The sequence below is a fragment of the Aotus nancymaae genome, unplaced genomic scaffold, assembly GCF_030222135.1.
Source record: "Aotus nancymaae isolate 86718 unplaced genomic scaffold, 86718_ANA_hifiasm-v0.15.2.pri h1tg000008l, whole genome shotgun sequence".
In the NCBI taxonomy this organism is placed as follows: domain Eukaryota; kingdom Metazoa; phylum Chordata; class Mammalia; order Primates; family Aotidae; genus Aotus; species Aotus nancymaae.
In genome coordinates this window covers 49044851-49116939 of record NW_026988419.1, presented here as the reverse complement: position 1 = coordinate 49116939, position 72089 = coordinate 49044851, and positions in this window count along the sequence as shown.

The following is a 72089-nucleotide window of genomic DNA, read 5'->3' as shown; positions in this document are numbered from 1 at the left end:
AAGGCAGTAGGACAATTAAAACATCTTCTTTCAGTTTGAGTTTTTTACTCCCCCATCTCCAAATATGAGGCTCATTATGTTTTACCACTAATGTTAATGGGATTTAATTTACAGTGAAACAGAATAGGCCTCGGACTTTGTAAGCTGGACATGATTATGAAATTAATGTTTAGAAATCATAAAGTACCTATTAATACTTTTCATTGAGGAATTTGATGAAGTTTTAAAAATTCTCCAAAGATACATTATGTGCTTTATTATTTCAAATCGATCCTTAGATCTCAAAGGCATGGGAAAATAAACTCAAATATACATTTGTTTTAAATAAATGTAGAAAGTGGTGTCTTTTTCCGTTTATTAGTTCCACATCTTAAAACAAATGTTTTCTTGAGTACAAACTCACTTGGTGTTTTCCAACTCAAACTTTATTCCACATTTTACTTGTGGATTATAATTAGAACTTGGCTATTAGTTGACTGAAATAAATATATTAGCTCTGGCACAGAAAATTTAACATACTCTCTAGCAGTTTTAACTTAAGGGGGCAGAACCTTGAGATAGCTAATGAGTAAGAGAAACAGCAATTAGGGAAGATTTGCAAAGCAAGTGGGAGAATTTAAAATGTCAGGTAGTAGAGACAAGAGAGAGGGCCAAAAGGCAGAGAACGCTGTGCCAAATACTCATTGATAAGCAATGTTAGAAACACTAGGATGGTAATAAGGGAAATCAGAGTATTTTTTTTTAAAAGTAGGTTGAAGGGCGATAGAAATAGAATCTGGTGTATACAAGGGATGGGGGCAGGGTGCTGAGATACATATGAGATTCTTAACAGGCTGTGTCTCTATAATATGTAACAACCTTATCAAGAAGAAAAACCAAGGCAGAAGGTGGTGAATAAGGTCATTTTCTTGTGTTTGGAATATGCAAACATATCCTTACAATGTGGTGCAAGATTAAAAGCTGTGTTGGCAAACATAACTGTGCCTTTAAATATTTTAAGAGCTGTTAAAGGCAAAAGGATTGGATTTATTCAGTGTGGAGCTAGTGCCAAAGGGTATGGGCATGGTAGATTCCTTCAGAATAAAGAAGAAACTCCTAACTGAATGTACTAAGAGTAAGGTCTTTGAGGCAGGCAGACTGAGGGGAATTCCAACTTTAGTTCTTACCTGCCTCGCCACCATGGTTAATTTAATGTGTTTGATTTGCAGTTTCTGGATATAGAAAATGGAATAATAATTACCTTAGAGCTACAATGCATTTTGAATTGCATATGTGAAGAGTCTGGCACAGAATTTCTAGAAAATAACAGAATTTCTCTTGATTACTTCAAATGAAGTACTCTGAAAACAGATCGAATTTGAATGCGTTGCTTTTCACAATTCTTTTCCATCTTTATCCTTCAGATCTTATATTAGACATTAGACTAATTGGGTCCCCTGTCTTAGTATAGCCTGAACTTCCCTAATGCATCACTTTAAACAAAAATTGATTACTTACAATCATATGTTGATAGTTTGTAGGCTACACAAAGAGAAACGGTTCATCCTAGCAACTGTGGTCCTCCTAAGAACTAGTGCAGTGCCTGGCCCTTAGTGAGTTCTGAAGATTTAAGACGAATCAATGAATGTTGCATTCCTACTTATCTCCAATCTGGCTCCCTCACCATTTCTCCATTGCCTTTAAGACTTAACCATTCTTCTAGTCCTCTAACGTTGTAACCCTGTGTCTCTATTATAGGAAAACCTCATTTTATTGCATTTCATTCATTTTATTGCATTTTGCAAGTACTCCTTTTTTTTAAAAACAAATTGAAGGTTTGTGGTATAACTTTGTATTGAGCAAGTCTATCGGTGCTGTTTTTCCAACAGCATGTATGCACTTTGTATTTCTACGTCACATTTTGGAAGTTCTTGCAGTATGTCAAACTTTTTTATTATATCTGTTATGGTGATCTGAGATCTTTAATGTTACTATTGTAATTTTTCTATGGTGCCACAAATCACACTCACATAAACAATGTACTCCTAACCCCAATTTAGTGTATTAAGTGCTTTTAACATTTATGTATTAATACATATCTTGGGTTTATGCTTTTCTGTTATTTTGATGCTGTTATTGTACCCTAGGCTGATCTTCTTTTATATTGGGGAGACTGGACTAATCATCACCTTTTCATTTGACTCTAGCATCAGTTCACTTATTACACCTATCTATGGTATCTAATTGCTAATAAAAGTTTCCTCAAGTATAAATTTCATTATGGAATTGCCATGGATTTTATAATGCTACAATAAAAATTTCTGACTTTCTGTAGTCTTCTATGATGAATAAACCTCTTTATTGGATAGTACTATCAAAAATGGTATGTTTCATTAAAGAGGAAAATGTTATAGGTTTGTTAAGTAGAAACAGAATGAATTTATTTAATAAATCCAATGAAGTCATTTGGGAAAATAGGAAAAGGAGGTCTAAAAATTTCAGAGGGTTAGGCAAGTGAAGTGAGAACAGTGATAGTGATGAACGGTGTTTGGTGAAGGTGTTTTTTGTTGGTGTCACTCCCAGTCATTTGGTTAGGGGTCTTCTCTTCATGGTAATGATATGAGAAAAGCCACATGAGAATTAAGTGAACAGTAATTTGGGGCAGAGCAATATGTTGTCTAATTATCACTCCCAGCGAGTTTTGGGGGAGTGTTGGGGAATTTTTGTATCATAAAGACTGAGATCACGTGTGTGAACATTGATAGGACTCAGCCTGTGAACCTGAGGGCTGGGTGGGCACTGCAGACAATCTCTCCTGCTGATGTGATCTTAGCATAAATGAACTTGAAAGGAGTATATTACTTTTGCCTCACATATGCTAAAGGGTGCATTTCTGCAGTTTAGGAAACCCTTGTGGATAACAAAGTATCTCCGACTGTTGTCCTTGTACTTTAAATATTTGCCCATGCCTCTGTACATTCACCCATTCTTCCTCAGCCCCAGACACTTGACTTCCCTTTCCTAGTGTGTAAACCTTATTTCTAATGACTCATTCAGAAAGCAGACACCTCTAGGAAATATTTTTTGATTATCTTCTCCTGGCATTTTATGCTTCTCCTGGCATTTCATGCCATTTTGCCTCATGTGATCTGTGTGTGTGAGTTTGTCTTTTGGATACTTACTTTATGAACTTAATGCCTTGGAATCTTAACTTCACTTAACCTCCCCAAGGGTAGGGACTTTATCTCTTATGGTATCAAATACGGTGGTATGTTTCTTCTGTAAATGCTGGCTTGTTTGGGCTATACTTGTTCAAAAAGCTACTTTCACCTTCACAGAGCATGTGACTTGAGTTAATAGATTATATCTGACATTTGGACAATATGTCCTGGAACAATTAACTGTTTTGCTGGAAGGAATCCTGTATACTTTAAGCCAGGATCTTTCTGATCCAGGTGAAGAAAGTCAGAACAAGAGAATTGACATGGCTACTCAAGATCATTTGGAATACAAACTTGACCAGGGCGTCCAGACAATTAGTCTGGGGCTCTTTTTGCTATAAAGTGCTCTTTCACTGATGAGGTTCAGGTGCAGCTACATTGACTGGCATTAAGTTTCTTGGGTTGAATATGAACATGTTCCATAACAAATGTTGCATGATAGGAGACAGAATGCTACCGATATAGGCTGAAATTAAACTGAAAGGAATATGACATGGCTATTTAAAAATGCTTAATTTCACAAAATCCAGTGTATCAAAGTGATTATGGAGCAATAAAAGGTGAACTGAAGCCTTAGATGGACTCTAGGAAGAGATAAGACTAGACTTGTTAAAGCAGCCACTGTTCTTTCTGCAAAATATTTTCTGGTTTTGTTTCCTATTGTCTAGTTGTTATTAAATTGGCTCAGTGGCAAGCAAAGCCATGGTAATATCATGTGGATGAAATTTATTCATGAGTACATCTTTCCTTACATGAGGAAAAACATCCATTTCAAATAACACAAATGTTGCCCTAAAAATTTTAAATTTTATATTGATGTGTGTCAATTACTTTTATGGCTTCCTGAGAAACTGGGATCTTATTTATATTGATATTTATTTGTAAATTTACACTTTAATAATCTAGCATGTTTCTCTTTAAAATCCTACAAAAATATTAAGTGAAGGAAAAAATAATTTTGCTGCCAACATTGAATTTTTTTTTATACTCTTGATATAAGAATTTAAAAATCCTTCAAAGTTAGAAGTGATTCCAAATGGAGGTCAGCTTACAATACAAATACTGCATTTTATTTGTAGGCAGCAGGTTTGAGAAATGGTGCAAGATTTTTCTTTATCAAGAGTTAACTGTTGTACAAAAAATCAATGCTTTTAGAGAAAATTCTAAAACTTTAATTTTTTACTTTTAGAGATTAAAGCATCAATATGTACTACAGGAAATATAAATTTCAATTTTATAGAACAGCTATTTAATGAATTGAAGAGAAAGGGAGAAAGAAAAATAATTTCTTTCCATTTGGAAGAGTAGCAAAAAAGCAATAGAAGCCAAGAGAAACAAAGAACAGACAAACTGAAATGCAGAAACAGAGATAGAAGTTCGAACAGAGACACAGATTGAGATGGATCTTCAGTAATAAAATCCTACCTACTTAGTTATAATTTAAAAAATAACTAAATAAATTTTAATTTTTGTTGGTTGAGGGGTGTGGAAAATGTGGTCGTTAATGTTGATATGAATGGGTACAGATTCCAAGATCGGATATGACAACGGCTGGCCTGTGAACTGAGGCCTGTCTTTCCTGGCTCAGTGGCAGAACTCGGGTGAGAGTAGGAGGCTGGGCTCTAGTCTGACTTTGTGCTTTAGGTCAAGTCACTAGCCTCAGTTTTGATGAATTTGAATGTTTTACCATCTCTTTCATAGCTGTGGAAAGGCATATGTATTAACATACACATAAATGTTTATAACTTTTAAGAAGAAAGCCAAGTTAAAACAGGCTGTAAGTAGTTGATATAGTTTGGATATGTTATCTTTGCCCAAATCATGTATTGAATTGTAATCCTCAAGGTTGGAGGTGGGGCCTAGTGGGAGATGATTGGATCACGTGAATGGGTTTCTCACGAATGGTTTGGCACCATCCGCTAGGTGGTATTCTCATGATAGTGAGTTCTCATGAGATCTGGTTGTTCAAAAGTTTGGTTTTTCTCCCCTCCCTCCCTCCCTCCCTTCTTCCCCCCGCCCCCCCAATCACTCTCTCACTTGCTCGCTCTCTTTCATTCACGCTTTTGGAAATGACAGTAGCTATTGCTATTGCAATAGCCTCCAATCTCCTAGGATGGAAAAGGGACACTAGAGACCTGGACAGGAAAATCAGATATGTCCAGGACTCTGTTTCTTAGCAGAAGAGAAGTGAAGAGGAAGGCAAAAGACCTCTGTATCACTTTCACTTTCCAAATCTCATACATTCTCCCTTGCTCCTGCTCTGGCCATGTGATATGCCTTACTCTTTGCCCTCTGCCATGACTGTAAGTGTCCTGATGCTTCCCCAGAAGCTGAATAGATGCCAGCATCATGCTTACTGAACAGCCTGAAGAACCATTAAAACTCTTTTCTAGAAAAATTACCCAGTCTCAGGTATTTCCTTATAGCAGTGTAAGAACTGCTTCATACAGTAGAAATACTTTAAGATTTGGTACATTGAATACTTACTCTGGCTTTTTTTACTGTATGAATTCTTATTTCCTTTCTTCTTTCTTGAAACAATCAAAAGTTTTCCTTGCATAATCACCCCTTCTCCTAACATATATTAATGGAAGGGACATATATAAACATTTATAATGTATATATTTATAAATATGTAGACTTATATGTGTATATATAGACACATGTATTATAAATCTACAGTAATAAGTAGATATTAATGTAAAGCCTCTTTATGAAAGAGCAAGTTTGCCACCAGCTGCTCTGAAATGACTTTGCTTTTTGCTTGAGAGGACAGGCAGAGTGCATCAATGAGTCCAGTGAGAAAATGCAGCGCAACTTTAAACAGGAAAGGACTTAATATAGGGTATTATATTGTTAGCAAAAAGTAGACACTAGATTTCCAGAATGACTCCCACACAGAACAAGATAGAACTAATTCCTTAGGAGAGGTACCATCTCCAAGGCTTCCACGAGTACTCTGATTTCAAGATATAGCTGTGATCCAGGGATAGGAACCCAGAAATGACAGTAGTTATTGCTATTGCAATAGCCTCCAATCTCCTAAGATGGAAAAGGGACCCTGGAGACCGGGACAGGAAAATCATATATGTCCAGTACTCTGTTTCTTGGCAGAAGAAGTGAAGAGGAAGGCAAAAGACCTCTGTTACCACTTTCACTTTCCAAATCTCATACATTCTACTTTACACTAAGAACATAGCTCCAAGATAAGGTGCAAAGAGTAGTTTCTACATGTCCAGCCAGAAGGGAGAGGGGGATGAAGTGGAAACAGATAATACCAATTCACATTATCTGCCACATAGAACTTTTATTAAATAGCCAAGTGCAGGAGGGCTGATCAGAACTCATTTTGATCCTCCAGTCTCCCCAGAGATACTCTGATGTATGTGCAGAAGCTAGGCTGGAGTTGGTTGCTTCATTTTTGATGTCTTGAATCAAATGTTCATAACTTTTAAAAAGGAAGAATAAAATATATTACTATATATAAACCTTATTTTTCTTTTTTTTAAAGATGGAGTCTCGCTCTGTTACCAGGCTGCAATGCAGAGTAACACAATCTCAGTTCACTGCAACCTCCAACTCCGGGGTGTAAGCCATTCTTCTGCCTACCTTCCCGGGTAGCTGGGATTACAGGTGCATGCCACCACTCCCAGCTAATTTTTCCATTTTTAGTAGAGACAGGGTGTCACCATGTTGGCCAGGATGATCTTGATCTCTTGACCTTGTGATCCACCTGCCTTGGACTCCCAAAGTGCTGGGATTGCAGGCGAGAGCCACCACACCCAGTCCATAAACCTTAATTTTTAAACACTTCTGTATCTCTTACCAAAATAGTTTCTAATCAAAATACTGACTTTTTAAAAAACAAAAATGATAAGAGAATTAGATATCAATTAAATTTATTCTGGTAAGTCTGGGCCATTTAGTGAATAAAGTAAATTTAGATTTGACAAGTTTTATGATAGTGAAAATAGAAAAGAATTGACATGCTAATATAATTTCTCTCACTGCCACCCTAGAGTAAAAGTATGTGGAAAGACTCGCATATAGAATACTTTTCAAACCACGTAATGCAAAAAAAATGTAATATTTAATTTATCCAGCAACTTCATAGTTTATCTGAAAATGAACCGCTTGATCTACCAGTGATGCTACTTAATTATTCCTGCCATGGGAAACACTGCCTAGAATAATTGGTATTAACCTTGCAACAAGGGAGCCCTAATATGCTCTAGATAAAGACCAATAATAGTGAGAGAAGACAACATTGTAGGTGGCATGGAATAAAAACAGCTTTGTTCTGGAGTTCCAGGAGGACGATTAATTAGAGCCACTTGTAAGAAAATTTCTTTTAACTAGTTTTTGATGAGTGATATTGTATTTCTGGTGACACTCTCAAAGTTTTTTTCTTAAAGCATAAAAGTGTTACAAGTTTGGGTATACTAAAATGATAGTTTCTTGGCATTTAGGTGTATTTTAATCTTCACTTTTTGTTTTACTCTCAAATATAAATCTGTGATAATTAACGATTACTTAACTTATTATACTGCTTTATGAAATAGAGCATTAAAAGAAAAAAATTCTGTTATAAATCTTTAGGCTATATTTCCAATCTTCCACCAAATACATTCTTTAATATATTATAAGTTTATTTCATGGCATCATGTCCAATTATGTTTTTTACAAAAACATGTTTTGACCAATGCTTGGTTATCTCTCTGCATCCATATACTATAATGGAGATAAATGGGCGATCGCTCAAACAGTCAGTGATGCTCTTATTGAAGCATTTGCCCTGTTAGATTAATTCCAGTATCCCATTTTTGAGTGGAATGAATGTTCTGACATAGCAGTTATCCAAGTTGTAATTATGTTTTCTTATAATATTGCAGTTGTGTTTGAAATAAACCATAACACAGTTTCCTCATTTGATACGAGCTATTTTTAGCAGTGCCAAAGCTCTGATTGCAATTTTTTTTTTCATTTTACTGCTTAGCATAAGATGGGCATCCATGTTTAATCATATCCATAGATTACTTCAGTGAATACAAATGTGTTACATTATCTTTAAATAAATGAATGTCAATATGTTCCAAGATAACAGAGGTAACTGCATATAGATAATAGTCATTATTGTTAAGTCATGGTTTCTAGAAGAAAATGCACTCGCATTTTTTAAAGAAGTGCAATATTATAGTCTATTTTAAAATGACAGTTTTCTTTTTCACATACAGACTGTAATATCATTGGCAGACCCTACAAATAAATAAAATGCAAAATATAAACCTGAAAGTAACAGGATTTTGTAGTCTTTTGAAACAGAGATGGCTTAGATAAGTTAATATGAAGTTGCTTTTTTCTGTGACAGACACTTAGAACTTATATCCACTCTCCAGCTAAAGAAGATAATAAGAACTAAACCATTATTTTGCATTTTTTTTGCAGGCTGTTTTCAGATTTTATATGGAGGCTTATTGTAGTCAGCAAATCAACCTAAAAAATGCACCAGAAAAGTCCCTTTTTCTAAATACAATAAAAACACCGTGGAATGGATGGGGACTATCAAACACTCATTTTATTTCATCTGAATTTTTATCAAATAGGTGGGATGTCATTTGGGCTACCATGTCACACAGTAGGGGGTGTGATTCAAATTATATTCTATATGACTAATACCCCCTAGAGTTGTGCTGTGCTCACCTGTATGGCGATCCATGGATCTCGGCAACTTTTGAGGGATGTGCAAGGGCTGGAAAGCACCCTTAGGTAGGATGATTTAGAAGATGTCCCAATGCTTATTGATTGGTAAATAAATGTGTACTTTTTTTTTTTCATAATCATTTGAAATTCAGCCCTCTCAATATAACAGAATACTGATCTTTAATTATGAGATCTGAATTTTAACCCCAGGTTTACTACTAGCTGTGTATTTTAGATAGACTGTTTCATATTCCTGGGCCTCCCTCATCTCCTCTCTAAAATGTGGGATTTTGACTCCTTTATGGATTTGCAAACCTATTTTTACCAGTGGAAACCCTGGCACTCGGCAGAACTCAGTTGGATAACAGTTAGAATGCCTGATTAAGTTCCCCTTGGGAAAGTTCTAAAAACCAGGGTTGAAAGTTCTTCAACCCTGGTTTTCCCTGAAAAATATGGATAAGATTCCATTATTGAATTGCCCAAGTGAATTTTTTCTTCATAGTGAGATTACATGAAGCCCTACAACCTCATAGTTATTTTGTACATATTTTCAGAATGTATCAAAGTCATATTCTGAAGAACTTCTAATGTTACTGCTTCAAGGAGACTCTGAAGTCACAGGCCTATTTTCCTTTTGTGTGTGGTCACGTGCCTTTAAATAAAATTTCAATAGGTTTTTGGGAACAGGTGGTTTTTGATTACATGAATAAGTTCTTTAGTTATAATTTCTCAGATTTTGGTGCACCCATCACCCAACCAGTGTACACTGTATGCAATATGTAGTCTTTTATCCCTCGCCTCCCTCCCAGCCTTCTCCCTGGGTCCCCAAAGTCCATTATATAATTCTTATGATTTTGCATTGTCGTAGCTTAGCTCTCACTTATAAGTGAGAACATATGATACTTGATTTTCCATTCCTGAGTTACTTCTCTTAGCATAAGGGTCTCCAGCTCCACTCGAGTTGCTGCAAATGCCATTATTTGTCCCATTTTATGACTGAATAGTATTCCATGGTGTATATATGCCATATTTTCTTAATGGGAATTTAGATTGGTTCCATATTCTTGGACTTGTGAATTGTGCTGCTTTAAACACATGTGTGCATATGTCTTTTTTATATAATGACTTCTTTTCCTTTGGGTAGATACTCGGGAGTGAGATTGCTGGAACAAATGGTAGATCTACTTTTAATTTTTTAAACAATCTCCATGGTGTTTTCCATAGTGTTTGTACTATTTACATTTCCATCAGCAGTGTAAAAGTGTTCCCTTTTTGCCACATCCACACCAACATCTACTCTTTTTTGACTTTTTAGTTATGGCCATTCTTGAAGGAGTAAGGTGGTATCTCATTGTGATTTTAATTTACGTTTCCCTGATGATTAGTGACATTGAGCATTTTTTCATATGTTTGTTGGATGTTTGTATATTTTCTTTTGAGAATTGTCTATTCATATCCTTTGCCCACTTTCTGATGGGATTATTTGTTTTCTTGCTGATTTCAGTTCCTTGTACATTCTGTGTATTAGTCTTTGTTGGATGCATAGTTTTTGAATATTTTCTCCCACTCTGAGTTGTCTGTTTACTCTGCTGATTATTTCTTTTGCTGTGCAGAAGCTATTTAGTTTAATTAGGTCCCATTCATCTATTTTTGTTTTTGTGGTATTGGCTTTAGAGTGCTAGGTCATGAATTCTTTGCCTGTCAATGCCTAGAAGTTTTTCTGATATTATCTTCTAGAATTTTTATGGACTCAGATCTTAGATTTAAGTATTTGATCCATCTTGAGTCATTTTTTGTATGAGGTAAGAGATGAGGATCCAGTTTCATTCTTCTACGTGTGGCTTGCCTATTATAACAGCACCATTTTTTGAATAGTGTGTCTTTCCCCCACTTCATGTTTTTGTTCACTTTGTCAAAGATGAGTTGACAAAATGGAGAAAAAATTATTTATTTATTTGGGTTCTCTATTCTGTTCCATTGGTCTACATGCCTATTTTCATACCAGTATCACACTGTTTTGGTAACTATAGCCTTGTAGTAGAGTTGGAAGTTGGATATTGAGATACCTCAATTTGTTCTTTTTGCTTAGTCTGGCTTTGGGTAAGTGAGCTATTTTTGGGTTCCACGTGAATTTCGGGATTGTTTTTTGTAGTTCTGTGAAGAATGATGATGGTATTTTGATGGGAATTGCATTGAATTTGTAGATTGCTTTTGACAGTATGGTCATTTTCATAAAATTGATTCTACCCATTCATAACATTGGGATGTGTTTCCATTTGTTTGTGTCATCTATGATTTCTTTTAGAAGTGCTTTTTAGTTTTCCTTCTAGAGATCTTTCACTTACTTGGTTAAGTATACTCCTAAATACTTTATTTTGTCAGTTGTTGTAAAAGGGATTGAGTTTTGATTTGATTCTCAACTTGTTCAATTTTGGTATATAGCAGTGCTACTGATTTGTGTACATTAATTTTGTATCCTGAAAACTTACTGAATTCATTTGTCAGATCTAGGAGCTTTTTGAATGAGTCTTTAGGGTCTTCTAGGTATATTATATCATTGGTGCAAATGAAAGTTTGACTTTCTCTTTACCAATTTGGATGACCTTTCTTTCTCTTTTCTGATTGCCCTGGCTGTGACTTCCAGTACTATGTTAAATAGAAGTGGTGAAAGTGGGCATCCTTGTCTTGTTCTAGTTCTCAGGGGAATGGTTTCAACATTTCCTAGTTGAGTATGGTATTGGCTGTGGGTTTGTCATAGATGGCAATTATTACCTTGAGGTATGTTCCTTTTGTGCTGATTTTGCTGAGAGTTTTAATCATAAAGCGATGCTGGATTTTATCAAATGCTTTTTATGCATTTATTGAGATGATCTTGTTTTTGTTTTTCATTCTGTTTATGTGGTGTATCACGTTTATTGACTTGCCATGTTAAACCATCTCTGCATCCTTGGTATGAAACTCACTTGATCATGATGTATTATCTTTTTGATGTGCTGTTGGATTTGGTTAGCTAGTATTTTGTTAAGGATTTTTGTATGTATGTTCATCTCGGATATTTGTCTGTAATTTTTTTGGTGTCTGTGTGTATGTCCTTTTCACAGGCCCATTTTTGATGCAAATTTAATCTCTTGCTACCTCTGAGTGTTTTTGGCAAATTAAGTTTCAGTTGTCTTCAAGGATAATAATGTTCATTTCCTAGTAACTTTGTGAGAATTAAAAGTAATGGCAAAAACCACAATTAGTTTTACATCAACCTAATATTAATATATGCAAAATACTTAGGTATTTGGCTGAATGTAAGCACTCAAATTATGCTCTTATACTATGTAGAAATTATTTAGCAAATACTTTTCATGCTTCTCAGAAAGAATCATGAAACAAAGGAATCTTTTTCCTTTTTTTCTTTTTTTAGGAAAAATAGCTACTTAAGAGGCCTACACCAAGTTTCCTTTCCTGAGGTGGGGCTTTCTTTGACCAGCACAGGGTCATTCTTATCAGAATAGTCATGTAGGCAGAAAAAAGATGATATCCTCGTGGAAAAAACAAAGGGCACCAGGGATAAAATGAAGGGAGATGAAAATGTTTAACCTTGGTCCAAGTCTACTGGTGACTCCTTTCTCCTTCCATTAGCTAGCTAACTTTTATTGAGTACTTCCCATTCACTAGTAGTCTTCTAAGTGCTTAACCTGGCTTATTTCAGCTAATTCTTGTAACAATACTATGAGGTAACTTTTAGTATAATCCTCACTTTTAGAGCTAAGAAAATTAAGGCACAGAAAGGTAAAGTTGTCTGAAGTTACACATCTAAGAGGTAGTAAAGCAAGAATAAAAACTCAGCGGGTTTGACCACGGAGCCAAAACTATTTAATACCATACTCTGTTGTCTCTGATACTTGAGATCTTTATTTACCTTGAAAGAAGAATAAGAGAGGAGATAGAAAGACTCAAGGAGCTTAGAAATATGGACAGAAATAGTAAAACCCTATCACAAATGTTCCAGGAATGATATTTCTAGGATAGTGTGGTAAATTATTGTTCTTGGCTGGCATGGTGGCTCACATGGCTCACACCTGGAATTCTAGTACTTTGGGAAGCTGAGGTGGGAGAATTGCTTGAGGTCAGGAGTTCGACACCAGCCTGGACAACATGAAAGACTCCCACCTCTAAATAAAATTAAATTAGCTGGGCATGGTGGTGCATGCCTGTAGTCCTAGATACTCAGAAGACTGAGGCAGAAGGATTGCTTGAGCCCAGGAGTTCAAGGTTACAGTGAGCTATGATTGTACCACTGTGCCCTAGCCTGTGTTACAGAGCCTGTCTCTAAAAAAAAATATCATTCTCTATAGCAATATTAAATGTCTATTATGATTTCATGCTGGGCAGTTTATATTTTCACTTTCTTGACTTCGGACTTCACCATATGACTTGATTTAGCCAATCCTATGTTAGTAGAGTAGATGTGGTGTGACCCAAGACTTGAAATGTATCTGTGTGTTGGGCTTGTTCTCTTGAATCCCTATCATAAGCAGAACATGCCTTGGGTAGCCACTGTTGGAGCATACTGGTCACACCTTGATGTAGACCCAATCCGAGTCCATCCCAGCCTAATCCTAGCCTAATTCCAGTTGATGCATATTTATGAAACTATTTTTCATTATTGTTGTATGCCTTTTAAATTTGGTATGGTTTTAAAAACAGTATTATATTCTTTTAACTTGTAATTTAGGTTCTGGAGTACATGTGCAGATCATGCAGGATTGTTGCACAGGTACACACATGGCAATATGGATTACTGCCTCCATCTCCCTGTCACCTCCATTTGGCATTTCTCCCCATGTTATCCCTCTATGACCTCCCCATCCCCCTCTGACTGTCCTTCCCTTAGCCCCCCACAACAGACCCCAGTGTGTGATGCTCCCCTCCCTGTGCCCCTGTGTTCCCCTCCCTGTGCCCCTGTGTTCCCCTCCCTGTGCCCCTGTGTTCCCCTCCCTGTGCCCCTGTGTTCCCCTCCCTGTGCCCCTGTGTTCCCCTCCCTGTGCCCCTGTGTTCCCCTCCCTGTGCCCCTGTGTTCCCCTCCCTGTGTCCCTGTGTTCCCCTTCCTGTGTCCTTGTGTTCCCCTCCCTGTGTCTCTGTGTTCTCATTGTTCAACACCTGCCTATGAGTATTTGATTTTCTGTTCTTGTGTCAGTTTGCTGAGAATGATGGTTTCTAGATTCATCCATGTCCCTACAAAGGACATGAACTCACCATTTTTTATGGCTGCATAGTATTCCATGATGTATGTGTGCCACATTTTCCTTGTCCAGTCTATCATTGATGGGTATTTGGGTTGGTTCCCGGTCTTTGCTATTCTAAACAATGCTGCTATGAACATATGTGTGCATCTGTCTTTATAATCCTTTGGGTATATACCCAGTAATGGGATTGCTGAGTTAAATGGTATTTCTATTTCTAGGTCCTTGAGGAAGCACCACTCTCTCTCTTCCACAATGGTTGAACTAATTTACACTCCCACCAACAGTGTAAAAGTGTTCCTATTTCTCCACATCTTCTTCAGCATCTGTTGTCTCCAGATTTTTTAATGATCACCATTCTAAATGGCATGAGGTGGTATCTCAATGTGGTTTTGATTTGCATTTCTTTAATAATCAGTGATGATGAGCATTTTTCCATATGTTTGTTGGCCTCATATATGTCTTCTTTTGAAAAGTGTCTGCTCATATCCTTCTCCCACTTTTGGATGGGTTTGTTTTTTCTTGTAAATCTGAAAAACAGTATTATTAATAGTTAAATATAGTTTATAGCGATTAGTGTGATCTCATTCAGCAACATTTCTCCTCAAAATTCGACATAAAAATTCATAACTTTATTGTCCCAAAGCTTCATAATAGTGCACTTAATAAGTTTAAAAACAATTATTTGTGTATGTACTTGGGAAGTTCAGAATTAGTGGGAAATAGACATAATAAAAAATGGGTAATTTATGATGCTGGAGAACACTTAACAATTGCATAAACAATATTAAAACCATAAATGAAAATTAATGAGAACAAACAGTATGGTAGAGATAATTAATAGGCTCAAATTGAATGGTCCAAAAATAGAAAATTGGAAATGAAGAACTTCTTAGTAGGTATTTTATTTCCTTCACTGACCATTATTCTAAGTTTTGCTTCAGGAAAGTCTGCTTACTGAGGAATCTGAGTTTGTATGTCCTTTGACTTTATATAAGCAAGTGTTTATAAAGGTTTGTTTAAGGTTTCTACTGAAATTTACTTTGAGAGTTCAATTTAGAATAGTCTCATTACCATCTTGTATAATTCATTCATGAAGCAGTTATTTATGAACCTGTTCAGAAAAAAATGTCACTTAAAGTTCAAGTTGATTTTAACTTCTCTACCTCCTTCAGGCTAGGTGTGTGTGTAGGGCAGGTGATCAGGATTTTATGGGATCCTTTATGACTTTTAATGGTGTTCCTTTATATTTAGAGACTGGTAGGGAGAAAGAAAAAAATGTAACTCAAAGATTTTGGGTGTTTATTCTGCCAAGATGGCTGAATAGGAACAGCTCTGGAGCACAGTTCTCAGCGAGAGCCATGTAGAAGTCAAGTGATCTCTGCATTTCCAACCGAGGTGCCAGGTTCATCTCAATGAGACTGGTTGGACAGCGGGTTTAGCCCAAGGAGGGCATACTGAGGCAGGGTGGGTCACTTCCTCACTGGGAAGTGCAAGGGGCTGGAGGACCCCCCTCCTATCCAAGGGAGGTCATCAGGGACTTCTCTGGACACTTTGGCACTCTGACTCGGATACTGCACTTTTTCTCACAGTCTTTACAGCCCACAGACCAAGAGATTCCTGCTGGTGCCAACAACATCAGTGCCGTGGGTTTCCAGCACAAAACTGAACGGCTGTTTTAGCTGGTGCCTGGAATACCTGCAAGACAGAACTGACCATTCCCCTGGAAAAAAAAAGGGAGGAGCTGAAGGCAGGGAGCAAAGTAATCTGGCTCAGTGGGTTCCACCCCCACAAAGGCTAGCAAACTGAAACCCACTGGTTTGAGATTTTCACAACCAGCACAGCCATATGAGCTCAACCTGGAACGGTCAGGCTCAGTGTGGGGAGGGTTGTCTGCCATTACTGAGGCAGTTCTAACCTTGCCTGTGTAAACAAAATTGCAAGGAAGTTTACACAGCAGCTGGGCGAAGCCTGGGGCAGCTCAGCAATGCCTCTGCTGGCAGACTGTGACTAGGCTCCTTCCTTGCTGGGCAGGGCATCTCTGAAAAAAGGCAGCAGCCCATTAGGGACTTATACATAAAGACCCACCTTCCTGGGATGGAGCACTTGGGAAAAGGGGCTGTTGTGAATTCCACTGAAGCAGACTTAGACGTCCCTGCCCAGCAGCTCTAAAGGGAGCAACGAAGCTCCCAGCACAGCATTTAAGCTCTGATAAGGGACAGACTGCCCCCTCAAGTGACTCCCTGACCCCTGTATATCCAAAGAGATGCCTCATACAGGAGAGCTCTGGCAGACATTTAGTGGGTACGTTCTGGGACAAAACTACCAGAGGAAGAAACAGGCAGCAATCCTTGCTGTTCTGCAGCCCCTGTGGGTGATTCTCAGGCAGCAGTGTCTGGAGTGGACCTCCAGCAGTCCTGCAGTATAGCTAGGAATGCAATTTACAAGGGATGTGAAGGACCTCTTCAAGGAGAAATACAAACCACTGCTCAAGGAAATAAGAGAGGACACTAACAGATGGAAAAACATTCCATGCTTATGGTTAGTAAGAATCAATGTCGTGAAAATGACGATATAATGGGATAGCATTGAATCCAAAGTAATTTATAGATTCAGTGCTATCCCCATCAAGCTACCATTGACCTTTTTCACAGAACTGGAGAAAAATCACCTTAAATTTCATATGGAACCAAAAAAGAGCCCGCATAGCCAAGACAATCCTAAGCAAAAGGAACAAAGCTGGAGGCATCATGCTATCTGACTTCAAACTATACCAGGCTACAGTATGGTACTGGTACCAAAACAGAGATATAGACCAATAGAAGAGAACAGAGGCCTCAGAAATAATGCCACACATCTATAACCATCTGATCTTTGACGAACCTGACAAAAACAATCAATGGGGAAAGGATTTCCTGTTTAATAAGTGGTGTTGGGAAAACTGGCTAGCCATATGCAGAAAGCAGAAACTGGACCCCTTCCTGACACCTTACACTAAAATTAACTCCAGATGGATTAAAGACTTAAACATAAGACCTAACACCATAAAAACCCTAGAAGAAAACCTAGGCAATACCATTCAGGACATAGGCATGGGCAAGGACTTCATGACTAAGACACCAAAAGCAACGGCAACAAAAGCCAAAATAGACAAATGGGACCTAATTAAACTAAAGAGCTTCTGTACAGCAAAAGAAACAATCATTAGAGTGAACCAGCAACAGGCAACCGACAGAATGGGAAAAAATTTTTGCAAGCTACCCATCTGAGAAAGGGCAAATATCCAGAATTCACAAAGAACTAAAACAAATTTATAAGAAAATAATCCCATCAAAAAGTGGGTGAAGGATATGAACCGATACTTTTAAAAAGACATTTATGTGGCCAACAAACATATGAAAAAATGACCTGCTACTAAAAATCAAACCTGCTACTAAAAATAAACCTTCTCAAGTGTCTTGACCTACAATTTAACCTAAAATTCCATTTGGAAATTTCCTTGTTCCATGTCACAGTGTCAACACGAGAGGACCAAACACACAAACACATGTTGAAAATAATTGAGTTAATCTCATTTCATTTTTCAAATCAATGATTGTCTTTTCCCTGAATACACATTTCTTTAAGTTGTAGAAAAAGTCTTCGGTATTTTTAAAAAGATAGAATACAACCCTTATTCTTAGCTCAATTTAATAATAGTTAAGCTTTTATTGCTTTTTAATATTTTAATAAGACTTTTCATCTCAATTGTGTGGAAATCCATAGTTTAAATAAAGGCATGCAATTAGTGAACATAACAGATACTCTTTAAATAGAGAGGATTAACATGTTGGCGATTTAGTCCTGAATGTTTAAAAAAACCCCAAAAATCAAAAAAAACTACTGCAAAATTAATACTTCAGAATTCTTACAATAATATAATTAGAAAATTTTAAGAGAAAATTTTAAATTCAAACATTTAGCCTCATACATTTCCAGGGGTGACATTGAAATGATTCACTTTAGAAAGTGAGATTAGTATAGATAAAAGATTATTATATGACAATATTAATTAATGCTACTGAAGACTACATGATGAGAAAACATTACTTAATCCATAGGAAGTCATTTAGCTTTTTGATATCTTCACACAGGTATGCTTTTTATTTAGACATTTCAATAGTTCCGTCAAAAATATGAATGCCAAAAAAAAAAGGCCTTGGAAAAAATATGTATGGAGTATTTAGAAACCTGGGTAAGAAATGGAAAGTCTCAGGGACGCAGGTGGTGGTTTAATTTCTTTTAATTGAAGGTCATAACTTTGGAAGATAAGGAACTGAGAAGTGAACAGCTGGCTCTGTATATGGTGTCAAAGAACAGAATTTAGTTTTCTGGACCACGGTGCATGATACTAAACTAAATGCTCCTGGCAAAAGAAAGAGTACATCTAATGAAGAGTGGGAAGAACATACTTGGCAGAAGATTTGCTGACCAGAACAAGAAGACATTGATATATTAGTGGTGTAGAGAAAAAGAACCAAACAAACTGTTAAATTATACCCTATGGAGGGAAACAAGCTGACTTAGGAAGAGTAAAAATAGTGGAGGGGTGACTAGTAAATCAAGAGAAGCTAGCAGGAAAGATGATAAACAATATTTGTGGCTTCATGGATTTATATACATATTCCTATAGTATGGATAATGGTAACATTTCAAATAAAAAGTTAAGTGATATTTGAATAATTTTACTTTGACCGATGTGGATGAAAACCTTGATTAGGTCATGTGACAGGAAAGTTATTTGACCCTGAAATCCAGTTTGTTTCTGCCATTAGTAAATATGCTGTATGATATAGGGATCGTGGGGGTGGGACCTAAGAGATTGGCCAGTGAATTTACTGTAAGACACTCAATGAAGGACTAGAAGTGATTCTTTATCAAACAATTAAAAGTTCTATAGGAAGAAGCCAAGAGCGGTGGCCCACGCCTGTAATCCCAGCACTTTGGAAGGCCAAGGTAGGAGAATTGCTTGAGTCTAGGAGTTCAAGACTAGCCTGGGCAACATATTGAGATGCCATCTCCATTTTATGTATTAAAAAATGTACTATGGGAAGTGAAAACTGGGATTTTTCAAAGGATGTACACTTTGATTTCTCCCTTTTTTTCCTTCCACTTAGACTGAGATTTGTCAACAAATTTCAAAAAACTTGGGGAGTACAGAATACAGTTCAAGAATTTTGGATCCCTGTGATATAATCCCTGTGAATTTTGGATCTCTGTATGTAGCAGAGAAAGGGTTGATGATCATGTCCCAAGCTAATTGCCATGGGGGGTGTGGTGGAAATGAACAGACTTGGAATTAAGTAGAATCTGATGTTTCAGTGTCTACATGATTCTAAATGTTGTGGGCTTGATATTTATGTGAAAATCTTGCTTGGCAGATTTTTAAGGTTATTTTCCCGTAGCTGAAATTAATTTCTATTCTGAATCTTCATTTTTGCCTTCCCAAAAGCAGAAAAATTAGTCTGGCCTCTTCTGGGTAAGAACAGTCATGTTATATTAATGAGTTTTCAGTCTTTATGAGTATAAATAAAGTCAGTTACTGCTCAGTCATTTCAAGTTTATAACTCAAGTACATTCAAGATTTCTGCAACCCTTGCCAACCTTGGGGTTAATTTGCAGGGAGCTATTTGCAGGGAACTGGTTCTGCAATGTCAGTGGGGAGGAGGCATCCATTTCCTTCCTTTCCTGCTTCTTTCTGACATGCACAATTGACCAGTCATGACCTTTACTTAATAGAATATATTTCTACCTTTGCTTGTATACCTATGGTCTTATTATTGTTCTATCCTGTTGTCCACTGTAATTGCAATCCACAATGCCCCTTCTGCCTGCCACCTTTCTCTCTGTGAATATTCTCACCCTGCTTAAAAGTGTAGGTCAAGTTAAGCTAGTTCCCTGTACCTTTTCTGGGTCTGTGCTGTGGGCCTGCAGTTGTCAGTACTTTTTTATCACTAACACTGATTTCAATCATATCTGTTCTTTGTGTTGTTGTGGTCAAGGGAATGTGAATGGGCTTTCTCTTGCAGAACCATGACCAAATTACCTGCCAAAGGTTGCACCTTATAATACTGCCACCTTGGCACTTAGGATTTCATTGTATGATTATTGAGAGGGGAGACACTAATAGTCTACAGGACTTGCTTATCAAAATATTTTCCTAAATGTCAGTCTTAAAATTAGATTTTTTGTTTAAAACATTAAAATGAAGAAATGGAGTAGTTTTTCTTCTCCTTCTAGCCTTGATATCCTCCCTTTTTTTGAGGCAGTGCTGAACGGATACCTTAAAGCTTTTAAGATACATGCATGGAAAAAACAGGCAGTGTTTTACATATCATACTATAACATATATTTTAATTTACTATATTCTGAAAATTTTGTATTAAGGTTATGGACAAAAGTCTTTATAAGCATGCCTGACTAAAACTTAAATATTTCCAGAAGGGTATATTTATTAGGAAAACCAGCAATCTATTAAATTCTCTAGAAGTTTTTTTCACCAACAGTGGAGTTGTGCTGAGAAAATTAATCTCTCTTGTCCCTCTTTCTTCATCTGTAAAACAAATAGTAAATGGTATCTATTTTCTTTCATGAAGTTTTTCCAGTGATTGGATATTTGCAAAATATCTAACCTAGTATCTGAAAAGTGGCAAGTCCTCAACATTTGTCAGCAGCTACTTTTGTCCCATGATAGAAATCTTGGGATCTTGGATAGATGAAGAGTAAAATTAAGAGAGAAATTAAAGTGAATAGTTTGGGGAGTATTTTATAGACTACTTAGAAAAATAGCCTTTTCCTCATTGATGTCCACCATCTGGAAGAATGACACATGGTAGGTGTTCAATAGATATTTGAATGAATGTGTAAATATTTCCTGTTTGGTTTTATATTTTTTAATTGGTTACCTTTCTTTCCATGTCTAACAAGAATAATACAAGAACCTAAATGGGCATAAAAGAGAAGTTGTGGGGGAAGAACAGTTTTAGGAAAGAAATCTCAAGAAAATGTTCAGTTGAAGGGTGGTTGGCATTTGGAGTTTTATTGTGATACAACGATCTATTATACTTAAGGAATAGTAATAGGTTAAGGAAGAATAAATTTGGTGAAACAATATGGATGTGGAATAGTTTTGCTTACATGTAAAATGAATGAGCTACTAAGACAATCTCTAAGCAGCAACATTCTGATTACAACCTGGGGCCTTGGTGACCTAGAGGTGTTGCTTAAGCAGTAGAGTTTCTGTGGGAAATAGAGGTGGGTATAGCAGCAAAGTCCTTTAGAGTAGAATACCATAGCTAATTATTTCTCTCCTCTGGGAACTTGAGCTGTGTTAAGATAGGCAGGAAGAATGGCAATAGAATTAAATATCTCCAAGAAAAACCTTTGAAAACAATTGTCATTATCATTTTTGATTGGGGCATCTCATCAGAATCTGAGGAGACATGAGAATAATTACAGATTTCTTCTTTTTTTTTTTTTTTTTAACCATTATGGTACTCTGAAGACAAAAGTGTAGTAGGTTTCCAGGTGCAGGCAACAGAAACTCAGCAGGGCTAAAGAAGAATTTGGTAAAGGATATTGGGGAGCTCATGTAAAGTCTGAGGATATGGGAGAAGGAGGTTTGAAACAGGCAGGAACTAATGCAGCAATAGCCAGGACCATAACCAGAGACTGCTACTGGAACTATCCAGCTCCCAAACAAAGATGTTACAGCTGACAGAGGATTACATATTGGAACTGAGACAAAAAATGAAATCATAAGACAACTTACAAGATTTTTGTTGCTTAAAGTATTTGAGCCATAATCACATTAATAGATTATATAACATTAGATTGCCTCATTTAAAAGTAATTAAATAGGGGTGGTTTAAAAAATAAAAGCAATACATACAACTAGTGCAATATAGAAGTATGTAAATGGGAAAAAATTTTACAGTGAAAGTGAAGGTGGGAAACAGATAACCTCTATTAAAAATTTGAACCATATTTTCCAGACTGTACAATATAACATATGTAGGACTGTAATATACATGCTGCTCTGTAACTTGCTGCTTTTACTCAGCAATAGGTGTGTACTTTGGTTGATGTCAATACATATAGTTCTAGCTTAGCCTTTTAAAAGCTTCATAGCATTTAATTGTTTAAACACAATTTATTCAATCCACAACTGCTGTTAAATTAGATTTTTAAAATTATAATTTTCTTTCATATATGTTTTAGGTACTTGTATGCATCTCTATAGGCTAAATTCCTATGAGGATAATTATTGGGCCAAAGGGGAAGGCATATATAAAAATTTGACAGCTGTCATTACTAGCTCTTGTAGAGGGTTAGCTCATGTTACATTCATACCTACAGCATAAGAGGACCAAAGTCCCCATGACTTGAATATATCTGGTCTTATGTAGCAATAACATTCAGAAGAATTTTACTTTTCAGAGATAAATAAGTAGATTTAACAAAGTGTTCTGAAGCACTGTCCCAAATATCTGAAAGCAGAAGAACAAAATCTAATAACATGTTCCATATTTTAGGTATCTTCTAAAACTTTTGTTAATGTAATTTATTAACAGAATTAAAGTATGGCACTAAAATGTAGGTAAAAGGCCAACATTTCAAAAATACTGGAGACTGAATAATTTGCTAATCATCGTTATTAACTCAGACAAATGTTTTCTTAAGGATGACTTAGCGTTTAAATTTCAGGATAGATTTTCTTTTTCAGTGAATTTAAAAGAACATTACAAGAAAATGTTATTTAATTCTCTAAAAGGACAAAAAACCTTTTAAGAAACTTAATAGTTTTCTACACAAGCCTAATGATTTTCTTTGCAAATAACATGTTGGGTTGAAACTTTCCTATCTAATGAAAAAGTAAAATGTAAAGTAAATGATATAAATTAGTTTTTATAAGAATTTAAAAAATTGTGAAGAGTAGTTGTATATTACATATAAATAGTCCAGCCATTTCTCTACATGAAGCATTTTTTAATTCCAATGGGTAAACTCGTTTATATTGACATTGTTTTATATAAATGCAGTAATTCTGTAACTATAACTTTCTTGACATAGTGCTGATGAAATTTTCATTGATGTACTCAATTATACATCCCACACAGGGCTATGCATCTGGCATTTTAACTTTATTTTTTAGCAACAAAAATGAGAACTAAACCACCCCATCCCCAAACAAACGACAAATGGTTTTCTTGATTTTAGAGTTTCTTTTTTATTACTTTAAAAATAAACATTAGAAAAGTGACAGGTTATTGGACTGGACATCTCAGAAAAACTAGTTATTGCATAATTTGGTATATCTTTAAGGTACAATCCATAAAAGGATAAAAATGAAACATCGGGAAGAAGCTATTTTCAGACTCACTTATCTAACTCTGTTGTAGACAAGAGAAGAAAGCATGTTAAGATTTGTTTTAAATATAGTATGTTGAAAATGACAATGGTCATATTGATCTCTTTTCCATCATTTTTCATAAGGCCATATCCACATGTGGTTGAATATCCTGGAAAGAATATGGAGTTTGGCTCCTTATAAACCTGTGTTATAATTCTGATTCTTTTACCACCCACCAGCTAAGTGACTTTAGTCAGTTAATTTACCTCATTGAACATTGGTTTCCTTGTTTCTAAAGTGGAGTTAATAATACCTACTGCAAAGGGTTGACATGTTAAAGAAAAAATATAAACATGAAGCACTTTAGAACTTTTGAATACAGTAGATTTTCAATAAGTGCTACTCTCCTCCTCTCCTACAATTCCCATTCTAATCTTTATTTTACAAGATGGTGTATCCCAATACTATGAGTTTTACTATTTCTACCCCAAACAGAGACCCTCACAGGATAGTTACTGCATCCTCTGTAAGTCTTAGGAGAAAAATTTAATAAAGCTTCATGAATTCTTTCATGATTGTTTCTTTGCTTCTCCATCTGTCATGCTCTATTTAAATAATCATAATATTCTTAGTACAGATATCATACTTTTTGTTCTTTAAATAAAGAACAGAACCCCTTCACTTAAAACTCCATAACATTTTTATGTTCTTCATACACCAAAGTTATTTTAAGAGAAATGACCTTCAACTTTTTCATTTATTAGTGAACATTAATAATATAGTATATCATTAAGGTAGTTTGAACATTTCCCTTGCAACTATTACAGAATTTTCAAACTCTTGATTTTATGTTGTTTCTATCTTGTGATTGTTCAACTCTTGATGAACGCCATTGACCTGCTTACCTGCTGGGTATCAGTTGAGGGTTTCTTGGAGAAGTACTAACTGTGCACAGTGAGTTCCTACAGACTGGTTCTTTGTTACAGATTGTCACTTCTCTATTGTGATATTGTTGAATCTTTATAGTACTACTCCACAAAGGCTGTTCAAAATCTTTATTCTTAAGAAATTAGCTTCATCTTTGACCTCTTTGCCCTTGAAAGATCATCTCTTTGTGATGAGATTCAATCTACCTCTGTCCTTCCAACATATCCTATGCCTTGGTTCATATATTTTGTGCCCAATGAACATTTATTGTTTCTGAGTAAAGCAAAATTTCCCAAAGTATACTTTCAGTAATATCATAATTCAATTAAAAGTCTTTACTAGTTTCATGTATTCTACCAACTAAAGTTACAACTCCTTGGCCTTGTGTTCAAGACCCTATTCAAACACCTTTCTTCACTTATTTAGTGGAATGTAAAGCAGAACTTGATGCAGAATATTCTGAATTGGTGTTCAAACTATTCAAACTTATAAAATTTTATTTTGTGTCCTCCAAAGAATTATAATATGATCCACATTTATCCCTACCCAACTCTAGCTCTGAAGTTGACAGAGGAAATAATTACCGGAAATCTGAGACTTCTTTTCCATAGTATTCTGACTGGATTAGATATTTTGTTTTTTGCTTAGGTAACTTAATATTCTAGTCTTCATTATATTAACTTTTAAATATTCAGTCTGCATTTATTCTAACATTGAGGCCAAACTTCATTTTTTTTTAAGACAGAAAAGAGACTAAGACATTTTTTTTGATCATGAAAGAATTTAAAGAACATGGTACAAGACATATAACATGTTAGTTTGGATCATGTGTCAGATATTCTTTTTCAGAAGAATTAGTTAATTGTCCTAATAATACAGCGAATCAGTGTTATCATTCCCCTATTATAAATAGGCAATGGATCCTTTAGAACCTTAAGTGACTTGGCCATCGGCACATAGCCAATAAGTGGCAGAAGTATAATTCCAACTCAGATCCACTTGCCACCAAGTAGGAAATTATCTACTCACGCTGCAAAATAAAAAATTCTTAAAATACTGACTTTCATCGATAGCTTAATAGATCACTGGCCTAGGAATGTAGTGAGAATGGAAAATGGCAGCATCACACTTTAAGCCCTTTTGATTTTTTTTTTTTCCCCCTAACTCTCAAAGTCTGGAAAGTGGCTCCTGGAATGTTTCAAAGCTACTCTCTTCCTTCTATTCCTTTTTGGCTAGCTGGGTGGCTGTGCCTGGCTCTCTGCCTAAATGCTATCCTGAGAAACTTATGCATACTCTGCTCAGTGACCATTCCTGAGTCACTGCTATCATTGCCTCCACTGAACCTGCATTTGGATAACAGATAATTTACAAGCTACAATTTTGAGAAGCAGGTCTAAGCAGATGATTTGTAATACCTCTACCACACTCCAGCTCTCACTTTCCCACACAATGTTGATGGAATGCCAGAGCAAGCCACTTTTGTGTACCTTTAACAACCTTTTCTCCCCCTCCTTCTATGGTGCAGACTTCTTCTCAGGGAACTATGATACTTGAGCCACATTTCCTCTTTATCTAATTCTTCCTGGAAATTGTTGCCCATCCTACTTCTTTTTATTACTTCTCCATACCCTCTGGTTCTCTTTGCCTTCCTCCTGACCAGTGTTCCCATCTCCATCAAGTTCAACTTAAGATTTTACTTCAAAAGATTACCCTTTGAAGTTTTCAAAACTTAATAATGGATCAAATGTAAATGTATCTTAATGATCTTATTCTATTCCACAGTGACCATCTGCTCAAATCCTTTGCCTTGACTTTCAGTCCTTTCATGCTGTGTCTCAAATGTGCAATTATCCCGAGGGAAAAAATGACTGCAGAAGGCCAGCTTGCTTGTTTAACATTCCTTGGATTACTTTAAAAGTACAGCTTAATTTGTGACTGTGATTGATAGACTTTGTAAATGCTATTAGAGGCTAAATGATTAAAGTATAGAAAAACAGCATCTCCCATTTGCACACAAAGTTGTGGTTTATTTCAGAGCAAATGGTTGTCTTCTCAAGTGATGACTTGGCACCTGCTGAAATCCCAGTAGCGGAGGTCTCTGTACTTGGACAGGTCAATGGATGGAAAGGAGAGGCACCTGGAATAGTTAATTCATGGTCTTCTGAGAAGAACTGTTGAATAACAATGAAATTAAGCAGGATTAGAGCTGACACTTTCATTGGCTATTGAGACCAGCCAAGTAAAACATGGCTTATTACTTCTGGGAGCTAAAGACCCATGCGACAGTACAATTCCAGCTGGGGAAAAGCTTCAGATTGGGGAACCAGAAGTCATTATGTGTCTATGATGTATGAGACTGGATCATTCATGCATTTGGGCATTCCATAAACATCTAAATTCCCACAGGTCAGATATTTTGCTCTGTCCTAAGAATACAAAGGCCAATACAACATTCCCCACCTCCCTCCTCCCAACAAGAGAAAGAGAGCTTAGGGAAATTAACATCATCTGGGAACCAACACAATGGACAGAACATGCTTTCTGGAAATTATGCACATTCTTACTTTATTCTCTAAACAACTCTAAGAAGGTGGATATTTACTAACTTGATTCTATGAATAAAACACCAGAGACTTAAAGTAGTGGGCTGGGATTGCAGCCAAGATCTCTGTAATTCCAACACCAAAAATTTCCCAGAGAGGTGTATACAAAGATATATTTGAAAATTATGTGGCTAATACTCAAAATTCTGAACAAAGTGTAGTGGGAGCAGCTAGGAGAACTGATTTTATGGAATTGGTGTTATTTTAGCTGTGTTTTAAAGGCTGAGAGTAGTGAGAAAAGGGGGGTAGAGGATATATCGTGATAAAGCAGAGCTTGGTCTAAGCATCTTTTTAACAGCCTCTTAGTAGAGGGACCAACTGTGTGGTGGAATCTAGGAATGACCTTGTCTTGGCTGCTTCTGCCTCTGCTTCTTATTTAAACTGACCCTATTATGCCTAAAGTTTTCTTTAGTCTCTCTGTTTATACTTCATATCCTTAGGACTGACCACATAATTTGTGGGGGCTTCTTGTTCAAAAATTAAGAATTTCAAAACAGCAGAACATTAAACCAAACACAGGGTCCTTCTTAGTGCCCATGAAATGGCCCTGATAGTAGAACTAAGAACCCTGTCAAAGATATAAGAAAATGTTCTACTTAACTTTACACCCTTTTAATAGCTTGTATAAATTATAGCTTTAATCTAAGTTAGTTAGTATATGAATACAAATGGCAAAATTTATGCACATGGAGTTCATTTCAAATTCATATGTGACCAGTTGGAAAGTATGTTTTTATTTTTAAATATTTTAGGAAAACTTTTATGGAACAGATGGGAGTTTCATTATTTTTCTTTTTTTCTATCATGAAATACTTGATCCATGTAAGTATCTAAAAAGAACATAATGAACACCAAATGAATATACAACTTAGCTTAAGAATTATAAGTCTAAAATACAATTGAAACAACTTATGATATATTCCTGGATCATATTTTTCCACTCCAACTCCATCTTGAGGGTACTATTAATAAGTTGGCATTTTGATATTTTATTTTCACTACACTTGTATATATCCTTCAAATACACGGAACACATTTTTTTATTCATTAATTTAACAAATACTTAGTGCGCACTTACTATACATGTCCATGTGTTCTGGAGAACCTGTCAGTGAGCAAAACATACATAGAGGGGAAGAATCTTTCATATAAAATGGGGGATAGAATCCATTTATGATAGCAGCAGAAATGGTAAAACACATAGATTTTTTGTTTTTTAGTTTGTTCTTGTCTTTGTGACATAAAAATAAACCACAAAGTGGAACAATGTACCACAACGTGGAACAATGTACCATGTTTTTAGATATGGAGGTGGATTAATATGTCAGTTCTCCCTAAATTTACCTATAAATTTAATGAGATTTCAGAGAAAAATGCCAACTCTTCATTTCTGCCCCCCTTTGCTGAACTGAAGATTTTTTTTTTCACTTTTACTTTTTCTTTCTTTCTTTTTTTAAAATGAGACAGGGTCTCCTTCTGTCATCCAGGCTGGAGTGCAGTGGCATGATCATAGCTTACTGTGGCCTCAAACCCCTGTGCTCAAGCCATTCTCCCACCTCAGCCTCCTGAGTAGTTTGGACTACAGGTACATGCTGCTATGTCTGACTAATTTTAATTTTTTTCTTTTTTCCCTTTTCTCTTTCTCTTTCTTTTATTTTCATTCTTTCTTTCTTTAAATAGAAATGAGATCTTGCTTTGTTGCTCAGGCTGGTCTCAAACTCCTGGGCTTAAGTGATCCTCCCACCTTCTTCTTCCCAGAATGCTGGGATTATGGGCATAAGACACTATATCTGGCCACATAAAGTAACTTTAAATGCATCTAAACTAGGAGGAACAATCATGAAAACGATGACATAAAAAAATGTGTGAAGTTAAGTTCTATTGGTTATTAAGATATGCAGTGAAACCTTAAATGGTAATAGCAGATTAATAAATGGAAATATACACATGAACATTTAGTATATGATAAAAGTAGTATCACAAATCTGAAAAGCAAAGATGGAACTTTTCTTAAATGATGCAGAGATACGTGGATAACTACTTGGAAGATGATGAGATTGGACTGATACCTAATTTCATACATCAAGAGTAGTTAAAACTGACCAAAAATCTAAACACCAAAGCCAAGCCTCATGTGGTGGCTCATACCTCTAATCCTAGCACTTTGGGAGGTCAAAGCAGGAGGATTGCTTGTGCTGAGGAGTTTGATACCAGCTTTGTTCACAAAGGGATACTCCATCTCTATAAAAAAATACAAAAAATCATCTGGGCATGGTAGCACATGCCTGTGTTCCCAACACAGGAGGCCGAAGTGGGAGGACTGCTTGAACTCAGGATGTTGAGGCTGTAGTGAACTGTGATCATACCACTCCACTCCAGTCTGAGCAACAGAGTGAGACACTCTCAAAAATAAATAAAACCAAATCTTGCAATGAAGACCAATATATCCAAAATCCAGAATATATAAAATACTGATAATTTTATACAGTCAAATTTTACATGGTAAAAATCAAGATAAAGACAAAATCAAATAATAGGCTGTGAATCTTTTTCCCAAGTCATGTTATGAAGGATTAATTATATACATGATTATATGTGTATAAGCTTCAATTTCTAGGAGTTTTAAATATATTATGAATATCTTATATATGTCACATATTCATACAAATGTATTAAACATATATATGTAACAAATATGTAATTGTATTTTATATAATATATATTTGAAATATATAATACATACATTATATATCTACATATAATACATATTTGTAACTCTTAGAAATTGAGAAGAGAAAGAGCAAACTAACAGAAATGAACAAAAGTCATAAAAGACAAATTACAGAAAAAGAATGAATAGCATTTAAGTATTTGAAAAGATACTCAACCTCTCAATAAAATGAATAAAAATTAATAATAGGCATTTCTAACCATCAAATTGAGGAAAAAACAGAAGTTTGAAATAATTCTATTGGAGAGACACTTGTAATTTCTGGAAGCAGTGCAAAATGGTACAATACCTATGAAGGAAAATTTGGCTCTAAGAGCATTACAAATTCTTTACTCCTTAAACCTAACAATCACATTTCTATAAATGCACTCTACAAATATACCTGAATAAGATATTTCATATGTACCAGGTTATTCATTGTGGTATCACTAGATAGCTGAGTGTTGAGCAAAAGACTTAATTAAGTAACCTGTGGTACATCCATGCAGTGGAATATAATAGTTATAAAAAGGAATGAGGCATAGCCATATAAAAGAATAAAATTGTGTCTTTTGCAGCAACATGAATGCAACTGTAGGTCATCATCCTAAGTGAATTAATGCAGGAACAGAAAAAATGCCATGTGTTCTCAGTTATAAGTGGGAGCTAAATGTTGGGTACACATAGACATAAGGAGAACAATAGACACTGGAAATTACAGAAGGGGGAAGGGAGGTGAAGAGCAAAGGTTAAAAAACTACTGGATAATAAACCCAGAACCGTGTGATGGGATCAGTTGTACCCAAACCTCAGCATCACTTAATGTCCTCAGGTAACAAACCTGTACATGTATCCCCTAAATCTGAAATGTTGAAAAAACAGAATGAGGCTATCTTCTATGTATTATGATAGAGAATATATTGTTATTCCAAGATATACTGGGGGAAAATATGAATCATAGTATTACATGTTGATTTCTTTAGTAAGATAAGACAATTATTTGCATGCTAAACAAACACTTGCAGGGTTTGTTTGTAAAATAAAAACATTTCCCTACAGGGGGTTGAGAGGGTAAATAAAGGAGGAGACAGTAAGGGGAACAAGCCTTTCTAGGTGTCTCTTCATATTATTGTAACTCTTGAATCATGTCAACATACTACCTATTGAGAAAACACTGCTCAATTTAGTAAGAGATCCCTAACACTGAAAGCAAATGGAAACAAATGAGCAAATAAATCTGACTGGATATTGCATTGGTAATATAAACTCACAGAAGATTAACTTCAAGTGACTATGGAGTATATATTTTTTGACTTATATGCTTAGCGTGGTGGATTTAAGAATAAAAAACTGTAAAGATAAATAAAACTTTATTTGGTTTAGTTTTCTTAAATTTTTTATTTTGTGATAATTGTAGATTCACTTGCAATTTGTAAGAAATACGGAGATTCTTCCATTACATAGTTCCCCTCCACAGTAATGTTTTGCCTATCTGCAGAACAATGTCACAAGCAGGAAATTGATTTTGACACAATCTATTGACTTTGCTCAGATTTCATCAGTTTTACATGAATGTGTGTGTGTATTTGCTTCTATGTAATTTTATCATGTGTACATTATGTGACCACAGTCAAGATAGAGAAGAGTTTCATCATAAGGTTCAATTATTCTACTCCTTTAAATTTAAAAGGTAATATTGCTAGTCAAAGGTATTTGGCTACCTGATCTGACATTGACTCTGTCCTGATTTTCTCTGATTTTTGTCCTTTAAAAAATGTTATGTAAAATTATTTCATAATAAGAAACTTTTGAAATACTTTAAGACAACATAATTCCTTTGAACTTTGTCTAAATTGTTTCATGTTATGAATAGTTCCTTTTTATTGAGTAATATTTCGAAGTATGGATGTCTCACAGTTTAACTTTTCATCTGTTTAAGGATATCTAAGTGTTTTCTGTTTTATAGATTCACAAACAAAGCTGATATAAATATTCATGTGCAGGTTTTTGGGTGGATGTGTATTTTTATTTTTCTGGAATAAATTTCAGGATTACAACTGGAAAATATGGTAAACATATGTTAAGTTTTATAAGAAACTGCCATACTTATTTCCAGAGTTGCTATATCATTTTATATTCCTATTAATGTATGATTGATCTAATTTCTCACATTCTTACTAGCATTGGATATTAATCACTATTTTATTGAAATTTTAAGCATTGCGTTAGGTGTGTAGTGATAGCTTGTTGTGGTTTTATGTGCATTTCCCTAATGGTTAATGATATTGAACTTCTCGTGATTATTTGCCATCTATATGTCTTCTTAAGTAAATGTCTCTTTATATCTTTTGCCCATTTTATAACTCAACTTATTTTCTTTAGCTACAAGTTCTTTGTTGAACATATGGTTTATAAATATTTTCTCTGTAACCTTTTTATTCTTTTACAGAATCTTTTGGAAAGCAAATGTTTTAAATTTTGATGTGATGTATTTTTTCTTTTATGAATTGTAATTTTTTGTCAAATGTAAGAACTCTTCACTTAGCCCTAGGGACTAAAGATTTTATTTCATTTTCTAAAGTTTTATAGTTTTATACTTTAAATTTAAAACTGGAATTCATTTTGAGTTTATTTTTGTATAAGGTGAGAGGTTTATGTCTACTTTCTTTGTGCTTTTTTAACTTATAAATGTCCAGTTGCTCCTGTACCATTATTGAAGAGACTACCCTTTCTCTATTGAATTACTTTTGCACCTTTGTCAAAAATCAGTTGGATATATTTGTGTGGGTCTATTTTTGGGTTCTCTATTCTGTTTCATTGATCTACATGTTTATTTCTTTGCCAATACCATGCTGTTTCGATTACTATGGCTATACAGTAAGCCTTAGTTTTGAGTAGAGTGTTTCTTCCCACTTTATGCTTAATTTTCAAAATTATTCAAGCTTGTGTAGGTCCTGTGTCTTTCTATAATAAATTTTAGAGTAAGTTTGGCTATGTCTACAAAAAAACCTTATTGGACAGTAGTTTAACTTTTAAAAGGTAATATTGCTATTGTTATATTGATACTTTTTATACTATTGAATAATACAAAAAATGTTAATATAAAAATATTTTAGTGCAAGTTAGAATATATACAAGAATAAAATAAAAGGAAACATAATATTGAAATTGTATTGTATATCAAACACAAAGTCATTAATTAAACAAATGTGTATATATCTGTCCACTGAAATTGCTTAGAAGCAATTTCACACTAGTAATGGTGACCATCCATGGTATTAGAGTTGTGTCCTCTAATACTATCTTCTTCCTTGGAGAAGTGGCTGATTTGAAATGTGGGTCAAGGAAAGCACAAGGTAGTCCTAGGACATCTAATTATACTATAAATGAAAGAGGCTTCAAAGATTGATAGTGTCATGTCAAAGAACATGGGAGTCAGCTCGAAGGAACTCCCAATGGCCAAAATTGTGACAATATGAATAAGAGGATGAGTATTACAGTTGTTGAAATTACATTTATTCTGCAAAAATCATTGAGGCTGAATGATACTGAGAAGGAAAACCACAGAAATTCATTTTTTGAGCATTCAAATCTGTTTAACTTCTTTACTTAAAAAAATGGAAAGCAGAAGAAAAGATCTAAGTATATTTTTTCTGCCTTTGCTATGGTACTTGAATTTTAGATTTAAGAAATAGCCTCACTTTAAAAAATTATTATTTTGCAATCTTTGTTAGAATTATTGACTTGGGAAAGGATGAACAAAAGTGTTAAAATTATTGGTTGAAAGGCTGATGGAGAAGCGAACATTTGTGTGGTGCCTGTGGCAGGCAGTGTAATGCCTTCCCTTCCACCCAAAAGATGTTCACATCCTACCTCTGACGCCTGTTGAAATAATGCATTTAAAGTATGAAAGTTGCCTTTCATTGTCAGAATTTGCAGAGTTGATTAAGTTAAGGGAACTTAGAAGAAGAAGTTTAGGTGAGTTGGAGTAAAAGGTGTGACAAGAGCAGAAGTCAGTGATGTAGGTTCATGAGCCAAGGATAGTGGGCAGCTTCTAGAAGCTGCAAAAACAAAGGATATATTCTCTGCTAGACACTTAGCCCTGCTGATTCATTTTGGACTTCTCATCTCCAATTTGTATGATAATCATTGTCATTTTAAACCACTAAGTTTGTGATAATTTGTTACAGCAGCAATAGAAATCTAATACACCAGCTAGTTCACTTTCTTCAGTTAGACAATAACTGAAGAAAGGGATCACGTCATAACTTTAACTCAGTGTTCAGTTTTAACCACAACTTGGATTTGACCAGGTTCTTAGACTTAAAATTTATGAGAAATATAAGGGCTAGAGAAACAGGCTAAACAACACTGACAAATTCAGGAAGTGTAAGACAATTGGTTCAGTTTCTTCAAGTGGGACATGAAGAAAAATAAAGTTGCCGTAACTGCAGTGGGGAAGACAAAGGACAGAGCCAGTTTGGAAAGTCAGCAGGAAGAAGTTTTAGACGTGATAAGTTTGTGATGTATTTAATAAGATATCCAAACGAATATTGCAGTACATAGTTGTATATGTGAATTAGAAATCCAGAGAAAAGGCCTGGGGCCATCTAGGAATCATCAGTGCATAGATAGTATTTAAAACAATGAAAAGAGCTGTGATCAAGAAGAAAAAGTGGAAATTCATAAGAGAAAATGTCTAAGGGCAGATTATTGTGATCTTCCAACATTAACAAATCCTGAAAGAAGATGAAAACAGAAAGGAGACTGAAAATTTGCCAGTAATGTAGCAGGACATCTAAGAGATTGTGATTTTCAGAAAACCAAATGTAAGAAATGTTAAAGAGGGAGTGATAAAACATCAAATTTGTAACAAAATGGAGCACAGTACATGTATCTTTGCTATTTTACTTATCTTTGTGAAATTCATTCAGAATGATACATTAATTCTAGTCTACTTTCAGTGTTTTAAAATCCTTTGTGTGAGTGTTCCTCAACTTACGTATCCATTTTCCATTTATGACTATTTCCTATTTTAAGAAGGCTCTACGAACATTCTTGTGACATGTCTCATTTTGTGCATATATGTTTCATGTGCGAAAGTTTCCAGACCATACATAGGAGAGGAAGGAATTACAGGATCATGGGGTACAGCATTCAACCTAAATATATATTGACAATTGATTTTCACAGTTATAATGTGAATTTACATTCCCACAGCAGTATGAGAGTATTTGTCCTTCACTAATTTTGTCAGTCTTTAAAATATTTGCCAAGTTGAGAGATGTGCAAAGGAATTTGATGTTTTCAATTTATATATATATACACACACACATATATATATCTCCTTAGAGTCTCAAGTGCAAACATCTCCTCCTTAGAGTCTCAACTACAGCTACTCTTTTGCTTTTTATAGGGTCATATTATAAACAAAAATTTAAAATTTCTGTGTAGTTGAAATATTATTCTATTTCTGTTTCTGCACTTAGAAAATGTGACTAGTAATTATGCCTACCTTATAATGTTGTGATGATTCAATGAGTTTGGAGTTTGGACATTCTTTTAATATTTGGATTTCCTCTGCTATGTTCTAACTGTTAATCTATTTGGCTCATGTTTCTATTTGGCTGTGTCTTAAAAACTGCCTTGTAGACTGGGCGTGATGGCTCAAGCCTGTAATCCCAGCACTTTTGGAGGCCAAGGCAGGTGGATCATGAGATCTGGAGTTGGAGACCAGCCTGGCCAACATGGTAAAAACCTGTCTCTACAAAAATACAAATATTACCCTGGTGGGTTGGCACATGCCTGTAATCCTAGCTACTCAGGAGGCTGAGGCAGGAGAATTGCTTGAACCTGGGAGGTGGAGGTTGCAGTGAGCTGAGATTGTGCTAATGAATTCTAGCCTGGGTGACAGAATGAGACTCTGTCTCAGGGAAAAAAGCAAAAAAAAAAAAAAAAAAAAAAAAAAAAAAAAAAAAAAAAAAAAAATCCTGCCTTGTAGGAGGTATTTATATATTCTTGATATTAATCACTTGTTAAATATATGCATTGCAAATATCTCCTCCTTAGAGTCTCAACTATAGCTACTTATTTTGCTTTTTTATAGGGTCATATTATAAACAAATTTAGAATTTCTGTGTAGTTGAAATATTATTCTATTTCTGTTTCTGCACTTAGAAAATGTTACTAGTAATTATGGCTACCTTATAATGTTGTGATGATTCAATGAAATATTGCATGCAAAGTACTTAGTCATAAATGCTAAGTATTTGGCTCAAGTCACTGCACTCCAGCCTGGGCGACAGAGTGAGATTCCATCTCCAAAAAGCAACAACAACAACAAAGATAAGGCCTCAATAACTATTTGGTGTTACTGTTACATCCTTATTATGCAAAGCACTATTGAGTGAAAGAAAAATCATTTTATGTCTGGGACGTGAGAATGAAATGACTGAATGTACAATTCTACATCATATATCAGTCTCCAGATATGTGGGTCTATTTCTGAACTTTCTATTGTACATTTACATTACCCTGGTTTGATGATTAACTTAAGGAATGTAGTATGATAAATCTGGATATTTGATAGAGGAAATTGTCTCACCTTGATAATTTTTTTTTCAACTTTTTCCCCCCTCAACATTGTCTTTGAAATTTGTGTCCTTCTGCCTTTCTGTATAAACTTTAAAAATATATTCATTTCTGTGGGGGGAAGTCATTAGAGAAAAAAATGGTTTATATACTAAAGATGGAAAGCCATTGATTCATTCTAATAAGCAAATAAATCAATACCCACTACTGCAATTTTAGTTACGGATTAGGTGGAAATGATGAACATTAAGGACAATCACATTAAAGGGAAAAATTTTAAATTTCTCTGAAGTGATTAACTTGCCATAATGCAATTTGTTTTTATGGTTGTTGCTGTTAATCCAGGTATAGTTAGATAAACCTTGAAAGATCAAACATATGGTAGTCACATCATTCAAAAGATCTTGCAAAACTAATGTTTGATTTTTATGTTAGGCAAGTGACTTATTTAGGCAAACTTACTTTTAAGCTATTTTATAATTATTAAATCATTAACATTATATAAAAGATGTTATTTTAGTGCAATATAGTCAATTTAGTTTTATGTATAAACAATACATCTTTTGTGACCCTAACATTAAGAAAGAAAAACTAAAGCCTCAATACTGAACTTTGATAACCCTTCAGGATTTTGTGAAGGAAATTATGATTCATTCTTTTCATGCATATCATTTAGAAGGTTAGAACATTGCATACAATTTTGAAATATAATTAATATGAAACATTAGCCTGTCAGCTAATGGGTGATCATTTTTACCTTGTTTTTGTGACACTTTACAAAGAGTATTAAATATGTTAAAAATACTTTGCAAATTTTTAATCTCACAATATTATAGAGTACAAGCTGATTTTTAAATGGAAACAGACTCTGAATTTTTTGTTCAGCATTTGTATTTCTGCATCCATTTTTAATTTGAATGTAAATCCACTACTAGGCTTAGTTTTTAAAATACAACTCTACTGAGGTACAGTTTGCATACAATGAACAATACATACTGAAAGTATACCATTCAATAAGTTTGACACATGTATACACATGTGTCACCACCACTATAACCATGATGCTGTACATTTCCATCACCTCCATAAGATTTTTTGTGCCTTTTTGCAATCCTCTCATCTCTCTTTCTCTGTACCCAGACAACCATTGATTTGAGATGCACCCCAACATCATTGTGAACCTTATTTGTGGCAGTCCACTCCAGGCTGGGGCTGATGGTTAGAAATGCTGTAATAAAATGGGCTATCTTGTGACAATAGGAATAATAGGATCCCAAAATAACATAGACATGATGTCACCACTTAACTATCTAAAACATGCTAGGTACAATTATAATGAATAGCAAAGTCAAAAATTGCAGCCCAAGGGGGCCTGGCCTGAAGAGAACTGTGGGGATAAAAAAATAAGATTTGATGAGATATGTGGCTTACGGGGTATAATCTGTTTTAGATAGAGATGGTGAAGTAGACATCTCTGAGACTGCCCCGAATAGCCAAGATAGTATCTCATTCGAGAGGCAGAGAAGTACGGGAGAACAGAGACATGGCAGAGATTAGTGCAAGCACCTTAAAGACTAAAAGAATGCAGGGATCATAGTTCTCATCATATATCTTGGAATTCACCAGTCTTGCCCAAGCAAAACCCAAATAGATCCTGTAAATGACAATGGAGCCCCAAAACTTGAGCAAGCAGTATCTCCAATGGCTACTGTTTTGTCAGATGTGGTTGTGTGTTTGCAGTAGGCATGCAGTATGCAGCTGTTGACCTACTAAATACATTCTTTCTCATGCTTATCAGGGAAAAAGACAGAAGCAGTTTTCATTTGAGATTTGGCCTGCCTGGATGTTCTGCAGAATACCACTTTAGTTTATTGTATCAGTGACATTGGGTTAATTGAATCGGATGAATAAGAAATGGCAAGTATGTTGGAAGTCTTTATAATCTATATATTTTTCAGAGGGTAGGAGATAAGCCCTGTAGAGATTCAAATTCCTGCCACATCAGTGAAGTTGTTAGGGATCTAGTAGGCACGTCATGCTGGATCATGCTGGGATTTTTCTTCAAAAGAAAAGGACAAATTATTGCATTTTTAACTGGTAGGCACATGGGACTATTTCTCTGACTCATTTATCACATGATATTGAGAGTTCTCTACTTTGATTTGTCCTTGAGCAGGAAAGAATTTGCATCAGGTCTGGTCTGTGATGCTCACAATTGTGTCACTGGGGCTGTACAACCCAGTGAACACTAGGGTATTACAGTTTCCTTTGGTGTGAAAAGACACCACATAGAGTTTATGCCAAGCTTCAATAGAATAATCAAAATATAGATATTGAAGATTTTGAAGAAGGCCATGCCATTTGCAGCAGAGAATTGTACAGCTGGCCCTAGGAACTTCCTTTACCGCCATGTAGATATAGATGTGGGAAGAGTGACAGGTGCTGGTAGGAGCAATTATGTATGTCATTTTCCAACTCTGTTCAGGGAAATGACATTGGGAGCTTCATATCAATTGTGGTCAGAGTATTTACATTAGAGAAACGAATTAGTGCATTCTTTTATCCAGATGGCCAGTTTAAAAATATTACCCAGCCGGGCGCGGTGGCTCACGCCTGTAATCCCAGCACTTTGGGAGGCCGAGGCGGGTGGATCACGAGGTCAAGAGATCGAGACCATCCTGGTCAACATGGTGAAACCCCGTCTCTACTAAAAATACAAAAAATTAGCTGGGCATGGTGGCGCGTGCCTGTAATCCCAGCTACTCAGGAGGCTGAGGCAGGAGAATTGCCTGAACCCGGGAGGCGGAGGTTGCGGTGAGCCGAGATCGTGCCATTGCACTCCAGCCTGGGTAACAAGAGTGAAACTCCGTCTCGGAAAAAAAAAAAAAAAAAAAAAAAAATATATATATATATATATATATATATATAATTACCCACATACCACTGGATATAGAAGTTTGAGCCACCTGCCTGTACTTTCTGACTCTTCACATACCCCATCAGTCCTTCCATTCTATGATGGGTTACTGCTGGGCCTACCGACCTCGTGACTTGGTGAGTCTAATAGAACCGAGGTCATGGTAGACAGCTCAGGCTACACAGTCCTTGATGTCCTGTGATCAGGTACTTTTTCTCTATCAGGCCCATTCACTAATGGTACATAGAGGACTAGGCATAAATAGAGCCAGACAGAACTTTACAGAAAAAGAGATACAGCAAAGGGACTTGAATTAGGAATGTATTGGTTCTATCACATATCATACTACCTAGAAGCTGCTATCCTGACACAATGAAACATCTGTTTGAAGTTGCAGCCAAGCAGCCAGATTGAGATGAAGCCTTGCACATATAGGTGCTGTGAAAGAAAAATTAATCTCAGGACCTCAAAAACTAAGCTAAAGGGAAAAGTCAGGCTGAGAAATGGGTCACACAAACCTGCCTCCATTTGGTTCCAAAAAAGATAGCTATGTAGAAAAGAAATAGCTATTTAAAAAAGAAAAACTATGGACCTTCCTCATAATTTGCCTATGAAAAAATTTCTTCTGGGCCCCAGGATCTTTACCCTAAAACAGTTCTGCTGAGTCTCACCCTGACAATGTAAATTGTCAGAACTTGTCTTGACAGGTATGGGACCAAGGACAGAACTAAAAAGTCATCCTTCTGCTCACCAGAGACAAATGCTATCTGACTGTTTTCTCCTCCCTATTTTTAGAGAAATTTTATGTAAAAATGAAGATTCACTGAGCAGGAGATGAAAACATTAATGACTATTCCTCTACCCCTACTTAAGTGTAAAATGTGTATTTAGTGAACACTAATCAAAGACTTAAAATAATGCAGCTGCTTGCTGCTTTTATTTTTTATTTATTTTTGAGACAGTTTTGCCCTGTTGCCTAGGCTGGGGTGCAGTGGCACTATATTGGCTCACTGCAACTTCAACCTCCTGGATTCAAGTGATTCTCCTGCCTCAGACTCCCAAGCGGCTGGGATTACTGGCACCCACCACCACACCCAGCTAAATTTTGTATTTTTAGTAGATACAGGGTTTCACTATGTTGGCCAGGCTGGTTTGGAACTCCTGACCTTAGATGATTTGCCCACCTTGGCCTCCCAAAGTGCTGGGATTACAGGAGTGAGCTACCTCGCCTGGCCTGCTTGCTGCTTTTATCTACCCTCCCTTTAAAATTTTTTCTTTCTTCTTCTTTCCCTCAATACCTGTTCTTTTCTTTTTAAATATTGAGTTCTCCAGACCCTCTTCAGGAAAAAAAAAAAAAAAGGCGAGGCCCATAGATTTTTCCAGTGGTTCTGTGTTCTTTTTCCTGAGTATATCTTTAATTTTGGCAAATGAACCTCTCAAAATGATTGACTCACCTTGATCATTTCTTTGACTTACAGTGCCATGCTCTAGGATGCAAATCCAAAATGTAGTATATGCCCACTTTTTAGGACCATTTTTTAGGGCTGTGTCCAATAGTTACTATACAAGGGTTCTAAAGGGGTGGGAGTAGGAGTGGTTTGCATTCCATCATTATCTGTGACTCACTGGAAGAATTTGTGCTTTGCATCCTTGTGACTTTTGCTTCTGTGGATCCAGAGGTTCTGCTTTGTTGAGGAGGAATGCCTCTATCAGAGAACACACTGTAAGAGCCTATTAATTTTTATGTTCTCATTGTTCTATGGTAAATTTGGGTTCCTTGGGCCAGGAGGACAGGAACAAAGAAGTGAATTACCATCCTGTTAGGAGTAAATAACCCCAGTTGTCAGGAGGGTATAGGGCTTGCTTCCTTCTAATACTTAATACTGTGATACTGGGGATTAGGCTTCAATGTATGAATTTTGGTGGACACACAAACATTTAGACCATAGCAGCCGCTTTGACCAAACGTTTTCTGTTAGATTAATTTATGTTGTTGAATGTAGCAGTAGTTCATTATTAACATGTTACATTCCATTGTATGAATACACTGCAATTTATTCATCCATTCCACGATAGATGGACATTTGGATTGTTTCTAATTTTTGACTATAATTAATAAAGCTATGAGCATTCTTGAATGTGTCTTTAGGTACACATAGTGTTGCTTTCTGTTGAGTACCCAGGAGTGAAACTACTTCTACAAAAATTATAGCTGAGAAAATTACAGTGGTGGGGAGATCTCATCTAGCTAACCTCCTTCTTGTCTTTACCCTTCAGGTTGCCTTTATTCCTGGAATTTAAGCCAAACTAACTTTGGGAGACATTTAGTTTATACTTAAATTAAAATAGTCCTTCTCCAAAACTCAATCGCCTTTGCTAAGCTAATTGGAGATCACCGGGCTAGGCAGATAGAGGAGCCTAAGGCAGCGGTCCCCAACCTTTTTGGTACCAGGAGCAGGTTTTGTGGAAGATAGCTTTTCCACAGATGGGGGGCTGCGGGAGTGGCGGTAGTTTTGAGATGATTGAAGTACATCACACTCTTTGTGTACTTTCTTTCCATTATTATTACTTTGTAGTATATAATGAAATAATTACACAACTCACCATGATGTGGAATCAGTGTGAGCCTTGAGCTTGTTTTCCTGCAACTAGATGATCCCATCCAGGATTGATGGGAGACAGTGATAGATCATCAGGCATTAGATTCTCATAAGGAGTGGGCAACCAGATCCTTCACATGTGCAGTTCACAATAGGGTTCATGCTTCTATGAGAATCTAATGCTGCTGCTGATCTGAAAGGAGGTGGAGCTCTGGCAGTAATGTGATGATGGGGAGCCACTTGCTTGCCTGTTGCTCAACTCCTGATGTGTAGCCCAGTTTTTAACAGGCTGTGGACTGGTATCAGTGTGTGACATAGGAGTTGGGGACACTTGTGCTTAGGTGTAGACATAAAAGGATTGCCAGCCATTATTCCAGAGGTCACAAGATATTAACTTCCTCAATTAATCCTGCAGTTGATATCACTATTGTGACACCAAAGATTGGCCTTTTGAGATATCTTTTCATGTTTTTTTGCATGTCTGATGACCAATGGCTTTACCTGGACCCATAAACCACTCCTGTGGACCCAACCAGAAGTGACTCAGGCAAGAGGATAGCTTTGATTCCCTATGATTTTTTTAAAAATACTTTTATTTCCATAGTTTATTGGGGAACAATTAGCGTAAGTTCCTTAGTCGTGATCGGTGGGATTTTGGTGCATCCATCACCTGAGCAGTATTATTTCATCCCTGACCCAACCAATCAGCACTTCCCATAACCCTAGCCCCCTGCCCATCAAACTGTCTTGGAAGAACCCCTAATCTCCAGGCCTTTGACACTGATTTGCGTAATGAATCCATCTCTCACATGGTGTGGCTTGTCTCAGATCAATTAAGCTCTTGACTGCAATGCCATGGTCTGTGTGAATTAATTTCGTTTGTGTGGCAGGCAAGAAGAAGTCATCAGGCAATTACAGGAGTGGAAATGCTGTTTAGCTTTAGTAGATATGGACAAATAGTTTTTCAAAGTAATTTCCAACCCCACCAACAATGTCAAAGAGTTACTTGCTCTCCTTGCTCACCTAAATATAGGAGTGTCAGTCTTTATATCAATACTTAGCACATCTCAAATGATGCAAACTTAAAAGTTTAAATGGATTTGAACTTTACAACAGCTTAAATTCATTTTCATTCTATAATTTGTCCTGTTTTTCATATAACTAATATGTATATTATAAACCCTGAGATATTACTTTTTGTTTTTAAACAGTAAATACTCATTTATATTTTACTCACGTAACCATTCTTTGCAATCTTTGCATCCTTCCTAGTAATTGCCTGTTTCTACTTATGATGATTTACCTTTAGCTTAAAGAACTCTCTTTAGTATTTCTTGTAGAACAAGTCTGCTAGTGAAAAATTCAGTCAGATTTTGTTTTCCTAGAATAATTCTTATTTTATCTTCATTTTAGGCGAATATGTATATATTTAATATGGATAGCATTTAAATATATAACACATGCTATAAAATTTATTCTTTTAAAATGTACAATTGAGTGGGTTTTCATATTTTCACAAGATTGTGCTACTGCTAATTTCAGAACACTTTCTTCACACCAAATGAAACTCTGTACCCATTAGCAGTAACCGCCCATTCCCCCATCCTTCTGCCCTGGTAAGCACTAATCTTCTGTCAATTGAATTTATCAACTCTGGACATTTCGTATGAATGGAATTGTATATTATGTGGCCTTTAGTGTCTGACTTCTTTCACTTAGCATAATGTTTTCATACTACAGTCTGCATTTCTAATGTAGACATTGAAGTCTCTGGTTGGTTAGCTTGGTGGTCAACTAATGATTGAACAGATGATTCCTTAAATACAGAGGTAAATCCAATAATTCTGTTTTTACTGAGAGGCTGTCTTTTTGGGTGAGCACATTTTTAACAGTCAGATAGTGTTCAACTCTGCTTTTGCCTTTACTTTCTGATTCCACAGAGCTCCTGGATCTGCCATGAGTAGAAGCATAGGGCTTGCTGAGATGTTTTCTGAACATGTAGATAGTCCTGAATATGTAGACAGCTCTACACATGTGTGTGTCCTTCTAGAGTTCCAGGTTTATGTCTGGGACCCTAGAAACCCCTGTATAGACATCTCTTTACTCAGCTTTTTCTTTTAAGCTTTTTGGTTAGTGTGTAGTTTGCCTCAACTATACTGAACACCTTAGGAAATGACTAGACAGTTCAAATAATGACAATTTGTCTTCTAAAGCCAAGTTTTTTCTTTTGATGAAGTCCTATTAATCATTTTTTCTTTCATGGCTCCCAGGATTTTTTTTTCCATTCCAACTTATGAAGATGCTTTGCTATGCCTTTTTTTTCTATGCAATTAACAGTTTTGACTTTTGTATTTAGTTCTATGATCTATTTTGATTTAATATTTTTAAATGAAATAAGGCAGAGTTTTGAGAATAATTTTCTTTTTATGGAAATGTGCTTGTTCCAGAACCATTTATTTATCATACTATTCTTCCCCCATGGAAATGCTTTGGCACTTTATGAAATATCAAGTAAATTTTTATGTTAGTGGGTCTAGTTCCAAACTTCTATTCTGATATAAGTCTATAAGTCTAACCTTTAATGTGAATACAAGACTTTATTGTAATCTTAGAGAGTCTTGAAATTAGAAAGTGTGCACACTCCAACTTTGTTCTTTTTAAAAAAATAGCTTGACAATTCTAAGCCCTTTACTTTTCCATATTTGACACTAACATCAATTTCTTACAAAAATACCTATTGAAATTTTGATAGAGATGATATTGAATCTTTAAATCAATTTGACTGGAATTTTTTATCATAACAATATAGTCTTCTAATCTTTGAACCTCCATTTATTTAGGCCTTTAATATTTCTCAGCAGTGCTTTACAGATTTCAGTAAAAAGCTCTTGTATTTGATTAAATTTGTTTTTAAATAGTTTTTTTGTTGTTGCAAAATTTTTTTAAAATTTCAATTTGCAAATGTTTATTGCTAGTATTTACAGCCATAGTGGACTTTAAAATATTGACCTTTGTATCTTACAGACTTTCTTTCTTTATTAGTGCCAGTAATTTTCTACATAGTTTATCATTATCTCTGATGAATTAAGATAATTAAGATAATTTTAATCTTCCTTTCCTATTTTTGCTGTGTTGCACTAACTGTGGCTTTGAGTATAATGTTGAATGGAAGTGGTGAGAGCAAATTTGAACTTGGGGGGAGCAATCTTGTCTCAGTTGTAGAGGAAAACATTCAGTATTTCTCTCTGAAGTATGATATTAGGCATAAGCCTTTTGTGGATGCTTTTTATAAAATCAGATTGAGAAGGTTCCTTTTATTCTTAGATACTGAGTGTTTTTATGAGGATAAACCTACCTACCTACATACACATGTATTTCATAACATGGAACTCTTTTATATTGAAATATTGATGATCTTGAAGGGTACAGCAAACATACTAGTGTGGAAAACTTTAAAATATTTATTCCTGCTTGCAAAGTGATACAAATTGATACAAACTTCAGATGATACAGAAATGAAGCAAAAAGTGAAAGTTTCCCATAGTTTAGATACACTTAGTTATGAAGGAATTGTGTAAGTTATCTCCTGACACATAACTTTTCATTTTTATTGTGTCATTTAAACATAGCTTAAAAGTGCTTGTGTCAAAACCGCTATGTCAATGTAGTTGCATTAGAATATCCTTTTTATTTTTATGAGATACTCATTTCTGGTTGATTCACAACATATTTTTGCATGTGAAGGGCTGTGACAAATCTTGTAGCAGATAAATCTATTTTTCTTTAACTCAATGATTCCCCAAATGAATTGCTGCCCTAAGATTTTTTTTACCTAATTTTTGTAATATCTTAATGGAATTAGTATTCTATAAGATTGTCTTTAATATAGACCAAATGAATGGTTGTCCAGATTTTTTTCATTTTTTCTTTTTTTTTTTTTTATTTTTTTGAGACAGAGTTTCACTCATTACCCAGGCTGGAGTGCAATGGCACGATCTCGGCTCACTGCAACCTCCACCTCCTGGGTTCAGGCAATTCTCCTGCCTCAGTCTCCCGAGTAGCTGGGATTACAGGCACGTGACACCATGCCCAGCTAATTTTTTGTATTAGTAGAGACGGGGTTTCACCATGTTGACCAGGATGGTCTCGATCTCTTGACCTCTCATCTAAGTTTTATAATATAGAATATGAAAAAAATCTTTGGACAGCTATTTATTTGGTCTATATTAAAGACTATCTTATAGAATCTTATAAAATGTCTTATAGAATATTACAAAAATTAGATGAAAAAGATCTTTGGACAGCTATTCATTTGAGTAATAGAATTAGTATTCTATAAGAGTCTTTGGACTGGATGCAGTGGCTCATGCCTGTAATCCCAGCACTTTGGGAGGCCGAGTTGGGTAGATCACTTGAGGTCAGGAGTTTGAGACCAGCCTGGCCAACATGGAAAAACTATCTCTACTAAAAATACAAAATTAGCTGGGCCTGGTGGTGCATGGCTGTAATTCCAGCTACTTGGGAGGCTGAGGCAGGAGAATCACTTGAACCTCCAGGAGGCAGAGGTTGCAGTGAGCCGAGATAATGCCACTGCACTCCACACTCCAGCCTGGGCAACAGTGAGATCGTCTATTAAAAAAAAAAAAAGGTTTTGATATACATCAAATGAACTGCTGGCCAAGTATTTTTTTACCTAATTTTTATAATATATGGAATTAATACTCTCTAAGACAGTCTTTTATATACAGCAAATTAATTGCTGTCCATACATTTTCTTCATCTATGTTTTGTTACTGGAATTAGTATTCTATAAAGCAGTCTGATATACATTGATATTTACCTTTGATTTTCATATGTATCCTGTTAACATTATTATGAAATGGAACAGTGCCTTAGTCCATTTTTTGTTGCTGTAACAATAACACAGACTGGGTAATTTTGTAAGGAAGCGATTTATTCAGTTCGTTGTTCTGGAGGAAGACTAAGAGCCTGGCACTGGCATCTGGCGAAGGCCTTCATGCTGAATTATGATACGGCAAAAGGGCAAGTGTGTAAGACTGAGGGAAAGGCATCAGGGCCAGGATTCAGCTTTTGATAATCTACTCTCAAGATAATTAATGTGCTTCTGCAATAATGACATTATGGAGTCCATAAGGCCCCACCTTCATGATCCATTCACCTCTTCTTAGCATTTACCTCATAACACTGTTGCATTGGGAATTAAATTTCTAACACGTGAACTTTTGGGGGACACATTCAAACCACAACAACTAGTTAAACTAATCTGAGATTTACTGGCTAGGGTAGTCAGCAAGTAAAATGAATTGCAAACAGGATGGCTGTACTTTTACTTAGAATTCACTGCTGTGTTAAGTTTGCTAGGTCTGCCATAACAAAGTGCCACACACAATGGCTTCAACAACAGAAATTTATTGTTTCACAGTTCTGGAAATTAGAAATCTAAAATCTAGGTGTTCGCAGTGCTGATTTCTTTTGAAGCTGGGGGTAAAATCTGTTCTAGATTCATCTCCTTGCTTCTGGTAGTTGTTGGCCATTATTATCATTCCTTGTTTTGTGGAAGCATCACCCCAGTCTCTGCTTTCATCTTCAGGTGGCTTCTCCCTATGTTCATGTGTTTGTTTCAAAATTTTCCCTTTTTATAAAGGCACCAGTTACACTGGATTAGGACCATCCCTAATGACTACATCTTAGTTTAACTAATTCTATCTGCAGTGACCTTATTTCCAAATAAGTCACATTCTGAGGTACCAGAGGTCAGAACCTCAATATATGAAATTTTGGGGGACAAAATTTAACTTAGAACAATTACTTCTCAGAAGAAATGACTATTATATAAATTCCTCTACGTTAGTCTTCCACATATAGGCTTACGGTCAGGAAAATGGCAAATTGAAAGTAAAAGTAAATGGAAGGTTGTGTACTGTTGAAAGCAGAGGGTCTGCTTACTCAAAGATGAAAAACAAGGCTGCATTCTGGGAATAAATGTGCAGGAAAGTTATACAAACTGTGAGGCAAAAGTATATTTTCCAAGGGAAAAACCCATGTATGGAAAACTTTAGGCAGTTAATTGATCTGCTCACTGCATTGTACTTATGTATCAATAAAGAATTTAATAATTCTATACTTTGATATGCTGTATTATTGGATGTTAGTCTCTATATTACAAAATATAACTTCTTTAAATTTTATCCCAAATTTAGTAGCCATCCTATCTATAAATTATTTCACTGTAGCATTTTAGGATTTGTACAATCTGGAATAATCTCAGAGCATATGGAGCATGTCTATTTAGTAATGTAGAACACCTGGCACAAAAATATGTGTAGAACACTGCCTTAATAACTATACTATGCAGATCTTCTAAGTAAAACCTTTGTTACCTGCTAAACAGGAAGCATCTGTTATCTTACGGAAGTAACTCATAATTAGGCAACCTACAAGGCAGTCCCTATGGCAAAAAGACTGTAGAATTATTTACTGAGCACTTGAGAACAAGGCTTTCATTCATTTTTATTTCCCCCAAATTACTGGCATACAGAATTGTGAATGGTGAGTGTCCAATAAATGTTTACGAAATATTTTGATTGAATAAAAATAAATTATGATGTGAGGAAAAAAAGATGCTCATTTGTAACCACTTTTATTATCAATTCTCTTGTATTTACCAGAGTTAGTCTTTACTGTGAGAATGTTCTGGTATCAAGTTTCAACTCTGGCACCTATTAACTGTGATATTTATAAATTATAAAAGACTTTGAACCTCACATTTTTATCTGTCAAATGGGGTGGTAATTCCTATATTAGAAAGTAAGAGTGAGAAATAAACCTACTACTTCTTTGGTACTAACCATTATTATCATATTTCACCTGGATGGAAACTAGAGCTTCATACCTGGTCTACGTAAATTAATCATGCCCTCCTCTGATTCTTTCTCTACCCTGCAGCCAGTGTAATCTCTCTAAAATGAATATCCGATCACGTACTTCTGTTACTTAAAATCATCCAGCGTTTCCCTGTTGCACTAAGACTAAAGTTTGAATTCCTTGGAGCTAGATAGATCATAATCTGACTACCTCTATTTCTGTCCTCACTGATAATTCATACCCTCATTGTATTAAACAATTTGCTTTGAGATGTAAGCTTACGATTTTTTTTTTCTACAAATGCGAGTGTACATGATGTAGCATCTGCCTATAGCAGTCACACTTTTGGAACATCATCTTCTGTACCCTCTCCCCTACTTTTTCCTTTTCTCCCTAACTCATTTGATTAAATCTGAGTTTTCTTTCAAGTTGCCTTTAGAAAAATTCATGAGTTCCTCATAACTGGGCCGTGTATTCCTCCTATAGATCCTCTGGCACTCTGGGCTTCATTTGATTCGAGCATTGATCATATGGTTTTCAAGTCTCACCTTTGCTTCTCTAAGCCTCTCAAAACTCTGCCATATGGTTATATCCCTAGTGCAGTCCCTGATATGTGGATTGTGATGAATAGTTATTTATCGACTAAATAAATGAATGATGATAAGATGGTGTTTGTGAAAATCAGGTACAGTCATTTGTGTTTAACAGGCATTAAGGATAAATACAGCTCCATTTGAAATTTAGGTTTATAAACAATTAGAAGTAATTTTGTAGAAACCACTGTAGAAGGGAGATGATAGGCACTGCTTTATTAAATGCTGGGTGTTCGCCTGAGCTTTTTATAGCACGTGAGCGTATAGGAATCTAGTTAATGACAAGGAAAGAATAAATAAAAGTACATTTGAACTTCAGTAATAGCTAAAGTGATTAGCTATAAGCTAAAATTATAAACTGTAATTTTCTGCACTAATTAAATCTTATGATTATTTTCAATTATGTCAGACATATTTTACAAAATTTGATATGTGTTCCAATATTAAAATGTAGTTTCAGATGCATAAAGACAGGATCTCAAAGTAAGTCTGTTACAAAGAGAGTTGCAGTACTTTACCCTGAAGGGCAGCAAACCGCAGCAAGGAAAACTGTCACTTCTGAGATAGGCACACAGAAGAGTCCAATTTAATCTTGCTTGACACTTGTTTTGCCTTAGATAGTTAAAAACTTTTCTTTCCTTTTAAATAGCTTATTGGATGAGTTTTGTTTCACTAACTAGCACGGAAGAGAAGGAAATTATAATTCAGTGTCTGAAAAAATAAAATTCCTCTAGGTACAAGTGATGTGCATTTTACCTATTCCTTTAATTGTAGAAGATTCCCTTTCAGTAGAAAGACTCATGTTTCTGATGTCATACTTCCCTTTTTCAAATATGGGACTTATAATGCTTGGTGTCTTAGTACAAAACACACATTTTCTTTTTTCTTTTGGTCTATGGGGATTGCATAATCCTCAGATGCTTAATGCTTATTTTTTTCTAAAATGTTACTTTTATCACCAGAAAATTGTTCAAGCTCTTTAACCAAAGGCATCATGTCTCAAATAGATAGTAATAATTCTTAGCTCTATTTCAGAGAAGTGTTGTTCAGTCTTGACTACACATTAAAATAACTTGGAGAGATTTTTTTTTTTTTTTTTAAAGGAGGCAAATGTTTGGGCCACATACCAAACCAATTAAATTGCAATCCCAGCGGGTGGGACCAAAGCAGGGATATTTCTTTTAATCTCCCTCAAGTGATTATAGAGTGCAGCCAAGAATGAACACCAGTGCCTTGGAGCCTATATCTAGTTAAAAATCAAAATTGCTTGTCTAAGTTTTTATTCCATCCACCAGTGTCCCAGACAGGTCTTCTACTACTGAGTTTTCTTATATGTATTTTTTATCTTAAAATTATCTCCTGATTTTAACAAAAGATAAAGCAATACAGAAAAGTACAAGGAGGAAATTAAAAGGCATCTATGATTGCACTACTTAGGGAAAAGGGATCATGGGGACCATTGTTAAAATTTTATGCATTCTCTCTCTCTCACACACACAAACACACACTATTTAAAATTTCCCAGTAAGCAAGATTACTGTATACTGTTGTATGAATGCAAGTCTTTGATCATTGCTATTTTAGGAATAAACCAAGCTGGAGGAGATATCAAGTTTGTGGTTTCAACTCTTCCTTTCTTAAAGTATGGTTCTTTCAAAAAGTCCATAATATATAACTAAGAAATAGGTAAAAAAAAATTCTCAGACTCACAGCAAGTGAATCACAATGAAGCAGATTTCCCATTTTCTCCTTGCTGCAGTTTATATCGCAGGGCCTTGTCTTTTGAATTACTACCAATTTTTTTTTGTCCGTTGAAACTATCTCAAATTCATACTTTCTTCTTACTATATACTAATATGATTATTTTAAAATATCTGCTGTAAAACCAATTTTATCTGTCTAAACTTGTGCCATTCATGTTAGCACTGCTCTATTGCTGATTCCTGTTGAAATGAGACTCCTGACATCCTGTGACCTTCAGTCCTGTTTTCAGTCTTTCTATGTCTGCTGACCCATAGTAATAAGACAGTCGCTTGTGTCTTCTGAACCTGGCAAACTGATATGACTAACCCTGGGTCCTAAATCAGAGCAGTGCCTGCTCATCAGCCATCCTAGAAGTATCATGATAAAAATTGCCTCCCACCCTATTAGCAAGCACATTGTTTAATTAATAAAAAATTGGGCCATTGTGTCAAGTAAGTGATGGCTTGCAGTGAATGACATAAAGAATTCAGAAGTTCATTCATATCCATCTTAATTATAATTGTGTAATAGGTCATATTCTTTTTCTACAAAATAGATGATTCCTTACTTATTATGGTAGAGTTCTAAAAGTTAAAATTTAAATAAGACTGGCTCCCAATGTTGTAGTGACCCTAAATACTGTTAATTAAGACTAAATTTTGAGTAAATTATTTCCAAACTGGCTTAAAAGTTAATGAGATAATAATCACCCAGGAGAGAACAGCATGATGGCAATAGTATAAAACAGCAGCAGCCTGGCTAGATGGTGTGTTTTCCTCTTATTCCAGAGCTCTTGCATGCTTAATTGACTTAAAACATTATGGTTCAAATGGACTCAAGGTTACTAAATATGCCTATAATGTGGATAGGATTGAATTACATTTGAAGTGTTTTAGTCACAAATGTGTAAACATAGTTAAAATAATGTGGAAAATAATGCTAATTTTTCATATTACACAGTTGGACATGAATATTGATTCCATTACCCTAATAGAATGTCATGAAACTTGGAAAGTTTATTTATTCAAGCTAAGAGCATAATCATTGAAAACTATAGTGTTGATAGAGCTTTTATTAACACACAAATGATTACCATCCCCCTAAAACCTGGGGAAGATGGTATTACTTTTTAAATAATGACTTTCTGATAATAAAGTAACAAAATTGATAATAGAAAATGTGGGAAACACACAGGTTAGATAGTAAAGATCAACTATGTTAGATGATAACAAAGCAATGATCATTAACACTTTGAGTTTTTAGTCTTTTCTCCCTATGCCTTAAAATTGATTTTATATCAGATAGACTCTTTTTAAATATTTTCTGATTTACTAGGATAGGAAAAGTGTTCTTCACATTTTTAACTGCTTTCATGGTTCTTTAACTGGTCTCATAGCTTTTATTCTCCATACAAAGGCACAAGCCAAAAAGAGTGAAAACTTTATCTAACATTATGGATTTCATATAACATCTCACATATTATAAAAGATAAAGTGTGAAAAGAGAATTTGTAGGATGTAAAATAAGTATAGGGGATCATGTTCCAAATATTAGAAAACCTCTCTCACCAGTAGAAGAATTGTGAGACTTGTAGAAAGATAACTCACAAAAGAAACAATACACATAGTTTAATATATTAAAAAATTTGACTATATTGGTAATTTAAAAGATAAAAATGTAAATAAAAATAAAATTGATTGTTTTTACTTGTTAAATCTGTAAACAAAATTACATTAATATAATATTGATTGGAAAGTAAAGTGGAATAAGCTTTGTGGAAGATAAGTTTTCTTTATGTAACAAGAGCTCCAAAAATGTGTGTACAGTTTGATCTAGAAATTAAACTTCTAGGACTTTGCCTTGATTAAATATAGATGTGTAAAGAGATATAACCTTTTCTTTTTTAGTATATGTTTTTATCCTGCTCTAACTAGTTATACAGTTCACTTGATGCTGGTACAGTTGAATGACCATATGTAAAAAATCTCAACCTTTTAGTTGTTGTTAATGTACAAAATTTAACTCCAAACAGATCATATAATCCAATTTAAGAGCTAAAATAATAAAAACTGTAGAAGAAAATATAGGTGATATCAGGTTTAGTAAAAATTTCTTAAAAATGAAATAGAAAATACAAAAGAAAAATCTCAATTGGAGTTTAAAAAAAAATTTTGCAATTTGTAAGACACTGTTATGAAAATGAAAAGAAAAGCCACAAATAAGGAGAAACTATTTATAAAACATACACCCAGCAGAGGACTTGTGTCCAGAATATATAAAGAACTACCATACCTTAATAAGAAGACAAATGATTCAACTAAAAATGGATAAAAGATTTGAACAGGTACTTCAACACACAGATGACAAATAGCATATGAAAAGATGTTCAACATACCACTACAGATATCATTAAATAACCCAAACATGGCTAAAACTAAGGAGGCTTACCATATCCCTGCTGATGAGAATGTAGAATGGTACAAATATTATGAAAAACAGATTTGCAGTTTATTAAAGCTACACAAAATAATTTTTGTGGTAATTACCAAATATGTATGACTGAAGCATGCAAAAACATTGGAGAAACCAAATTGAAGGATGTTCTATGAAACAACTCTTCATCAGTTTTCAAAAGTACCAAAGTCATGAAAGAAAGACAAAAGATCTGTTTCAGACTGGAGAAGTGTAAGGAGAAATGACAACTAAATGCAATATGCGATTCTCAAACTCCTGGGACAGTAAAAGTTATTAATAAACTGGTTAAATTCAAATGAGATCTCAGTTATTATATTGTACCAACATTAATTTCCTCCTTGTGATAATTGCACTAAGCTTATACAAGATGTTAACATCAAGGAAATTAGATGAGAGATATAAGGAAACTCTTTGTAACATTTTTGTAACTTTTCTATAAGTCTAAAAGTTCAAAATAAAAAGTTAAAGTTACAATAGAGACTGGGTACAGTGGTTCATGCCTGTAATCCCAGCACTTTGGGAGGCCAAGGCAGGCAGATCATGAGATCAGGAGATTGAGACTAGCCTGACCAACATGGTGAAACCCTGTCTCTACTAAAAGTACAAAAATTAGCCAGGTGTGGTGGTGTACACCTGTAATCCCACCTACTCAGGAGGCTAAGACAGGAGAATTGCTTGTGCTCAGGAGGCGGAAGTTGCAGTAAGCCAAGATCCAGACACTGCACTCCAGCCTGGGTGACAAAGCAAGACTCTGTCTCAAAAAAAAAAAAAAAGTTACAATAGAAAAGTTAAACATACACTTAACATATAACCCAGTCATTCCACTTTTAGGTATTTCCTCAAGAGAAATAAATGCAGACTTGCATACAAAGACTTGTCTACTAGTGATTATAACAGCTTTATTTGCAATAGTCAAGAACCAGACATATGTACAAAACCAAAATACTAAAAATATGTACAATTTAAAGTATATTAATTACACTTCAATGATGATATTTTTAAATATCAGTGGTATTTTTTCCTCTACCATCTTAACTAGAAAATCCCGGGAGAAGTAAATCAACTGGATTCCTAGATCAGGCTGCTGGTAATTTATATCTGAGATCTCCAATGCCAAGTTCTAGTTTTCTGAATATGCTTATATGTTATATACCATAAAAATCTGTGGTGAGTTTTTGCTTCCTGGTGATAGGTTTTCAAACAAGTTTATAATGTTTGATTATTTGAAGGATGTAGTGTTTGTAGTTTTAGAAACTGTGGGCCAGGCACGGTGGCTCACCCCTGTAATCCCAGCACTTTGGGAGGCTGAGGTGGGCAGGTCACTTGAGACCAGGAGTTCTAGACCCGTCTGGCCAAAATGGTGAAGCCCTGTCTCTACTACAAATACAAAAATTAGCTGGGCACAGTGGCAGGTGCTTTTAGTCCCAGCTACTGATGAGGCTGAGGCAGGGGAACCTCTTGAATCTGGGGGGTGGAGGTTGCAGTGAGCCGAGATTGTGCCACTGCACTCCAGCCATGACAGAGCAAGACTCTGTCTAAAACAAAACAAAACCCCAAAAATCTTCAGCTATGTTCAAGTCAGTGTTTAGCACAATTAATTTTATTTTTTTGTTTTATCATAATTTATGAAAACTAATTGAATCAGAAAGCAGAAAATAAGAAAATCCAACTTTAGAAGTTTTACATTGACATTTACTCATTTTTGTCTCAAATGGTAATCTTATTCTGTTAAATTTATTGTATTTACATTCTGATTTAATTTCAATAAAAACCAAACATATGAGTTAGATATGTGTATCCCATTTATAGCTCTGTAAATTTAGTAAGACAATTGTAAAATGACATTTAACATTTATAAAGAATATGGAAGTAGAGGAGGCAGAGAAAGATGGTGGAACACAAACTCCACTCATCATCCTTCCTGCAAGGACACCAAGTTAACAGCTATCTACACAGAAAAAAACACCTCCTTAAAAGCCAAAAATCAGGTGAGCACTTATAGTACCTGGTTTTAACTTCATATCACTGAAGGAGGCACTGCAGAAATTAAAAAAAAAAAGTCCTGAATTATGGATACCACCCCTCCCCATTCTAGACAGCACATTGCGGAGAGCATCTCTGGGTGCTGGGGGTGGGAGAACACAGCAATTGTGAGACATTGAACTCAGTGCTGTCCTGTTAGAGCAGAAAGGAACACTAGACCAAACTCAGCAGATGCCCAACCACAGAGGGATCATTTAAACCAGCTGTAGCCAGAAGGGAATTACCAGTCCCAGTGATCTGATCTTGAGTGCCTGTCAACCTCATCACTGAGGGCTACAGCACGCTGTGTCTCCGAGTAAATTTGAAAGACACATAAGGACTGCTAGTTGTAGCTGAGTCCTAGTACTGAACTAGGCCCAGAGAGTGTGGACTTGGGGGTCTGGGACTTGCTGAGATACCAACTGGGGCAGCCAAGGGAGTATTGACATTATCCCTCCCCTAACCCCAGGTGGTATAGCTTTAGGCTCCAAAAGAGACCCCTTCCTTTCTTTGAGGAGAGGAGATAGAATAGTGGGGAAGACATTGTTTAGACACAACTGGATAGGGCACTGGTCAGAGTCATGAGGCCCTAGCTCCCAGAAAGCATTTCTAGACACAACCTGGGCCAGAAGAGAACCTGCTGCCTTGAAGGAAAGGACCCAGTCTTGTCAGCATTCATTGTCTGATATCAAAGAGCCCTGGACCCCTGAATAATCAGCAGCAATACTGAGGTACAATATAGAGGACCTTGGGTGAGCTTCTAAGACTTCCTGGCTTCAGGTGAGAATGAGTATATTTTCAGCTATGGTGGCTATGGGACAAAACTCCTTCTGCTTGACAAAAGCCCAGGGAAAAGTAAAGGAGACTTGTCTTGAACCCTAGATACCAGCACAGCCACAAGGATAGAGTACCAAGTGGGCTACTGAGGTCCCTGATTTCAGGACTTGACTCTTATACAGCATCTCTGGACCTGATGCAGGCAAGAGGGGAGTCCACTGTCCTGAAGGGTGAGTCCCTGCCCAGGCACCATTCAAGACAAGCTGACTTGAGAGACCTTGGGCCTTAATGGAACATTGGTGGTAGATTGGCAGTGCTGCCTATGGCCAGGAGTGGCAGTGGCTATGAGAAGAGGATCCTCTGCTTTGGAAAGGGAAGGGAAGAGTGGAAAGGACTGCATCTTGTGATTTGAGTGCCAGCTCAGCCACAATACAGTACAACACCAGGTAGACTTCTAAGGTTTTGATGCCAGTCCCTGACTCCTGGATAGCACTTCTGGACCCACTTGGGGCCTGTGGAACTTTGCCACCCTAAAGGGAAAGACACATACCTGGCTGTTTTTGCCACTTGCTGACTGTGGAGTCCCAGGCCCTTTAGTGAACATAGGCAGTAGCCAAGGTGTTGTTATAGCAGACCTTGGGTGAGACCCAGTACTTTGGTGGCTACATGTCTGACCTAGCACAGTCATAGTAATGGCCACAGGGATGCTTGTGTCACTCCACCCACAGCTTTAAGTGGCTCAGACAGAGAGAGGGAGGCTCTATATGTTTTAGAGAAAGTAAGGGAAAAGAACAAGAGTCTTTGTTGAGTAATCCACAGAATTCTCCCAGATCTTGTCCAAAGCCATCAAGGCCTCTATGAGTTTGCAAGAACCAGTGTTACTGGACTTGGGGTGCCTCCTAAAGCAGATACATATTAGATCACAATGCCCAAGTTCTTTCAAATATCTGGAAAATCTTTCCAAAAAAGACAGCTACAAATAAGCCCAGAGAGTGAAGACTACAATAAATAACTAACTCTTCAATGCCCAGACATCAAAGAACATCTAGTAGGATCAACAGCACCCAAGAAAACATGACTTCATCAAATGAACTAAGTAACATACCAGGGAACAATCCTGGAGAAGCAGAGATGTGATCTTTCAGACAGAGAATAATAGTTGTGTTGAGGAAACTCAAAGAAATTCAAGATAACACAGATAAGGAATTCAGATTTTTAAAAGAAAAAATTATCAGAGATTGAAATAATTAGAATCAAGCAGAATTGTAGAGCTGAAAAATGCAATTGGCAGACTAAAGAATGAATGCATCACAGTCTTAGAATAAATCAAGCAGAAGAAAGAATTAGTGAACTTAAATACCGCCTATTTGAAAACAGGAGAAAAAACAAATAAACAAGAAAGCATGCCTACAGGATCTAGTAAATAGCCTGAAAAGAGCAAATATAAGAGTTATTGGTCTTAGAGGAGGTAGGCAAGGAGGGGTAGACAGTTTATTCAAAGGGATAATAACAGAAATTTCTAGACCTAGAGAAAGATATTAATATTCAAGTACAAAAAGGTTATAGAACACTAAACAGATTTAACTCATAAAAGACTAATTATCTCAAGGTGTTTAACAATGAAACTCCCAAAGTAAAGGATAAAGAAAGGATCCTAAAAACAGCAGGATAAAAGAAACCACAATGAAGCTCAAATATGTCTGGCAGCAGACTCTTCAGTGAAAACCTTATGGGCCAGGAGAGACTGGCATGGTATATTTAAATTGCTGAGGGAAAATAACTTATTCTAATGTATTTGATGAATATATCTTTCATACATAAAAAGACTTTTCTAGACAAACAAAAGCTGAGAGATTTCATCAATACCTGAATTATCTTATAAAAAGAAATGCTAAAGGGAATACTTCAATCAGAAGAAAAAGGATATTAATGAGTAATAATCACCTGAAGGTATAAAATTTACTGGTAATAGTATACAGAAAAATACAGCATATTATAACACTGTAACTGTGATGTGTAAACTACTCTTATCCTAAGTGGAAAGACTAAATGATGAACCTTAAAAAAAAAGGATTACAACAACTTTTCAAAACAGAGTACAATAACATACAAATAGAAACACCAAAAAGGTAAGAAGTGATGAAGTTAAGGAGTAGAGATTTATTTTTACTTGCTTGGTTGTTTATACAAATAGTGTTAACTTGTTATCAGGTTAGAATAATGGGTTATAAGATAGTATTTGCAAACCTCATTATATTATTAGTCCATCTTCATGCTGCTGATAAAGACATGCCCAAGACTGGATAATTTATAAAGAAAAAGAGGTTTAATGGACTCACAGTTTCACGTGGCTGGAGAAACCTCACAATTGTGGCAGAATGTGAAAGGTACTTCTCACATGGCAGTGGCAAGACAGAATGAGAGAACCAAATGAAAGGGGTCTTCCCTTATAAAACTGTCAGATCACGTGAGACTTATTCCCTACCACAAGAATAGTATGGGGGAAACCATCCCCATGATTCAATTATTTCCCCCTGGGTCCCTCCCATAACATAGGGGAATTATGGGAGCTATAATTCAAGATGAGATTTGGATGGGGACACAGCCAAACCATATCACTTATGGTAACCTCAAACCAGAGATCATGCAATGGATACACAAATAAAAAGCAAAAAACTAAATCATATCACCAAAGGAAAATCGCCTTCTCTAGAGGAAGACAGGAAGGAAAGAAGAGAAGATTAGAAAACCAGAAAATAATTTTTTTAATTTAAGAAAATTAAAAAATTTAAAAAGTTAAATTCAAACATTTAAAAAATTAAAAGAGATATGAGAGTACTAAGAAAATGATTCTAAAGATAAATGGAATTTGTCTGCATACTACATTTACACAAGTTATTATGCTGTGCTGTTCTGTGATCCCTACAATTCCCTTAGGCAACTCTGATGACATATTTGAGTTCAAATTTTATTTTTAAGATCTAGTTTTCAGTATACATGGTTTTCATTTCAAATTAAGCATTGGACTATAACTTTATAAAGTCTAAGATTCTCCCCCAAATTTATTTTACCTTCCTATCAATGTGTGACTTCAGCTCACAGCTTGACAATTTTGGTAATTTATTATGCTCTTCACTTAAATACATGCTACTCATATATTAAATACATGTTACTCATAACTCTAAATGTTATATATTCACTTGGAACTCTAATAAGAAATTTATTTATCTAATTTTGACTTATCTTTATACTTCACTGAATATTTTGTGACCATCCTACGATACTTGACTTTAAAATTTGATTTTTACAAACTAAAATAATTATTCAAATGAAGAATGTTTTTATTTAAAACTAATACCTTGGGAGCTTTACATTTATTCCATTGGTGTTGCAATAATTCCAAGTATTTTCAAACTTCTGTTTTAAAATTTCCCACAAAACAATGGTTTATTTAAAAATCTTAATAATTGTGCTTTAGTCTTTGTTTTAAAATATTTAAGTTTAGAGTTGAAGAACTCTAATCTAAATAATTTTTATGTAATAAAACCATATTTTATTTTAAAAAGTAAAATTATGATGAGATTGTGTTTTATTACTTTAAGGTGTTTAAAATTATTATAAACAGGATTATTATAGAATAAATCATCTCTGGAAGCAATGAAAGTTTTGAAGAGAAAACTCTTAGAACAGGTTCTAGAATATTTTTACTTAAAAGAGTCTCATTATATGGTAACAGTTCAGATGAAATGATGCATTGTGCTACAAGGAATCTAAAAAGGTCATGCATTTTGCAGGGCTTACCACCTAGGTGATGGGTTGATAGGTGCAGCAAATCACCATGGCACAGGTTTGCCTATGTAACAAACCTGCACATCTTGCACATGTACCCCAGAACTTCTAATTAAAGAAAATAAAAAATAAAAAGGTAATGAATTTGTCCAGACTTGTCTGAGGAATTTGGAGTACTTAGAATAAAATGTTCTGTAATACCAATCTATAATATTAAAATCTACAATTCTATCTATGTAGTATAGATTATAAAGATATAAGATGTATATATGCATATATATAGAAAACACATATAGGTCCACACACCTATATAACATACATCTCCCTAATTCTCCCACATTCATTCACACACCCACATACCTACACACACATATATGTACCAAATAGAACTATGACAGGACAAATGTAAAATGTCTGTATTTTTCCCTTAAACATACCTATTGGTATTTTTTCCCTCATAATTTTGTCTGGCTCCTATCTTGTTTAAATTTTCTTATGATTAGAGAGATTGGGACTTGAAAACTTGGTTTTATTGTGTCTTCCCGCATTACGTAAACTTTGAGGCTTAAATCTCCATTTTTAAATTGAAAATAATATTTTCCTTCTTTGAGGATTGTATAAGAGAATATGTGTGAATTACCTAACAGAGTGCTGATTATATAGCAGACCCTCAATACATTTCTTCTCTCTGTGCCCTATCACTTCTCTTTGACCCAAATCTAAGATGAATGGTATTTGTATTTTTTTCTTAATTTTTAAAATGTTTGTAGATTGAGGGTGTACAAGTGCAGTTTAGTTATGTGGATGTATTGCATAGCGGTGAAACCTGGGCTTTTATTGTTCCCGTCACCTGAATAGTGTACCTTGTACTCAATAGATAACTTTTATCCTTCACCCTTCTTTTTACCCTCCCACCTCCTGGAGTCTCCAATGTCTTTTATTTCACTCTGTATGTCCATATGACCCACTGTTTAGCTCCCACTTACCAGTAAGAGCATGCAGCATTTAACTTCATGTTTCTTTGTTTTTCTTTTGAGATGGAGTCTTGCTCTATTTCACTTATGATAATGGTCTCCAGTTCCATTCGCGTTGCTGCAAAAGACATGATTTTATTATTTTTTTATAGCTGAATAGTATTTCATAATAAATACACACCACATTTTCATTTTGTTTTCAAATGTTATGTTAGCTTATGGGGGTACAAGTGGAGGTTTGTTACAAAAGTATATTGAATGGTGCTAAATTGAACCCATTATCGAGGAAGTGAGCATAGTACTGGAAAGATAGTGTTCCAACCCTTGCCCACTGCCTCCTTCTTCCCCCTTGTATTCTCTAATGACTATTGTTCTCAATTTTATGTCCACATATACTCAATGTTTAGCTCCCACTTAGAAGTAAGAGCACACATTATTTAGCTTTCTGTTCCTGCATTAATTTACTTAGGGTAATGTCTAGCTGCATCAATGTTGCTGCAAAGGACATTGTTTCATTTTCTTTATCCAATACACTATTGATGAGCACCTGTGTACTATATGTTTTTAATCCAGTCACCTATCAATGACACTTTGGTTGATTCTATGTATTTTCTACTGTGAATAGTGCTGTGATAAACTTATGATTGCAGGTATTTTTCTGATATCATAATTTTGTTTTCTTTGGATAGATACCCAGTAGTGGGGTTGCTGGATCAAATAGTAGTTCTATTTTTAGTTCTTCGAGAAATCTTCATACTGTTTTCCATCAGGTCATACTAATTTACAGTCCCACCAACAGTGTATTAATATTCCCTTTTATTTGACTCCTCATCAACATGTTAATTTTTGACCTTTTTGTAATAGCCATTCTGACTGATGTAAGATGGTATCTCATTGTGGTTTGAATTTGCATTTATTTGATTACTGATGTTGAACATTTTTTCTACTTACATTTCTTTTGAAAAATATTCATATTCTTTGTTAACTTTCTAATGGTTATATTGTGTTTTTGTTGTTGTTGATTTGTTTGAATTATTTGTAGATTCTGAATATATTGGTCCTTTGTCAGATTTATAGTTTGTAAATACTTCTTTCCATTCTGTAGGTTGTCTGTTTATTTTGTAGATTTTTTTTTTTTTTTTTTTTTTTTTGCTGTGCAGAAGCTCTTTAGTTCAATTATGTCTCATTTGACTATTTCTGGTTTTGTTGCATTTGCTTTTAAAGTCTTAGTTATGAATTATTTGCCTAGACCAATGTCCAGAATAGTTTTTTCCTATATTTTCTTCTGGATTTTTATAGTGAGATCTTTCATTTAAATCTTTATCTTGAGTAAATTTTTGTATAAGGTGATATATAGGCCCCATTTTATTCTTCTGCTTATGGCTATCTAGTTTTTCCAACACTGTTCATTGATTTGGCTGTCCTGGTTGTAGGTATGTGGCTTTACTTCTGGATCCTCTGTTCTGTTGCGTGAGTTTTTGTGTATATCCTTTTACCAGTACGGTTCCTTTTGGTTACTATTCCCCTGTAGTACAATTTGACATTGGGTAATATGATGCATCTCACTCTGGTTTTTTCCCTCAGAATTGTTTTGGCTTTTTGGGGTCTTTTTTTGATTCCATATGAATTTTAGAATTTCAAATTTTAAAAAAAAGTTGTGAAAAATCACAGTAATTTGATAAAAATTGCATTAAATCTGTAGATTGCTTTGTCCAAAGCAATCTACATTTGGTATGATGATTTTAATAATGTTGGTTCTTCTGATCCATGAGCATAGAATATTTTTATTTGTGTTGTCTATGATTTCTTTCAGCAGTTTTGTAGTTCTTCTTGTAGAGATCTTTTACTACTTTGCTTAGGTGTATTCCTAGATGTTTTTTCTAATAGCTATTGTAAATGGGATTGAGTTCTGAATTTGGTTCTCAGCTTCAATGTTATTGGTGTATAGAAATGTTACTATTCTTTTAATGCTGATTTGGTATTCCAAAACTTCATTGAAGTTATTTGTCAAGCCTAGGAGTCTTTTGGAGAAGTCTTAAGGGTTTTCTAGGTATAAAATTATATCATCAGTGAACAGAGATAGTTTGACTTTCTCTCTTCCAATTTGGATGCTGTTATTTCTTTCTCTTGCTTAATTGCTTTGGCTAGGACTTCCTGTACTATGTTGAATAGGAATGGTAAAAGTAGGTGGTAGTGTCTCATTTCAATTTCTAGGGAGAATGTTTTCCACTTTTATCCATTTGGGATGATGTTGGCTGTAAATCTGTCATATATGACTTCTATTTTGAGGATTTTTCCTTCAATTTTTAGTTTGTTGGGGATTTTTATAATAAAGAGGTGATAGATTTTATTGAATTCTTTTTCTCTATCAATTGAGATGATCATATAGTTTTAGTTTTTCAATTTTTGTTTATGTAGTGGATCACATTTATTGATTGACATGTGATGAACCATTCTTGCATTCCTGGAATAAAACCTACTTGATTATAGAATATTATCTTCTTGATGAGTTATTGGATTTGGTTTTCTAGTATTTTGTTGAGAAATCTTGCATTTATGTTCACAGAAATATTGGCCTGTAGTTATCTTTTCTTGTATTTGGATAGGGTTTTTCCTGTTACTTACATTGGCTTTGTTTCTCAGAGCATTACCTTTCTTCTTTTGGTGGCCATTTTGGGTAAGTTTCACCCCTATAATGCCAAAAATTTTACTTGGCCTATGCCTGTTTTTCATTTTATACAAAATTGTACAAAGGGAAGGAGAAAATCAAGTAATTGTAATTCTATGAAAAGATTTATAAAATCTTTTACAAAAAGAGTAATATAATGAAAGTTTTCTAGTGGAGAATAACTTAATGGTAAATGGGGTTTATTAGGAGATCAAAAAAACTAATATTAACATTTTCTTGTGTCAGTGTGACTCTCACAGCAGCTGTAGTTTGAGCATGTAATTTCTACTGTGTAATGCAGTGGTTTAATAGATCCCTTCAGACCTTCTGTGAAACCACAGGCATTCAACAAATGTAATTTATGGAAAATCGAGAATTAATTCTGAAGCCAAAATGAACTCTGCATAGTAACATCAGCTGTAAACTTTCTCAGATCTGTAAAATCAAAGGTATGACAACTAATAGTAAATGATAACGATGGCTGATGTACAGATCATGTACTGTAGGTTAATGAACATGTTTTCTGACAATCGTCTGCTTGTCCCAACCTACAATCCCACTTCATTAGTCTTTTGTACTCAGGAATAAGCTCTTCCATATCTAAATATTAAAGCCATATCCGTGTTAATTTACATAATAAAAATATAAATGCTTCATAAATTTCTTCACTCTTACTTGCACGGGTGCTTTTATTCTATATAGGCTTGTTTTCCAATAAATTACATTTTTCAATTAAGTTGTACATTTTCAAATTAAGTTGTACTTTTCTAGATATATAATCATTTACAAATTAATAGCCTTTTGAGTTTTCACAAAAATTTTATCTCTAACTTAATGTTTTGTAACACTGTCTAGGGCCCTCATAGAAACACTTCTAAATCTGTGTGTGTGTGTGTGTGTGTGTGTGTGTGTGTGTGTGTCTGTATGTGTGTATCTAAAGAAACATAATTATTCATGTAGTAGAATCATGCTGGTAACAGAACTGAACTTCTGCTGAATTAGACCCCTCCCTCCTCAATATGTCTTTAACATTTACTTTATGGATAAAATTGATCTCTATGTTAGATCTTCAATATAATCACTGATACAAGTAGGTAAATATCTTTGGAGGACTAATTAAAAGTTGTTCTAAAGTCATAAGAATTATATATATATGTGTGTGTGTGTGTATATATATACATGAACAACTGCATTTCATGTTTCATGTATATATACATATATGTATACACACATCTCTCTCTCTATGTGTGTGTGTGTGTGTGTGTGTGTGTGTGTATATCTATATATATATGAAACATGAAATGCAGAATAGGAGTTGTTTGTAAAATGGATGCTTAGCACTTGCTTGTGATTGACCACTGTGTGTCTCCCTTTTGTATAATAAGTCTTCAGGTAAGACTCATATTAGACCTGAACAGCAATAAAATTTTACTTTAGGCATAAGTAGATGAAACTGAATTGTATAGTCTATCTGTATTTTACAGATCTATGTTTGCACATAAACATATTTACATTCATACTACAAAATCTATCATCTATATATACATTTTATATCTTGGACTTTTCATTTTACGTTATGCTGTAGGTTTTATATTCTGTATTTTTTGAAAAAATTAAATCATTATATACTATTCTATCATATATTCTATAACTTTTGGGTAAGTTGTTTGGAATTCCTTCATATTTCTAATGGTTATTCTTATTTTCAGCATACTAAAATATATATATGCTAAAGAAATGATGAATCAATGTATGAATATTAAAAAAAATTCTTTATACATAGATTGCATTCAGGAAAAGTTTATCTAATTTGCATTTTTAATAGCAGTATATATTGTTATATGACAAAATATTTTCAAAGATTGAATATTGAAAAATTACAAATTTTCTGATTAAAAACTATTTGCAACTTTATTTCTAAATGTATTTATGTCTTACATATTTTGTCTATAAATCACTTGTAGTTCTTCATTTGCAAATGTGTCTTCATATCTCAGAAAAAAAGTATTTTAATCTCCTTTTGATATGAACTTTTTGTTTTACATGGATATAAATTATTTTTAATATTATCTTCCAGTTTAATCACTATGATTGCATGAGTAGAATTTTTATTTTATGATGTAATTCTACAATATATAATTACATAGTGTTGTAACAATCATAAAGTATAATTTAATTATATAAATGTGTATTTATTTAAAAATCCTATATAAGATCTTGGATTAAACTCTTATAAAAATTTAAAGTAATAAAGGTATAATTATAAAAGGATAAAAATATTATTTTAATTACTGTTTACCAATATTTGGATACATTTGAATGCTAAGACTCAAAAGGTTTTTTACTGACTTTTCAATAAGATCTACTCTAGCCCTTTAGTAAATATTAGTCTGCCATCCCCATCCCCATCTTGCCTTACTTTGTTTTATTTTTTTTTAAATTTCATGGCTCTTATATTTGAGCATACAAAATTATTTACTTTTAACATTTGATATGTGTTATTTATACCCTCCTATCCCCCATTTCTCTTTAGAATGGAAGCTTCAGGACTACGACTATGTATTTATTTTGATATCTGTATTCCTAACACTTAGAGCCGTCATTGAAACAGGTAGCTAAAAACTAACAAAAAATAATAAAACTTTACTGACTCTTTGATCGTCTTAACCACATTCAAAGGAATAAATTACTAAAAATGTAAGAATATTTGAATGACTTACGTATTTATTGGCCTACAAAATTCTGATGTAAGTCTAGCCACTCTTGCGAAATATCTTTTTCCATTTCTTCACTTTCAGCCTATAAATGTTCTTAAAGCTAAAGTGAGTCTCCTGTAAATAGCATATGGTTGGATATAGTTTTTTTTTTCTTTTTTCTTTTTTATTGTACTTTAGGTTCTGGGGTACATGTGCAGATGATGCAGGATTGTTGCATGGGTACTTCCATGGTAATGTGGTTTCCTGCCTCTATCCCCCATCACCTATGTCTGGTATTTATCCCCATGTTATCCCTCCCCAACCTTCCTACCCCCAGGTGTCCCTCCCAGGGAGGTGTGATGCTCCCCTCCCTGTGTCCATGTGTTCTCATTGTTCAACACCCACCTATGAGTGGAACATGGGGTGTTTGATTTTCTGATACTGTGTCAGTTTGCTGAGAATGATGGTTTCCTGATTCATCCATGTCCCTACAAAGGACACGAACTCATTGTTTTTTATAGCTGCATAGTATTCCATAGTGTATATGTGCCACATTTTCCTTGTCTATCATCGATGGGCATTTGGGTAGGTTCCACGTCTTTGCTATTGTAAACAGTACCATAATGAACATACATGTGCATGTGTCTTTATAACAGAACAATTTATAATCCTTTGGATATATGCTCAGTAATGAGATTGCTGAGTCAAATGGAATTTCTATTTCTAGTTCCTTAAGGAATCACCACACTGTCTTCCACAATGGTTGAACTAATTTACACTCCCACCAACTTCTCCACATCCTCTCCAGCATCTGTTGTCTCCAGATTTTTTAATGATCACCATTCTAACTGGCATGAGATGATATCTCAATGTGGTTTTGATTTGCATTTCTCTAATGACCAGTGATGATGAGCATTTTTTCATATGTTTGTTGGCCTCATAAATGTCTTCTTTTGAAAAGTGTCTGTTCATGTCCTTGGCCCACTTTTGAATGGGTTTGTTTTTTTTTTTCTTGTATATCTGATTAGTTATTTGTAGATTCTGGATATTAGCCCTTCGTCAGATGGGTAGATTACAAAAATTTTTTCTCATTCTCTTGGTTGCCAGTTCACTCTAATGATTGTTTCTTTGGCTGTACAGAAGCTCTGGAGTTTAATTAGGTCCCATTTGTCTCTTTTGGTTTTTGTTGCCAATGCTTTTGGTGTTTTAGTCATGAAGTCCTTGCATATTCCTGTGTCCTAAATGATTTTCCCTAGGTTTTCTTATAGGGTTTTTATGGTGTTAGGTCTTATGTTTAAATCTTTAATCCATCTGTAGTTAATCTAAATGTAAGATGTAAAGAAGGAGTCCAGTTTCAGCTTTCTGCACATGGCTAGCCAGTTTTCTCAACACCATTTATTAAACAGGGAATCCTTTCCCTATTGCTTATTTTTGTCAGGTTTATCAAATTTCAGATGGTTGTAGATGTGTAGCATTGTCTCCAAGGCCTCTGTTCTGTTCCATTGGTCTATATCTCTGTTTTGGTAGCAGTACCATGCTGTTTTGATTACTGTAGCCTTGTAGTATAGTTTGAAGTCAGGTAGTGTGATGTATCCAGCTTTGTTCTTTTTGCTTAGGATTGACTTGGCTATACATGCTTTCTTTTGGTTCCGTATGAAGTTTAAGGTGTTTTTTTTCCAGTACTGTTAAGAGGGTCATAGGTAGCTTGATGGGGATAGTGTTGATCTGTAAATTACTTTGGGTGGTATGGCCATTTTCATGATATTGATTCTTCCTAACCATGAACATGGAATGTTGTTCCATGTTTTTGTCCTCTCTTATTTCCTTGAGCAGTCAGTCATTGGTAGTTCTCCTTGAAGAGGTCCTTTACATCCTTTTTTAGTTGTATTCCTCGGTATTTTACTCTCCTGATAGCAATTGTGAATGGAAGTTCATTCTTGATTTGGTTCTCTTTTAGTCTTTTATTGGTGTATAGGAATGCTTGTGATTTGTGTACATTGATTTTGTATCCTGAGACTTTGCTGAAGTTGCTTATCAGTTTCAGGAGATTTTGAGCTGAGATGATGGGGTTTTCTAAATATACAATCATGCCATCTGCAAATAGAGACAATGTGACTTCCTCCTTTCCTAATTGAATACCCTTTATTTCTTTTTCTTGCCTGATTGCTCTGGCTAGAACTTCCAATATTACACTGAATAGGAGTGGCAACAGATGGCATCCTTGTCTAGTGCCGGATATCAAAGGGAATGTTCCAGTTTTTGCCCATTCAGTATGATATTGGCTGTGAGTTTGTCATAAATAGCTTTTATTGTTTTGAGATAATTCCGTCGATACTTAGTTTATGGAGCGTTTTTAGCATAAAGGGCTGTTGAATTTTGTCAAAGGCCTTCTCTGCATCTGTTGAGATGATCATGTGGTTTTTGTCTTTGGTTCTGTTTATGTGGTGGATTACGTTTATAGACTTGCATATGTTGAGCCAGCCTTGCAATCCCGGGATGAAGCCTACTTGATCATGATGGATAAACTTTTTGATGTGCTGTTGCAATTGGTTTGCCAGTATTTTATTGAAGATTTTTGCATCTATATTTATCATGGATATTGGCCTGCAGTTTCCTTTTTTTGTTGAGTCTCTGCCGGGTTTTGGTATCAGGATGATGTTGGTGTCATAAAATGATTTAAGAAGGATTCCCTCTTTTTTTGATTTGTTTGAAATAGTTTTGGAAGGAGCGGTACCAACTCCTCTTTGTATGTCTAGTAGAATTTGGCTGTGAACCCATCTGGACCTGGGCTTTTTTTGATTGGTAGGCTTTTAATTGCTGCCTCAACTTCAGCCCTTGTTATTGGTTTCAACTTCTTCCTGGTTTAGGCTTGGGAGGGTGCAAGTGTCCAGGAATTTATCCGTTTCTTCCAGGTTTACTGGTTTATGTGCATAGAGTTGTTTGTAGTAATCTATGATGGTAGTTTGTATTTCTGAAGAATCAGTGGTGATATCCCCTTTATTGTTTTTTATTGCACCTATTTGATTCTTCTCTTTTCTTGCTTATTAATCTGGCCAGCGGTCTGTCTATTTTGTTGATCTTTTCAGAAAACCAGCTCCTGGATTTATTGATATTTTTGAAGAGTTTTTTGTGTCTCTATCTCCTTCAGTTCTACTCTCATCTTAGTTATTTCTTGTCTTCTGCTAGCTTTTGAGTTTTTTTAATCTTGCTCCTTAGCTCTTTCAATTTTGATGATAGGGTGTCAATTTTAGATCTTTCCTTGCTTCTCATGTGGGCATTTATTGGTATAAATTTTCCTTAGATACCACTTTAAATGTGTCCCAGAGATTCTGGGACATTTTGTATTCATTCTTGTTGGTTTTGAAGAACATCTTTAATTCTGCCTTCATTTCATTGTTTATCTAGTCAACATTCAAGAGCCAGTTGTTCAGTTTCTATGAAGTTGTATGGTTTTGAGTTGGTTTCTTAATACTGAGTCGTGATTAGATTATTCTGTGGTCTGAGAGACTGTTTGTTATGAATTCCATTCTTTTGCATTTGCTGAGGAGTGATTTACTTCAAATTAGGTGGTCAATTTTAAAGTAGGTGCAATGTGATGCTGAGCAGAATGTATATTCTGTGAATTTGGGGTGGAGAGTTCTATAGATGTCTGTTAGGTTTCCTTGGTCCAGATCTGAGTTCAGGTCCTGGGTAGCCTTGTTAATTTTCTGTCTCTTTGACCTGTCTAATATAGACAGTGGAGTGTTAAAGTCTCCCACTATTGTGTGGGAGTCTAAGTCTCTTCCTAGGTCATTAAGAACTTGCTTTATGTATCCGGGAGCTCCTGTATTGGGTGCATATATATTTAGAATAGTTAGCTCTTCTTGTTGCATTGATCCTTTTAACATTATGTAATGCCCTTCTTTGTCTCTTTTGATCTTTGTTGATCTAAAGTCTATTTTATCAGAGACTAGGATTGCAACTCCTGCTTTTTTTCTTTTTTTGTGCTCTTCATTTGCTTGGTAGATCTTCCTCCATCCGTTTATTTTGAGCCTGTGTGTGTCCTTGCATGTGAGATAGGTTTCCTGAATACAGCACACCAATGGGTTTTGACTTTTTATCTAATTTGCCAGTTTGTGTCTTTTGATTGGGGCATTTAGCCCATTTTCATTTAAGGTTAATATTGTTATGTGTGAATTTGGTCCTGCCATTTTGATGCTAGCTGGTTGTTTTGTCTGTTAGTTGATGCAGTTTCTTCGTTGTGTTGATGCTCATTACCATTTGGTATATTTTTGGAGTAGCTGGTACTGGTTGTTCTTTCTATATTTAGTGCTTCTTTCAGAAGCTCTTGTAAAGCAGGTCTGGTGGTGACAAAATCTCTGAGCAATTGCTTGTTCATAAATGATTTTATTTCTTCTTTGCTTGTGAAGCTTAGTTTGGCTGGATGTGAAATTCTGGGTTGAAAGTTCTTTTCTTTGAGGATGTTGAATATTGGCCCCCACTCTCATCTGGCTTGTAGGGTTTCTGCTGAGAGATCTGCTGCGAGTCTTTTGGTCTTTCCTTTGTGGGTAATCCGACCTTTCTCTCTGGCTGCCCTTAGCATTTTTTCCTTCATTTCAACCCTGGTGAATCTGACGATTATGTGCCTTGGGGTTGCTCTTCTTAAGGAATATCTTTGTGGTGTTCTCTGTATTTCCTGGACTTGAATATTGGCCTGCCTTGCTGGGTTGGGGAAGTTCTCCTGGATAATATCCTGAAGAGTGTTTTCCAGCTTGGATTCATTCTCTCTGTCACATTCAGATACACCTATCAAACTCAGATTAGGTCTTTTCACATACTCCCATATTTCTTGAAGGCTTTGCTCATTTCTTTTCACTCTTTTTTCTCTAATCTTGCCTTCTTGTTTTATTTCATTGAGTTGATCTTCAATCTCTGATATCCTTTCTTCTGCTTGGTCGATCGGCTATGGAAACTTGTGTATGCTTCTCAAAGTTCTCTTGTTATGGCTCCATTTAGTCATTTATATTATTCTCTAAGCTGTTTATTCTCATTTGCATTCCATCTAACCTTTCTTCAAAGTTCTTAGTTTCTTTGCATTGGGTTAGAACATGTTCTTTTAGCTCAGAGAAGTTTGTTATTACCCACTTTCTGAAGCCCATTTCTGTCAATTCATCAGACTCATTCTCTATCCAGCCCTGTTCCCTTCCTGGTGTGGAGTTGTGATCCCTTGGAGGAGGAGAGGCAATCTGATTTTTTGTTTTTTCATCCTTTTTACACTGGTTTCTTTCTATCATAGTGGCTTTATCTACCTATGGCCTTTGTAGTTGGTGGCTTTGGAATGGGTCTCTGAGTGGATGTCCTTTTTGTTGATGCTGAATTTATTTCTTTCTGTTTTTTAGTTTTCCTTCTAACTGTCAGGCCCCTCTGTTATAGGCCTGCTGGAGGTCCACTCCAGACCCTGCTTGCCTGGGGATCACCTGCTGGGGCTGCAGAACAGTAAGGGTTGCTGCCAGTTTCTTCTGTTATCTTTGTCCCAGAAGGGTACCTGCCAGATGTCAGCCGGAGCTCTCCTTTACAAGTGTCTCTTTGGATATACAGGGGTCAAGGAGCTGCTT